Genomic DNA, 72,089 nt, shown 5'->3' on the forward strand with positions numbered 1-72,089 from the left:
CGGTGCGCGCCTATAGATATATATATGCTTTTAAATGCTATTTTCTCAGGAAATACTGAACAGATTTACACCAGACCTGCAAAAGGCACATCCCTGACCTGAGGACTACCTCTCTGCCAGATTTCAAGTAATTCTGTTTAGCCGTTCGGGCTGTAGCTTGGACTAAAGGTCCTATGGAAAAATGCATGGGGAAAACGCGTTTTGGGACCCCCGCTTTTTCTCAGCCCTCGCTTGACGAATCCCCCCGAGACTTTCAGGGAAGGAGCGGAGCGGAGCGCCCCACCTATTTTGGAAATTTTGCGAGGATTCGTCAATCGGCGCCAAAGTTATTCCAAATAGAATGTTGCGGATTTCCTATGGAAACACGGTCCTAACTATAACTATCTACTGGCGATATGATGCTGGCTTTAGAACTCTGTGCAGTTTACTACTGATAACCAGTGCTTATGTGTTCATGCTCTCTCCCTAAAACATGGTAAGATTGGTTTATACACAATTGCCTCATTTAATTTACTTGTAAGTCCCTTATAAAGTGGCAAAGTGACACTAAGTGTGCCCAGGGTCTGTAAATTAAATACTACCAAGTGGCCTTCAGTACTGATTGTGCCACCCAATTAAGTAGCACTTTAAACATATCTCAGTTCTACCATTGCAGCCTGTGTGTGCAGTTTTTAGTCTGCCATTTCGATGTGGCAAAATAAACCTTTTATTTGTATAGATAGATAGAGTTAGAGCAGCAGTTTAATTGTCACACTTTTTATTTCATGGAATTTTACTCAATGCATTGGTGTTGGAGGGGTTGGGCTAGGCCTGAGTTTTATTGAGACATGGAGTTCATGCAATGGTTCTTTTGTGCAATAGTACACTTTTACTATATGACAAATACAGAGTGAGTTTACTGTTTGTTAATTGATTACAGTGTTTCTTTTTCAAAGTGGTTTTTGGTATAGAGCATGCTTTTGCATTAACAATTGACAGGCATAGGCCACATTTTAATCATGATATCTGCAAATCTTGGTGCAATTACCTAGCATAAGCCATTCTGGTTTCTTTTCCGCTATCAAAAGGAAGAAGGGTATGAAGTTCCTTGGTGCCTTAAAAATCTTGGTCAGAGACCTAGTTATAGTCACTTGTGGCAAGTTGACCTGTCAGTTGAGTAGTGGGAGAAGATGAATTCCTCCTTTCGGAACGAGTGCCCTTACACACCCAGCAAGCTAGGTGTCATGCTTCATTATATGGGCCTGCTCCTTGTCGGGTCGGCGCTGCAATGCCCGACGGGTTCCCATGAAAGGGCTCTTTATCGGAGATCTTTTGTTCCTTGCCATTTGGTGCCATGGGTGTGAGGACCCTAGTGTGTTTGGATGTAGTAGTGAGTAGGATGATTAAAACAGGTCAGGGGTCCTATGGAATCAACTTTATTCTAGCAGGGTCCCTGCCTGATTAAAAAGAGGGGGCGAGGCGACTATCTGACTATAATGGGTCACGATAAGGGCACTCTACTCCTGGTGGGTCAACATGTTTCTCGCCTATTTGTCTGGGGGATCAGTGACGATTCTTCAGGACCTTAATGTGAAACTTATCTACACCCAGTGCTACGGTGAGAACCCATCTACCACTTAGTGGATCAGCGGGAAATTTACCCGCGAGTTTAATGGGCAACCTGCAGGGGAGATACAAAATTTCAAATACAAGGTAGGTCTTAAATACAATTGTGGTAGAACACCCGTACTGCTCTTGTAGAGAAATGTTCCCTATCGCGGTTCCGGTTTCCAGAAAAAACGCCCACAGCTCACACAGGTCGTCAGGGGACCAAAGCATGTATGGGTTGTCTCCCTGGAGCTATGGAGTTGTGGACATAATTACGGAGCCATGGTTGGATATAAAGGTACCTTTTTCTCAATAGGTAGGTACAGAGTCACTCATTAGCAGACTCAAACAAACATAGCCCCCTCCGCTTACCTCTGCTATCTCTGATACTCGGAGGAGTCTTAGAGAGTGTTCCATTGACTCACCTGGTGAAAGTAGAAACCAAGTGGTAGACCTACCCTGCACCGCTAGACCCGGGAAGGTAGTTAGCTCTGAGAACGGGTCCTTCTTTTACCTGCCGGTATTCCTGCAGGTGCGGGGCGTGGGGAGCCAAATGGTTTCAGCTGTGTGCTGGGCATGTCACATGACGTTCAAGGACAGCCGGGAGAGATGAGGTAAAGCGTCTGCCATCTTAAAGTGTTGTGCTATTGACCAAGAGAGATGCGTGGCAGTTAGTATTCAGTCCAGGCTAATTATTTTCAAGGATAGCTACTCAATACACTTACTGCATAAGTTTCTATTGTTCAGTGTGGATAGTAAGCTAGTCATATAGGATGTAGGTTCGACGTTTTCTGCGGCATTACGAGAAGGCTGAGTGTAGTGGACTTACACGTCGGCCATCTTGGAGTGGTGCGACTGACTATTACCAAGTGGGTTGTTTTATTATTAAAGCAGAAGTAGATAGCAGAGTGCTAAGTGTTTGCGGTTATTTTGGGCAGGTCATGGGAGCTAACAAATTATCCGTTTTAACAGGTGAGAGTATTTTTAATCAACAGGAGTCAGTGAGTTTATTATTACATACTCCATTAGGCATGTGGAACAGAGAAGAGTTACTGTATGGTAGTGTGGCATGGTTCTTGTGTATTACAGGAGAAAATACTCCCTCGGTTTGACTCATATCACCATTTAGTCCTAGGTGTTGGTCCCTGCCATTAGTTAGTTGTTGGCAAGGGACCCCATGGAATCTCATCATTCAGTCCCTGCTGATCAGTGTTAAGTCGGTGCACCCATCTTTGTTCAATCCTAAAAAGGGCCCCCTGTGTTGTCTGGGGGGGGGTTTCTAAGACTATGTACCTTAGACTGTCAGGGGAGTGTTTGAGTTCTTTGCAATGAGTGTACAGGTTCCTGGTTGTACGTTGGCATCGAATGTTACTCTTGTATTCTGTGATTCGAGTTTTGACCATCCTCATAGTCATGCCTATCTACATCATATCACAGGGGCACATCATCAAGTACACACATTGAGTGGTATTGCAGTTGGTGTGTTTCATGATTTTTCGTGTCCGAAAGGGTTATCTCCTTTGTGGATTTGGTCTGGGACATACCACACAGTAGCTACAAGGGTAGTGCCCCTGGACTGGCGGAAGGTCCCAAAGTGATCTCTGTTCATTTGGTCTTATTGTTTTTGGTCTTGTATGTATTAGCATGTCTTTCAGGTTTTTTGTTCTTTTGAAGGCAAATCGGGGTTTGGGAATTTGTAGAGACCCTATGTTTAGAATTCCCCAATGCTTGTTGATGACACCCTTTATGCGGTTGGAACCCAGTGTGTAGGAGGTGACGCAGGTCAGTATGTCATTGGGCTCTTTAGGAGTGACTTCTAATAGGGCCTCTCGAGGATTGATCCTGGCTCTTTTCATTGATTGTGCCACCTGTCTTTGTGGGTACTCTCTCCTTGTTAAGTTCTTTGCTGAGGATTTGGCCTCTATCTTGTAGTCACTGGTGGAACTACAATTTTGCCTAATTCGAAGAAATTGACCAAATGGTAAATTATCTTTCAGGGCTAGTGGATGGTGGCTGCTGTATAAAAGCAAACTATTATGATCAGTTGGTTTCCTTTATATGGTGGTGCTTAGCTGACCATCAGTGAGTCTGATGTTCAGGTCCAAGAAAGGTATACTGGTGGATGAAATAGTGCAGGTGAATTTTAGAAATTCACTCTGGGTATTTATCCAACGACAAAATTCATTACACGTGGTCATGTCTCCTTTCCAAAGAATGAGTATGTTGTCTATAAACCTCTTCAATAGTCTCAGATTTTCTGCATAGGGATTACTAGGGTGTAAGATGACACTCTCTTTAAATGCTGCCTTGTAAATGCAGGCCACACTAGGGGCAAACGTACTCCCCATAGAAGTCCCCTAAGACTGGTGGAACAGTTGGGTTTTGTACTTGAAAATGTTTTCTGTTATTGCTAAAGTGGCACATTCCACTTTGAATGACACTGGAGTGGGAGATGTCCATTTTACCTTATCTAATGCTGTTTCAATGACTGTCAATGTGGCTTGTTGGGGAATGTTGGTGTAAAGTTGTTCCACATCTAGTGTTACCAATAAGTTGATTTCATCTGTGTTTCTGGCATCTCCTAATATGCGTAGAATATCTGTAGTATCTCGCATGTAGTAGGGAGTAGATTTCACCAGCGGCTGGAGGAAGTGATAGCAGAATTTAGAAAGTGGCTCTAATATAGAGCCTATGCCTGAGACTATGGGCCTCCCCGCAACTGGTGTGGCCCCCTTATGAATTTTAGGCAGTGTATAGAAGTACGATTTTTGTTGTGAAGAAATCCGCCTCATTTCTGCTGATCCAGACGTTGGCTTCAGCTTCAAATACCATACTGGAGATTTTTGTTGTTAGTCTAGGGGTGGGGTTCACAGTAATGGGTGTGTAATACCTTGTGTTGTCAAGTTGGCGTTTGCACTCAGGGTCATAATCAGTGGTAGATTGAATCACTGTTGCCCCACCCTTATCAGCCTGTTTGATAGTGATACTTGTATCTTCTGATAGTGACTTGGCAGCTGCCAGTTCACTTTTGGAGAGGTTATGGAATGGAATTTGCCCAGTCTCTTCTCTGAGGTCTTTCAATACTGCCTGATCAAAAGTCAACACCTCCACAAGAATCATACTACTATTGGGGGTGAAAGTAGAAGGGTTTTGTAGTCCTGTGTCTTGTTCAATAGGTTTTGGTCTATCCTGAAAGAAGGCTCTAAGGCGGATTTTCCTGAAGAAGTTTTGTATTTCACATTGATCCCGAAATTTGTCCTTTCTAGGGGTGGAGACATATCCTAGACCTTTCTCTGCCACTGATTTTTCTGTTTCTGTGAGGGATCTGTGTGAAAGATTCACTACTAGGGTCTCCTACCCTGAGTTTTGCTCCTCGTCAGCCATTGGACTGGGGGGTTGGTCTTGCCATTGTACTTGTTTCTGTGCGCCTCTTCTGCACCCTCTTCCTCTGCCCCAGCCTTTGCCTAAAAAAGGAGGGTTACCAGTGGGGAAGAACTGTGGTTGGCCTTGCGGGTCCATGGGAAATGGCCAAAAGGGGTTGGGCAGACCGTGGTAGTTAGGTGTGTTATAGTTCGGGAAGTTCGGGCGATTACCCCTTCTGGGGTTGTTGTTGCCCCAACTCCCAGCACTGGAGTCACTGACAGAGGAGCCCCTCCAACTATTGGCATCTGTACCTTCATCAGAAGAATAGCTGTTCTTAGTTGATGTGTAATCCGCCTTCAAATATGGATAAACCTTATCTGTTCTGAATTTCTGAGTATCCTTCTGCAACTTATTGACTTTTTGTTTCATTAGATAGTCTTTATTATCTGAAATCTCGTTATTCAGTTCAGCTAGCTTAGATTTGTACGAATTTATCTGAATTGTGGTTTTTAATGCTCCCTCTGCCATCTGGATCTTAATCAGAAGGGCATCTGCAATCCTTTTTGCGGTGTTAATGATCAGGATGAGGTGTACATCACGAAGAAGAGTTTTCTGCACTCCACGAGCTCCGCAGAGTGCGGAGTGCAGAAAACTCTGCAAACTCTGCAAACTGAGCAAAGTTCACTGCCCAGGCCTAAACGTCATGCATGTGGCACTGGAATTGGTAATATTGAGTAATCAATTATGTATTGTTGATTGAAGACATGTTGTCTAGTTGTCTATTGTTGGTTCTTTGGTGTTCTCTTTCAACTTTTAATACAGTTACCCCTGACAAAGGTATTGGGTTTATGTTATCACAGTTACATGCACTGAATTATGACCTGCTATGTGCCAAAGCAATAAACCTGGAGTGACATCTCACATGATCTTGAGGATGGGATTCATCATGTCTCGAAAAAAAGCTTTTACGAAAATATTGAATAAAGAAAAAGTGATTAAATTGGACAAAAATTAACAAAACTTTACTAATATTTTTGATTTCACTGGCTCACGCCAGTTGGTTGTGCATCTTGGGTCTGGTGCATCTTTTGGGCACCAGCTAGTGGTATATAATAAACTTTTCGCCAAGCCAGAACCTTTTTAATACATGTAAGTCACTCCAAGGGTAGGCCCCAGACAGGCCAGAGGGCAGGGTGCAGTGTATGAAAAAAGGGGGATATGTACTTTTTAGATTTATATGTGCTGGTAGCGAAAAACTCTTACATTAGTTTTCCACTACTACAAGTCCTACCTCTCCCATAAGATAATATTGAAGTTACCTTATTACTTCTAATACGTGATCATTTCTAAATGGGAGTAGGTGACCAGCTCATGTTTGGTGTCTTTGGAACTTTAATGAAAAATCTTCTCTCATGGTGAAGTTGAATTTTAAATTACAGTTTTGAAAATGGCACTTTCAAAAAGTAAGCATTTTCCTGCCTTAGCTGTTTGATTCCTACAGCCTGTCTCTGGTACAAATGATTTGGTGTAGATAACAGTTGAGCTCTCTGTCTTCCTTCTAGACAACCACACACAATAGAGAGCTTAGGTGTGTCTGGATGGGCCACAGTGGTGGCCGGCACAGGTAAGAGCAGTGGGGAGGTGTGGCGGTGTGGCGGGGTGGGGGTAAGTCAACATACGACGGGATAAGTTAAATTAAGAAAAAAATACAACTTACCTTGCGTTTGCCGCATCGCCGTGTCAGAAGTTCTTGCACTGCAACCTCACAGACCTTCGGAACTGATGCATCACCTCGATTGTACAATGCATCCTCAAATTCACATTGCAAGCTCTCGTCGACAGGATCCTTGACGACGATGCAGGATCGTGCAATGCTCCAGAAATGGGATTTAAGGTACTCTTGTTCAGCTGGCCTACCTGGGCTCTTGTAGCTAGCTGGCTTTATCGTGGCAGTCTGAATGTGTGACTTAGTCCTGGTCCGCGTGACCTGATATTCACAGTTGGCACTTTGTACTATTTGGTGCCTTTTTCTCAGAAATCTTTTAAATTGCATCTCTCCAGTTCTACTGATTGGAATTTTGTTGTTTTGGCCATGATTTATTTATTAAAATTTGCTCTATTGTTCTAAATTGATGCGGGTTTTTCATGTGTTGTGCTTTCACCTTATTAATGTTTGAAGGGTTGCATAAATACTTTACACTTTAGCTCTAAGTTAAGCCTCACTGCTCTATGCCGAGCTTCCAGACAGTTGAGCACAGGTTACTTTAGGGGTTTTGCTGCGTCTTATCCTGACAAGGATGGTGGTCTCTGCTTGAGGGTTTCTTTCCCCTCAATCTATATACATATATTCATACACAAACAAAGGTTAAAGATAAGTTATGATTAGGAAATCTTTCTTTAAGTTTGGTATACAAACATAACTTAAACAACATAAACATTAGAAAGTCTACTGATATAGTTATATTTTTAATTTTCCATTTAAGCACCACTTTCAAAGTTATATAAGTCATACTTATAACTCACATTTATTCTCACGCACAACCTTATAATTCTGATAACTTTTGCATCTCTGTACACAGTCTTCTCACCTCAGTCACCTCACTACATCAACTTAAACTTCATGTTATTTAAAATGTCATAAGTATTGTTATTAATGACGTGATTTCACATGCACTATCTTCTGTAATATGCAAGGGTAGGGTATAGGTAGTGCAAAGAGAAGGGGCTGGTAAAATTAATGTAGTGTGGCAAGTGAGGCGAGAGAACTGTGTATGGATGTGAATGAGTCATCTGAATCTAGGGTGGTGTGTAAGTATAAATGCGAGTAAATGGTATGACATAACTTTGTAAGTGGTGCTTAAATGAGAAATCAAAGATATAATAGTAGAATTTCTAATCTTTGTGTAGTTTAAGTCGGGTTAATAACAAATTTGGAATAGTCGTCTGGTTTAGTTTTGTGAAGTGGAATGTTATTAAGTGGAGTGTGGTACAATTTACTGGCGGAGAATGTTGTAAAGTCTACTATGGTACAGTATATTGTGATATAGTGGAGTAGAGTAAAGTGAAATCAGGTATACTGGAATGGTGTACGGTGGAATGGCCTACAGTACAGTGGCATATATTGGAGCGGTATGAAGTGTAGTGGCGTTTACTACATTTGGTTACAGTCGGATGGCATAGAGTGGAGTGTGGTAAAGTAGAGTTACATTTTGTAAATATTGTAGAGCGTATTTGCTGGAGTACAGTAGAGTGCTATCGACTGGAGTGCTGTATAGTGTAGGAGCATCTATTGGAATATCGTACACTAAAATAACATACATGTAAGTGGCATACAGTAGACTCTGGTACATTGGAGTGACCTAAAGTAGAATAGCATACACTGGAGTGGAGTATATTAGAGTACCATACACTTCAGTGGTATACAGTTTAGTTGTGTACAGAGGGCTTACATAAAGTTGAATTTGGTACAGTGTAGTGTTATATATAACATCCAATAAAGTGCAGTGCTGTATATTAGAGTTCAGTACAGTGCAGTGGTGCAGAATGGGAGAGTGTACACTACAGTAAGGTACAGTTCAATAGGGTACAGGTCTGTGGTGTCTAATGGGGTAGCATTAAGTGTAGTGTTGTACAGTGGAGTAGTGTAGAATTTAGTAGTCTTCAGTGTAATAGCATTCAGTTTAGCGGTGTGAAATCTTCAAACTCAGACTGGAGTGGCATATACTAGAGTACCATATGGTAGAATGTTGTAAAATTGAATAGGGTTAATTATCAAAGCGTAGAGTCTAGTAATATACAATGACGTGTTGTCTAGTCCAGTGGCGCAGAATGTATTCTTGTAAAGTGTAATAGCATATAATGGATTGTAGTACAGTACATTGGTGTATACTGCATTTCAGTACAATGGAGTGCTGTAGAGTGGAGTAGTGTACACTGAAGCTGCATACACTCTAGTACTATACTATGAAGTGGGGCATAGTCGAATACCATATAGTGGAACAGTGTACACTAGAGTTGCGTTCAGTGAATACCGTACAGTTGCAAGCAGTACAGTGTACAGTTGTCCAGAAACTGTCATACACAAAAGTGTAATAGAATACAGAGGTGAACAGTATAATAGTGTTGTGTATAGTGTTGTTGACTGGAGAGGCATACACTGGAGTTCAGTGGAGCAGAATGGACTAATGTACAATAAATTAATGTACAGTGAATTGTTATACAGTACACTGGCATAGAGTTGAGTGTGTAAATGAAAGCAAACATAGGGTGAAAGCTTGTAAAAAAAATAAATTTTATATCTGCAAAATATGTATCATAATATGTAAACGTAAATTTTCTGGATGTATACATAAATAGTATAAATAATATTAAACTCATAGGATATATAAAATACACTTATATATTATTTTATGGTGTACCATGCTAAGTTCATGATATACCATGGTACGTAGGGCTCATAAGTGGGGATGTGATTGGTTCATGGTTGTGTTTACCAAAGGTTAAAATCAGCCATACAGTTTTTACCACAAATTTCCATTATTTTGTGGTAGGTATTTGGCTGACTTTTGGCTTAGAGTGTTACCTATAATTATGACTTTTTATTGTTACTAACAACCTATTATTACTTTTTCAGTGGTAATAGGTTGCCTTTTTTATTTATAAATGTGTAGATATTATCGACCTATGGATTCATTTATATTTTCTCCCTTAATAATTTAGGGCTTGTTTGCTGAATTTCTGAAAAGTTTAGCATGCATGTTCCACCCGTTTCATTGTGGAAGGAGGAAATATTTCACGTGGTTTAGTCAAGAGGTCCAAAGAAAAAGGGGCGGGTGCAAAAAGTTGCTTAATTGCAATGTATTTCACATGCATTTTTGTATTTACCGATGAAAACTGTCAATCACATTTTGTTACAATGTGGCAGGATTACATATTATAATACCCACATGATTATTTTGTGCAGTTTAGGTAAGTAATATAACTAATGTATATGTTTTGAGGTATTTAAAGTTACTGATATCTGTTGTTGTAATATTGTAGCAAAATATGGGGTACTTTTCCATAGTACAACGGTTCATTGTGATTACAATCAATAGCTGATTGTCTAATCATTGGCTTTAGAAAAGTTAAATGCAACAATGTTGCTTTTAGGTACAGTTTGCCCATGTTCTGCATTAAGCCTTCCGATGTAGGTAAGTATTAGGTGTGATATTTTGCCCTAACTATTACCACTTTAGTAAAGTGGTAATAGGTAGCTCAAAATATGTTTAAGTTCTCTCTAATGTTTTCAAAATCGTTTTTAAGGTTATCATTTTTCTTTTCTAATTTTTACACATTTTTACAGCAGTGCACTCTGAACTGCATTTTTTGTAAATTAGCGTGGTTCTTTTTAGTAATTAGCATGCTACTCTGTACATTTTTTTGCACATATTTAAATATGTAAAAGATTTAACATACGCTTTAGCATACTATAGTTATGAAATATAGGCCCTCATTATGATGTCGGGTGGACTTGCGTACACTTGACACCGTTTGGGTGAGGGAACCGCTCGATCATAGGTCGGCAGTTCCGCATACCGAATTAGGATGCACATGGTGCAGTTGCAAAATATGCATTTAAAATGGGAGCTTGTGCAGCAGTCCGAAACTGCCCACAGCACAAGCTCCCATTTTAAAATGTAAGTTTTTGCACATCCCTGCACCTTGTGACAGGAACCCCACGGTGCCTGCCACATTGTGCCAAATGGTGCAGGGATGTGAAGGGGGACACTACAGGTGCCTCTCAGGGCCTCAACAGTAGGGCCAGGGGAGAAGGGGGCCCTGAAAGGGGCCCCCAAAGTTGCTCTCCGACAGCCTTTCCGATGTCAGAAAGGGCGACATGGGACAGCTGTCAGACACCAACATCATAATGCCGACGGCAGAAACGCCATTGTTAAGGGATTATGTGCGGCTTTCTTCTGGGTGACGGGCTCCTTGCCCCATCAGAACCCAGCCGGTTTCCTCAGCCGGTTTACACTGCGACCACCAACATTATATTTTGATGGTTGGAATGTAAACCTACCATGTCGGTCGGTAAGCCTCTGGCAAGCGGTCAGAGGCTTACCGACCTACATCGTAATTAGGCCCATAGTGTCTTATAGTATATTTGCAATTTTGAATATTATTTTTGTCAGTGCTGTGGTACTCTCCTGGTACTTCCTATGTAAAAATATATAAACTTATAAATATTCTTCCCCACCTATTACCACTTTACTAAAATGGTAATAGTATGGGAAAATACAAAATCTAATTCTAACTTACATTGAATGGTGTAATGAAGAACACAGGGAAACTCAAACTGAAAACAACACGGCTGCCCTTAATGTTTGTAAAGGCAGTCATTAGCCTAGCAGATAATGAATTGTCATCACTATATACCTTGGGAGTACTGTGGTACTACAGCAGCCACAGATATAGCTAAATTAGAAACACTTAAAACGTATAAAATCCTTGCACTACTTACCTGCAGTACCCCAAAGAATCATCCATGTGCCATAATATATAATCCTTCCAAATTTTGTAAAATCTGACTGATGGTTTTCGCGCAAAATACAAAAGTCTATATAATACCATTGTATTTTATGACAATTTTGGGACCCCCTTTTTTCTTTGCACCCCTTGACAAAACACCGCAAAATGTTCAGGACTCCAAGAGTAAAATGGGGGCTGTAGGTCACAAAGTTTTGCTGACAGTCGTTAAATGAGTGCAAAGTTATGAGGAGACAAAAATACAAAAAGACCTAACTCTGCTCACCCTAACTAACTATAACTACATAGTAGGTATATATATAATTAGTACTTCGGAAAAAAACACAAACCATACATTTTGTATGATACTTGCATCATGATATAATAAATGTTTGCTTTGATGTTGTAAATCTACAGTTAAGTTGAACATGCAAAATAGGTAGTGCACAATAGAGAGTGATGTTTGGAGATTTTTTGACAAAATCGGCGGTACCATAATGCTTCACGTTTGCAATATAATATACAATAAATGCAAATCACTTAGCAAATATGGGAACCTTCTGCTAATTTTTTTCAAAATATGGGTTTTAATCTTAAATGGATTTACTTAGAAGCACAATTTTACCATCTAGATCTTAATCTCAGAACGGCAAATGCATTAAAAAGGTCCATTTGTTCACCCAAAAAATCTCCAACTTTTGGCGAGCTGTTGAAGTCCAAAAATTGTTAAATCTAACTTCCAAAAACGATCATAAGTCTGATCCTATAAAGTTGAATTTCAAAACTGTCTACCACATTACTCTCTCCAATGAGGTTGCAAACAACAATCATCATATATTGAAGACCAATGTCTACTTCAATAGACAAAATAAACATTTGAAAAGCCAATTTCTACATACAGCCTAGCTTAATACTATTAATGAATCCCTTCAGTAAGACACATATCTTAACTCCAGAGAATGCAGAAGTCACACCATTCCTAAAAGGACACTGTAGTGACCCTAAAGATGCAAACATCTATAATGACTCTCCAAGTGCCTGCTAAACTGCTGAAAACTATTTGAAAAACTAGTTGAAAAATTAATTAGTGGAAAATAACTGCTAGAAGACTTCCTGTTGTGTTTCATACCAGGCTACTGTACACGTTTTTGTGCAATAATATTATATCTGCATCATTAAAACTGTGTAAAATATGAATCTACACTTGGCTTTACATGTGTACACTTATATGAGGCTATTGCTTTTTGAAACAATTTTGATATGACCTGCTAAAGTGCATTTTCTTGGCTTATTCGAATTAGGCCTTGGCTTCAATGCCATCATGTTCAAAGTAGATGTCTGACCCTGCAAATTCACTGCTTATAATTACTGCTGTACGTATACATGCACGTCATGTTTGTTGATTTCTGAATGACGTTGTTCATGATGAAGATTCTTCTCTTGCATGGGCTTAGTAATGTTTCAACCTTAAAGGTTTCTTTCGACTACTCATCCACACTAGTTCACTGTTTTTTGTAACTAGTTTGTTCTGCCATCTTCAGATTACATAGTATTTAGAGGGCTGAATCAATATTCATGTAGCAGTATAATGCTTAGGTGGTAAGGCAGTAAGATGCTTATTATTTGTATGTAATTATTTTGCTCTCACCATGATGAATCTGCACTTTCAATGTTAGTCTTTGAGAATATTTCCTATATAAACCTTTGAATTTTGGGGTGAACCAGTAGCTTCTGGGTGCTACTAGAGATGGTGTTGGATTTTGTACTGATTTTGCTGTACAACATACATTATGTTATGTTATGTTAGCCAATTTATAGAGCGCAGAGTTTACCGAGAGGTGTCTTGGTGCTGGTCCTGCAAACAACAAGTGAGCCTGAATGAGAGAGTAAAACATACTGATTAAAAAGCCATGTCTTTAAATGCTTTCTAAATTGGAGAAGGGAGGGAGCTGTCCTTAGGGGGAGTGGGAAAAGGTTCCAAGCTCTGGATGCTCGCACCACAAAACTGCTTCCTCCCCATTTTGCTTTTTTTAATTTGATAAAATTAACTTTGAAAGAGCCTAACGATCTTTAATTTCTAGTAGGCATATATCAGAGGAAGGCTTTTTTCAGAAACAAGGGTCCAGAGTTATGAAGGGCAAAGTGCCTTAAACGTGATTCTGTGTGTTGACCTTAAACCAATGAATGTCTTCCAATGCACAGGACACTGATTGCTGTCTGGGACGTCCTAGTAAAAGTCATGCTGCAGAGTTTTGCAAACCTTTCAGTTTGTTCAAGTACTGGGCCTGGGGGCTGTAGTAAAGGCCATTGCAATAATCTTTTCTAGATAATATGAGTGTGGAGATAACTGATTTCCTGGCTGCAATAGGGAGGAATATCAGAATTTTCTTCAGGCTCTTAACACATTATATGAAAATGAAATTACTGCGTTGATTTGGTTGCCTAAATTTAGGCGGTCATCTAAAATGACTTCCAGGCTTTTTGCTTTGCTACCGGGAATAGGGAGGGATCCCATTTCAGCCGCCAATAGTCAGCTGACCAGAAATTTGAACTATTCCCCACCTGAATCACCTCTGTTTTCCCAGCAGTAAACTTGAGACAGTGTTTATCCATCCAAGTGTTGATATGTGTCATACATTGTTGAATGCAGTGACTCGTCTCAGTAGAAGTGTTGAGCGTGGACAACACGATTTTCGTGTCACCTGCATAAGAGGTCAAAGCAAAGCTGCAAGATTGAACTAATAGGGCCAGTTCCACAACATAAATATTGAAAAGGTTAGGGCTAAGCGAAGATCCCTGGGAAACTCCGCAGGGAAAACTAAAAGAATTGGATGAGAAGGCATCAGTGTTGATAGTGTTCTCCATCTTTGAAAGAAAGGAGGAGAGTAATTTTAGGGCACGTATATATAGGAAACAAGGGAACCCCGACAGTAGAACCTGGGGTGGTCTAAGTATTTAGAGAAAACAATGGCTCATGTTAGGCCATATAGGTCCTAGAACACAGCAAGGGAGCTGTTCAATTTTGAGCGTTTCTTTAAAAATATAGTGCTAGGCATATAAAATTAGTAGATGCCCAGAGAAACAGCATATATATTTAATTAAATCATTATTTTTGAAAGACATACATTTTGGAGCACATGAGGGCTTTCGCAACACAAAACTTATTTCATTACAAATGATACAACAAGGTTGCATTAAAGAAATTATAGTTTAAAGTGCTCACATTAAGAGTTAAAGCAAGCGTGAGGTGGCGAGGGAGGGTGACAGTTAAAATATGACATCGCAGTGGTAACATGGACAAATACTCCTAGTGGTAATTTCAAACAGTAGAGGAGTTTTTTGTGTGGTCGACGGCATTTCGATCTCAATTACTGGAGATCGTCATCAGGACATAAATGTGAGCATGAACAATTAGGAGTGCAACCTTGGTCATCTGAGAGAAGGATGGGCAGCTGCTCCGTCTGGAAAGGGTGACAACTGCTGAGCACCGCAAATGTCAGTGTCAGGTACCTCCTTGAGACTGCATGAGTCGGTCAGGTTTCTTTGAACAAACTGCTGCTCTAGATCGGGCATGCCAGAAAGGAGTGGCATAGATATTAACAGCGCACCAAGGAATTGGTGTCGGATACCACCTTGGACCGAATGGATCTGTCACGGTACTTCGGGACGAGCCGCCGCTCAGTCACGAACGTGCACTGGGATTGTGCCGTTGGTTGAGTGTCCAGAACACTGCAAGTAGGTGCTAGGATATATCTGGAACCTCTTGAGTCGATAGGAGAGGACCGGGGACAACTTCCTTGATTGCAAGCCCGAGACAAAGTGGCTGCTTCTCCCCGGTCCCCTCCTACTGACTCAAGCAGTCATACTCCTATTTCTTCATGCTCATAATTAATGTCCTGATGATGATCTCCAATAATTGCCACCTCACACTTACTTTCACTCTTAATGTGAGCACTTTGAACTATAATCTCTTAAATGCAAGCTTAATGTGTCATTTGTAATAAAATAAGTTTTGCATTGCGAAAGACCTTGTGTGCTCTGACATTTATGTCTTTCAAAAATAATTATTTAATTAATTAATTATGCTGTTTCTCTAGGCATCTACTAATTTGATAGGCCTAGCGCTATTATTTTAAGGAAACACTCATAATCATAATTGAACAGCTCCCCTTGCTGTTTTCTAGTACCTATATGGCCTTATATGAACCATTGTTTTCTCTAAATATTTCTTCCAAACGGCGGATCAAAATGGAATGATCCACCTTATCGAAAGCCGCAGATAGATCTAGCAGGATCAAAGCCGCTGATCCGTCGTCATCCAAAATGTACTTCAATCAATCAATCACCCCCCCAGCGCCTTGAAACCCGGTAGGGTTTCAAGGCGCTGGGGGGGTGTGGAGGTGCTGTTACTGGTCGAAGAGCCAGGTCTTGAGTTGCCTCCTGAAGGTCAGCAGGTCTTCGGTTTGTCACAGGTCGAGGGGGAGGGTGTTCCAGGTCTTGGCGGCACGATGGGAGAAGGACCTGCCTCTGGAAGTGGTTCTCCGGATGCGTGGGACCGTGGCCAGGGCGTGGTCAGCGGAGCGGAGATTCCTGTTGGGTACGTAGAAGGAGAGTCGACTGTTGAGATAGGCTGGGCCAGTTTTGTGGAGTGCTTTGTGTGCGTGGACCAGGAGCTTGAAGGAGATTCTTTTGTCAATGGGGAGCCAGTGCAGGTTCCTCAGGTGGGGGGTGATGTGGTCGCGGCGTGGGACGTTGAGGATCAGGCGTGCGGAGGCATTATGGATTCTCTGTAGTCTGCTGATGAGCTTGGACGGGGCTCCGGGGTAGAGGGCGTTTCCGTAGTCGAGTCTGCTGCTCACTAGGGCCTGGGTGGCTGTTTTCCTCGTGTTGGTCGAAATCCATCTGTAGATCTTGCGGAGCATGCGAAGGGTGTTGAAACAGGTGGAGGAGACTGCGTTGACTTGTTTGGTCATGGAGTTTTGAGTCGAGGATGATTCCCAGGTTGCGTGCGTGGTCGGTGGGGGCCGGGGGGGACCCCAGTGACGTGGGCCACCAGGAGTCGTCCCATGCAGAAGGATTGGTTCCGAGGATGAGGATTTCAGTTTGAGGCGGCAGTCCTCCATCCAGTCGGCGACGGCCTTCATTCCCTGGTGGAGGTTGGATTTGGCGGTGAGGGGGTCCTTTGTGAGGGAGAGGATCAGCTGAGTGTCGTCGGCGTAGGAGATTATGTTGAGGTCGTGCTGTCGGGCGATGTGTGCTAGTGGCGCCATGTAGACGTTGAACAGCATCGGGCTGAGGGAGGATCCTTGAGGGACGCCACAGATGACCTCGGAGGCCTCGGATCGGAACAGGGGAGGCGGACTCTCTGCGTTCTGCCAGAGAGGAAGGAGGCGGTCCAGTCCAGGGCCTTATTACGGATCCCTGCGTTGTGGAGGCGTGTGTGTAGTGTGTCGTGGCAGACGGTGTCAAAGGTGGAGGAGAGGCCCAGGAGGATGAGGGCCACCGTCTCGCCGTTGTCCAGCAGGATCCTGATGTTGTCTGTGGCGGCGATGAGGGCGGTTTCGGTGCTGTGGTTGCTGCGGAATCCTGATTGGGACGGGTCTAGGATGTTGTTGTCTTCGAGGTGCTGGGTGAGCTGGGTGTTTACTATCTTCTCGATGACCTTAGCTGGGAATGGAAGCAAGGAGATCGGCCGGCAGTTCTTGAGGTCGTTCGGGTCCGCCTTGGGTTTCTTCAGTAGAGCGTTGATCTCTGCGTGCTTCCAGACCTCAGGGAAGGTGGCGGTCTCGTAGGAGAGGTTGATAATTTTGTGCAGGAGGGGAGCGATGGACTTGCTAGCTTTATTGAAGATGTGGTGCGGGAGAGGGTCCGATGGGGATCCGGTGTGGACTGTTCCCACGGTCTTGATTGTGTCATTGATGCTCACGTCGGCCCAGGTTGTCAGGGTGTCGTGGGCGGTGGGGTGCGGTGGGTTGTGTACGGTGTGGTCAGTAGGGGTCGTCCGGGGTCTGAAGCTGTCATGGATGTCGGTGATTTTCCAGTGAAAGAAGGTGGCGAGGGAGTCGCACATGGCTTGCGATGGTGGGATGTCGTTGGCGTTGGAGCTTGGGGTGGAGAGTTCCTTCACGATGGTGAAGCGCTCCTTGCTGTTGTGTGCGTTGTTGTCAAGCCGGTCCATGAAGGAGGTTCTTTTGGCGGTCCTGATGAGGTGGTGGTGGTTGCGGATGGCGTCTTTGTGGGCAGTGCGGCTGTCTGGCGTCTTTTCATTGTGCCATATGTTTTCCAGTTTTTGGCAGGTGCGTTTGGAGTTGAGGAGTTCGGGGGTGAACCAGCTGACTCTTCTGCTGGTGTCTGTGTTGGTGGGGTTTTTCAGTGGAGTGATGGCTTTGGCGCAGTCTTTCATCCAGCGTTCTAGGGTGAGTGCCCCTTCATCCGGGTTGGTTGGGGTCGTCGGGGGATTGAGTGCGAGGTTTGTCTGTAGTTGTTCTTCAGTGATTTTGCCCCAGCGGCGGCTGGGGGTCTGTAGGGTGCGGTGGTGTGAGGGTGGTTTTCGGAAGGAGAAGTGGATGCAGTGGTGGTCTGTCCAGGTGAGTTCGGAGGCGTGGCTGAAGGTGACGTGGGGGCTTGAGGAGAAGATGACATCTAGCGTGTGGCCGGCGTTGTGGGTCGGCGTCGTGATGAGCTGTTTCAGTCCGAGGTTGGCGAGATTGTCGATCAGGGTGGAAGAGTTGTTGTCGTTGTTGTTCTCCAGGTGAAAGTTCAGGTCTCCGACGAGGATGTAGTCGGTGGAGGTTAGTGCGTGTGTGCTGATTAGGTCGGCAATGGAGTTGCAGAATTGAGGCTGGGGTCCTGGAGGTCTGTAGATGAGGGTGCTTCCTAAGGTGGTCTTTGGGTTTGTGTGGATCTGGAAGTGAATGTGTTCGGCGGTGCTGAGGGTGTCATTGGTGTTTGTTTAGATCTTGATGGTGTTTTTGTGGACGATGGCAATTCCTTCTCCGGCCTTGTTGGTGCGGTCTCTGCGGGTGATCTTGTACCCGTCTGGGATGGCTATGGCAATGTCAGGCGAGGAGGCTTTGTTCATCCAGGTCTCGGTCAGGAAGGCGACGTCCGGTGATGTGGAGTATAGTAGGTCCCAGAGTTCGACGGTGTGTTTGTGTGCGGAGCGGGTGTTGATCAGGATGCATCTAAGCTGGTTGGCTTCCGTTGTGGTGGGTGTCTTGGCGCTTTCGTGGCAGGAGAAGCTGCAGTTCCGGCAGGTGAAGGGGTCGTGGGTGCGCCTCGGGGCGGCCTTGCAGCAGGTGTGGGTCCTTCCTGGGTTGAGAGCGATGAGGGTGTTGGCGTCGTAGCGGAGGCGGACATCGTGACTGCTGCGGGGGCAGGGGTTTTGGCGCTGGGCGCGGTCAAGGCACGGACGGGCGCAGACAGGCTTGCCTTAGGCGCCCCTTTGGCGTACCAGCGGCGCGCCCGCTGCACGCGGCCAGTCAGCGACTGCCAGATATGGGAAGATGGGAGGGAGGAGCAGCTGGGAGGCGGGAGGCGAGGGACGGGTTGACGAATGGGCGCAGAGGGGGCGGGGCCGCAGGGGAGGCAGCGGCGGGGACGGGGGACCGGAAACCGGGGCACAGAAAATAAATTGTACAATTCGGATCACAGAGGCACAAAAGTCAGCGCGAAGGACAGCGAGGGGTACAAAATATAAAGGGGAACAAAGCAAAGAGGCGAGCGGGGGGCAGGAGGCACAGAACAGATACAGACACGAAGTTCATGGGGGCACAGAATCAGTGCAAGGGTAAAGAGGACGGCGAGGGGTACAGAATAGAAGGGGCACAGAGCAAAGGGGCGAGCGGGGGGTAGGGGGCACAGAAAGAAACAGGCAAAACAACAGGCGGCAGCAAGAACGTACCTAAGGCCACCACTGGCCACCAGGGATGAGGTGCAGGTGGAGCCTGCGGGTGGTGGAGGGCCTCGACTACTCCGGCGGCAGCAGCAACAGCGGGGGTGCAGGCGGAGCTGCAGCGGGTGGGGGAGCGACTTACCAGAAGGTCAAGGGTCGCTCTCCTCACCGCACAGCGGCTGCCATATATGGGAAGGTGTGGAGGGAGGAGAAGCTGGGAGGTGGGAGGTGAGGGACGGGCTGACGAATGGGCGCGGAGGGGCGGGGCCGGAGGGGAGCCAGCGGCGGGGACGGGTTACCGGAGACCGGGGCACAGAAAAGAAAGTGTACAATTTGGGTCACAGAGGCACAAAAGTCAGCGCGAAGGATGGCGAGGGGTACAGAATATAAAGGGGCACAAAGCAAAGCGGCGAGCGGGGGGCAGGGGGCACGGAACAGATACAGGCACAGAATCAGCGCAAGGGTAAAGAGGACGGCGAGGGGTACAGAATAAAAGGGGCACAGAGCAAAGCGGCGAGCGGGGGGCAGGGGGCACAGACAGAAACAGGCAAAACAACAGGCGGCAGGGAGAACGTACCTAAGGCCACCACTGGCCACCAGGGATGAGGCGCAGGTGGAGCCTGCGGGTGGTGGAGGGTCTCGACTACTCCGGCGGCAGGAACAGGAAAAAGGAATAAAAATAGCCCAGGAATCAATGAATATCAAAAGCTCAGGAAACGAGGGAATCAAAAGCTTAGGAAACAAGGATTGGTCTCACTGGAACACAGCTACAATAAACAACCTTGGACTGAAAGGAGCTGGGGCTTATAATAGCTCTTGGTAATTAAATGCATCAGGTGTGAGTAGGCTAGCAGTAGCCAGCCACAGGTGAGTTCAATTCCTCCACCCATTCCTGACCTGCAGTGGTGGAGACGAAGCAGTGAGAAGGGAATTCTAGGTGAGGGAGTTTCAGGAATGAGCAGGCTGGCTCCAAGCATGAGCAGGCTGGCTTCCACAAAACCCAGCATGGATTAGAAATGGGTGGCCATTTCCGAGTAGAGGTCAAATGGCTGGAAGTCAGTATGTGCATGAAGGAGAAGGTCCAGAAGGTTATTATAACACTGGAAATTACCACAAATCGCTCCCCTGGTGGTGGACACGAGAGCACAGGGAGCGAATCGTGACAGCAGTTTGACATTAGTGTTGTGACCCTCACAATTATATGAGTCTGTTGGCATTCCCTAGCTCCTCTCCTAACCTTTCTCACCATGGGCATGCTTGGAGGTTTACTCCAGCAAAGGGCTTCTGCAGCTTCCTATCTAGGGTGAGACAGGGAATGGAATACCCCCAGACTTTGGGGGGTCTAGAGGAGGGTCTTTTTTCACAGGGAAATTTATCTTTCCTCTTGGATGATAAAAAGGAAAAGAAACACCGGGCTCCATTGGGGTTCATTTCCCCCATGCGCAGTTGTACCGAGTGTATAATGCAGCACGGGAAACAGCGGATATCTCATCCCATTCCCAGCCATATGCCTGCAACTGGCACCGTTTTTTAGCTTTGCTAATGGGGATATTTTTGAATTTCCAAAACTCATATATGTATACCAGTGCGTAGAATTACATTTATGCGCATACATCGAAGAATGTTCTTAATGAAGTAGGCCATCAGGGCTTTATTTAGAGTTTGGAGGAAGGTTTATTCTGTGAAGATTTGACAAATAACCTGTTGGCGGTATTACAAGCGATATAGGCTATAATGTACTTGTAATATGATGGACGTGATGTTGTTCATGTTTGTGACTGAGTATCCTGTCCTCCAAACTCTAAATAAAGCCCTACACCCTTAAGACTCTAGTTCAGAAGGCAAAGGTGGACATTCAGGAAAGGCTTATCATTGGTGCCATTGAAAGAATGTGACTTTTGGATGCGTGTTGTCAAGTGATAATTTCTGGCAGTCTTTGCGGTAATTATTCTGTGATTTATTTTGTGTGGCCTTGGCGCCCTCCTGGTTTTGAAATACTAAATGAAAGTTGTTATTCTTGAGCTTCTCCCTCGTTGACTGCCTTAAGACATTTGGAGACCTCCCTTACAAAAGAACCTCATTATTAATAATGACTCATCTATAATTATTGTTGCTGTTACTGGAAGGGTATACCAATATATGACAATGTCCTTGAAAAAGGAATGGTTAACAGGCTTGAGGATATACATAAGGCAGGGGCTGCACCACAAGTATGTGGTATATTTGGTATTTCCCACAGCACTTATTGATTAATGTTCTTTATCTTGCCACCTTTAGGATATTGCTGATTATAATGGATACCAGAAATACTCGGCAGGTTCCAAGCCAGTGTGGTCTGTCTCCCTTCAGAGATTGTGCTGCAGGCCCTCGTACCCGTGGGCTCTTCTGAGCTGATAGAACACACGATTGACTGCTAGATTATGACCTTTCTTTGTGGTTACAGGGCACATTCTTTTTGATTATGTGTTTTGATTAGCAGGTGAATACAGATCCTAATTATGTTAAACACGCTGCTATTTTAGGGTATGATGATCTGCACTTTACATTGTCAGTTTTAATCTGCCTGAAAAAAATATGGGTTGATAATGTCACCGTGTAATGTGCCTAACGGATGTAGAAGTATTCCTAAATTATGACACTATATTTGGATACCACTTACACAGGCGAATGCATCGGTAGGCAACACATGTCGAGAGCAGCATGCTCGATGTCAAAATATATAATTGGTTCACAAACATTTCACAATCCTATGGCTTCCCTGTTCAAGATGAGATTGCTGTCACCCAGTCCTGACAGAAATGAATATACTGACACGTAGGCGTGCAAGCACTGAACTGATCATTCAGGCATGAGCACGCAGTTATCTTTCATTTCTAAAGACCTGAGGACTGCACCAGGCTTTGTGGTTGAATGTATTCATGGAAAGGACATTTTAACCAGAAGCGCTCGTTACAGTGCCATGTGTTTAGGATTGCATTCCTGATAGTAGCCGGTTTATTCAGCGCCCTTCAGTAGGCCTGTGTTTTACATAGTGACATGTCGTTGGTAAAGGCTAAAGGCCTTATTGGTCCAAGGAGAAACGTTTTGTCAGATTCCTTTTGTTTTTCTCTATCAGCAGCACGGATCCCCTTCACTTCCATCATTAACTTTAGACCTCTGAGTACAGTTTTGTGTTTGAGAGCAGTATGAGATGTCAAGCGTTACACTAATCTACATGAATGTTTAGGTCTGGTTTGTCAGTGCAACTGATGCATGACCATATGTGAGCAAGAAAATCAGAGCAATAATGAGAAAAGGATTAGGCTTCATGCACTCAGGACAGGACTGACTACTGGGCATTTCATTCTAAATAAAAAATGCAGAATCACTTTAAAACCATTTGTTTTAGCATTGTTTATTAACCCCTTCCCCGCTCATGACGGAACCGCTCCGTCATGAGCCACGGTTGCCGTGTGCTCATGACGGAACGGTTCCGTCATGACACGCCCGTTGGCGGCCGCTCCGCCTACGCGGCGCTGTTTCCCCGCCTGTGCGGGGGGACAACGCAAATGGGCGGAGTCATGACGGAACCGTTCCGTCATGAGCACAGGTCAACCGTGGCTCATGACGGAGCGGCTCCGTCATGAGCACAGGCCCGCCGCGCTGCCCCCCTGCCCCCCCCAGCGCTGCAGCGGAATGTCCGCAGCAGCGAAGGGGTTAAGAAGCGCTGCAGGTAGGAACGTGGGAGACGGGTCAGAGCTTTTTACCGTCTAGCACCAAACGTTACTACTTGTGAGAGCCTATTACAACTACACTATATCTCGGTGCATCTGGTCTAGGATGTGACCCACATGCATCCTAAAAAGTGGTGACAGACCACCACTTGTTCAAAGCAAACAGAATGACCCCGCACCCGAAAGAAGCCAGTGCACCATATTTAATTAAGAATGAAGTAATCCAGGGCAGACAAGATTAGCCCTACACATCAAAAAACATGTATCTTCTAGTATAAATCTTCTAGCACATCATATTTTAGAAAAATTAGAACAGTGTATTGAATAAATAGCTTCCCAGATGAAAATGAAACAGATGGTCGTGTTACTTGATTGGAGTCGATTTCTTTAATTGAAAAGCAGTTAATCATTTAAAAAGAACCACACAATTGCTTGCCAATTGCTTGTCAATGCATTTCATCCCTCACGGGACTTCTTCAGGGCTAAAAGCAATTACAAAACAATATTTACAATACGAACACAATACAACATTAAGTACACACACCTTAATAGTTCCTTGTAATTCATTATTACACTAGCACTGTGTTGTTACTAATGACTATCATGGATAGGCATAACTCATGTCATATCAGATTTAAATTTACATCAGCGGGAAGCTACTCTAAAACTCACATAGCCATTGTTGTACAAATGTTTCTGCTAAGGAAGGATATATAGAAAACGGACACATGGTTTGTTGCATTACATCATGTTTCAAAAGTATCACCTATAAAGTCGCATATTCATTGTTGCACAAATATTTCAGCTAAAAAAGGAGATATAGAGAACAGACACATAGTTTGCTGCATTATATCATGACCATCACCTATATAACAGTCTATCATAACGCTATCCCATTTGGTGGACATAGGATAACAAGCATAGTAATATATGAACTACAAAGCATACCTTCATCATAGTCTTTATCTTTTTGCGGTGCGCAAAATAGGTCACGATGATTATTATTATTAAAAGGCGGCGAAGGCGACACAATGTATCTACAAATAAACGCAATGTCAGTAACAAATCCATAGTTAGTCAATGCTATCAATCAAATCTTAAACAACTGTGTACATATTTGTACTCCTGTTCACAATATAACTCATCTATTTATGCAGCTCTGTAGCTACTGGCAGTATTATATATAGTTTACACACAGATTTAAAAGTGACTTTCGGTACACGTTATACATATGAGTGACAGCGTTTTCTGAGATACTGCAAATATAGACCCTGTGTGTTATGGTCCCCTCTAACTCACTCTCTGTCTTAACTTTATTATAATTAAAGATCCCATTATACACAAATCCACTTACTAGTGTTTTGATTCACGTAATCACAAATATGTACACCGTTGTTTAAGATTTGATTGATAGCATGACTAACTATGGATTTGTTACTAACATTGGGTTTATTTGTAGATACATTGTATTGCCTTCACCGCCTTTTAATAATAATAATCATCGTGACCTATTTCGCGCACCGCAAAGAGATAAAGACTATGATGAAGGTATGTATTGTCGTGCATATATTACTATGCTTGTTATCCTATTGAAATTCCCCCGTTATAGTTAGTTCAGCTAACTATAACTCGTGCGCCCGCAATGCACTGCTGATGACGTCACATATTACATCACTCATGACATGGTTAGTGACATCACTCATGACATCACTGATGACATCTCAAATGACATCACTGATGACAACACTGATGGCATCATCCTTGTGATAGAGTGGCAGACCTCCTCTCACCCTAATATAACCTTTGATACACACATTCAAAAATAGAGACTAAACTTTTCAAACCAATGGACATACCAATACCAGTTACAACAACCTCTTCAGTAATTCTAAGATCCACATACACATACACTCATTCACCAACAGTCCTATACAGTCACTCATACATGTATTCACTCATCATATGTACTCATACACCTATACAGCCTGTTACACAATGCCTCTCATCCATAGAGTTACTCACACACATAGTCACTCATGCTAATAAAGAATCAAAAATACATTTATTTGCATATACAGTTATACACACACCACCACACTTACTTCTACGGAAACTTACACATACTTAGTCTTTTAAACAATCACTTATAGAAACACATACTTATTCATACAGGAACTCTTTCAATCTCTCACTCTCACATATACTCACTTATATACACCAATAGTCACATATACTAGTTTGAAACATATGTAGTTACTCATAAAGACACTATTGAGGCAGTCATTCACTCACTAACACACCCATACACACACTCATCCACCCATACAGTCCTGCACACATGCTGTCTTCAACACATACAAAGAGTGAGTCACTCATTCATGCACCTATGCACTACGTAATACCCCCACCGAACCATGCAGACACTCAGACTGATACTCAAAAAACCAACTAATAACCTATATAGACACCCATGTAGCTACTCACCAACCCATGCAGCCACTTATACACAAAGTGAGAGACTGATACAGATATTTACATATTTAAACATTACTCACTAAGCCATGTATTCACTATGATACACTTAATCAGTCAGTTACACAATCAATTTTTCAAAAACAAATCTTCCATTTAGACACTTATATACCCATTTATTCTTCCATCGACCTTGAGATATACATATATAAAACATAATTAATTTTCAGGAAAACACACATTCACTGGATGATGTCATCTATGATGTCGTTTGAGATGTCATCAGTGATGTCATGAGTGATGTCACTGACCATGTCATGTGACGTCATCAGCAGTGCATTGCGGGCGCGCGAGTTATAGTTAGCTGAACTAACTATAACGGGGGAATTTCAATGGTTTTGTACAAGTGAAAAGCCAGCTAACTATAACACCCCTGAAACCTATGGTTTTTTCAGTGAATATATATATATATATATATATATATTATATATATATATATATATATATATATATATATATATATATATTACCTACTGGCGGTCGCCAGTAGGTAGTTATAGTTAGGACCTATTATCCATAGGAAATCCGCAACATTCTATTCCCAATAAGTCTGGCGCCGGTTGACAAATCTTCGCAAAATTTTCCAAACTTTTGGCCAGCTCCGGTCCGCTCCTATCCTGAAAGTTTCGTGGTGATTCATCAAGCGGGGGCTGAGAAAAAAGGGGGGTCCCAAAACGCTTTTTCCCCATGCAATTTCCCATAGGACCTGTTGACGCAGCTACAGCCCGAACTGCTGAACGGAATTACACCAAATTTGGCAGAAAGGTAGACCTTGGTTCAGAGTCGTGCCTTTTGCTTAAATGGTGTAAATCCGTTCAGTAGTTCCTGAGAAAATCAAAAGTAAAATCACATATATATCTGGGCGGAGCCTAACCACACATCTCATCGTGAGATCTGATTGGCTGTCAGCACTTCATCCAAGAAGTGTTGGCAGCCATTTTGGGACCAAATATACATGATAGCACCTCATTAACAAGCATTGCAGTTAATAGAAGGTTTTAAGACTTTAGTTACATTATAAATCATTTGTTGATGGTACCATACTCATTTTAGGAATTGTGGTATGTTCTAAGGTGATTTTACCATGTGAAAAAGCCTTCTGCTGGGATATCATGAATCATGTTTGAGAGAAAACTATTTTCACATGCTTTTCCCACAGAGGTTTGGAAGGTGATCTATAAGTTAAACTGAGAGCATATTTTCTGTAAATTCACATTATCTTTCTTAGTCATGTGAGAATGAAGTCTGACATTCTCAGTAAAACATGTACATCCAACAAGGGCAGAGACTGTCAGTTGATTCCTTTGTGTTCTACTGCAGCTTCCCAGAGTGTTCCAAAGAACAACTAGAGCGCTAACAGTCTTACTTATGACAAAGGTATGGCACACCTGAAGCCATCTTGATTGGAATAAAGTGGTAACATTTAATTTAAAAAGGAACAAAATGAGAGGGTTCATTTTGCCCTAGAATGTATGATTAGTGCTGCAGAAAGAAAAATTAGGGCACATTTTGAGTGACTTCTCAAATCCTCTTCTATTTCATTAAAGAATTCTGACATGCAGACTGAAACATGCACTTTCAATACCAGCAGCAGACTTCCCTGGTGAGCAGTAGCTTTACTACAGTGATCTAATGAGCAACTAGAGTGCTAACATTCTGAATATATGGCAAATGTGTGACACATCTGAATGCCTTCTTCATTGAATCAAAGTAAAAAACTGACAGTATGCCTACTGAGGAGACTGCAGTAAATGAGGAAATTAGGAAACTTCATAACAAGTCTCCCAAGATGGCCATCAGAGACAAAAGAGCCCAAATGTAGCACAAATATCACCGAGATGTAGCCCAAGTATAGCCCAATGACAGAAATCCCAGAGTGTTTTAAAGAACGACTAGAGCGCTAACAGTCTTACTTATGACAAAGGTATGGCACACCTGCAGCCATCTTGATTGGAATAAAGTGGTAACATTTAAAACATTTAATTTGCAAAGGAACACAATGAGGGGATTCATTTTGCCATAGAAATTATGACTAGTGCTGCAGAAAGAAAACTTAGGGCACATTTTGACTTCTCAAATCCTCTTCTATTTCATTAAAAATTTCTGACATGCAGACTGAAACATGCACTTTGAATACCAGCAGCAGACTTCCCTGGTGAGCAGTAGCTTTACTACAGTGATCTAATGAGGAACTAGAGTGCTACCATTCAGAATTTATGGCAAATGTGTCACATCTGAATGCCTTCTTGATGGAACCAAAGTAAACAAGCATTGAAAATGCAATAGGTCTCGCCCTCGTTTAAGTTAAAGCAATTCTGTTTGTAATTAGGTGGCTTTTTAGCTTTGCTTTTATTAGTGTTTTTCAAAATTTCATGTAAATAACATGCATATCTGTATATGTATGCATGCATTTATATTTGTATTTATATAGATATGCAGATTATATATATGTTTATATATGTATGTATATACATATATAAATGCATATATGTGCATATGTGTGCGTGTAGAGAGAGGTAGAGAGAGGTAGAGAGGTAGAGATGTAGAGGTAGAGAGGTAGAGGTAGAGAGGTAGAGGTAGAGAGGTAGAGGTAGAGAGGTAGAGAGTAGTAGAGAGAGAGGTAGAGAAAGGTAGAGAGGTAGAGAGTAGAGGATGAGTATTAGAGAGTAGAGAGTAGAGAGAGAGTAGTAGAGAGAGTAGTAGAGAGTAGTAGAGAGAGTAGCAGAGAGTGAGTAGGAGAGAGTAGTAGTGAGTAGTAGAGAGTGAGTAGTAGAGAGTAGTAGAGAGTGAGTAGTAGAGGGAGTAGTAGAGAGTAGTAGAGAGTGAGTAGTAGAGGGAGTAGTAGAGAGTGAGTAGTAGAGAGTAGTAGAGAGTGAGTAGTGGAGACTGAGTAGCAGAGAGAGAGTAGTAGAGAATGAGTAGTAGAGAATGAGTAGTAGAGAGTAGTAGAGAGTAGTAGAGAGTGAGTAGTAGAGAGTAGTAGAGAGTGAGTAGTAGAGAGGAGTAGAGAGAGAGTAGTAGAGAGTGAGTAGTAGAGAGTGAGTAGTAGAGAGAGTGAGTAGTAGAGAGTAGTAGAGAGAGTAGTAGAGAGTAGTACAGTGAGTAGTAGAGAGTGATTAGTAGAGAGTAGTGGAGAAGTAGAGAGTGAGTAGTAGAGAGTAGTAAAGTGAGTAGTAGAGAGCAAGTAGTAGAGAGTGTGTAGTAGAGAGAGAGTAGTAGAGAGTAGTAGAGGGTGAGTAGTAGAGAGTGAGTAGTAGAGAGAGTAGTGGAGAGTAGTAGAGTAGTAGAGAGTGAGTAGTAGAGAGTGAGTAGTAGAGAGTGAGTAGTAGAGAGTAGTAGAAAGTGAGTAGCAGAGAGAGTAGTAGAGAGTAGTAGAGAGTAGTAAAGTGAGTAGTAGAGAGAGAGAGTAGTAGAGAGTGAGTGGTAGAGAGTAGTAGGGTGAGTAGTAGAGTGAGTAGTAGGGAGAGTAGTAGAGTGAGTAGTTAAGAGTGAGTAGTAGAGAGTAGTAGAGAGTAGTAGAGAGTACTAGAGAGTGAGTAGTAGAGAGTGAGTAGTAGAGAGAGTAGTAGAGAGGGAGTAGTAGAGAGAGAGAGTAGTAGAGAGAGAGTAGTAGAGAGTAGTAGAGAGTGAGTAGTAGAGAAGTAGAGAGTGAGTGGTAGAGAGTAGTAGAGAGTAGTAGAGAGTAAGTAGTAGAGAGTGAGTAGTAGAGAGTAGTAGAGTAGTAGAGAGTAGTAGAAAGTGAGTAGTAGAGAGTGAGTAGTAGAAAGTAGTAGCGAGTGAGTAGTAGAGAGTGAGTAGTTTAATTTGAAAGGAACACAATGGGGAGGTTCATTTTGCCATAGAAATTATGATTTGTGAGGAAAAAAGAAAAATTAGGGCACATTTTGAGTGACTTATCAAATCCTCTTCTATTCAATAAAAAATTCTGACATGCAGACTGAAACATGCACTTTCAATACCAGCAGCAGACTTCCCTGGTGAGCAGTAGCTTTACTACAGTGATCTAATGAGCAACTAGAGTGCTACCATTCAGAATTTATGGAAAATGTGGGACACATCTGAATGCCTTCTTGATGGAATCAAAGTAAACAAGCATTGAAAATGCAAGAGGTCTCGCCCTCGTTTAAGTTAATGAAGCTGAAAAATTGGTTCTGTTGGGAAAAAGCTTGGTTTAGAAGACACTAAATGTGTTCAAAGGACTATTGAAAAAAGTGTACTTAATCACAGATATGCACACACATGTAAACCATTTCATTGAAAAACACCAAATGATTTTCTTTTTCACTATATTTGAATGCACATAAATATTATTACAGTATAGGACTGACCAAAAAACAATACATAGAATCACAACATACTTAGTGATCATAAACAATCAACACAAAATTGACATCAGAGACACATATATGGAGAATAAGGAAAAACACACACACATAGTGTTTGATTATACGTTTTGTAATTGCAGACTGACCCGTTTGTTGTTGTCCTGATGAAGACCCGTCATCGATGCGTATAAATGCGTATAAATCTACACGTAATCTCAGGGTCGAAACGTCGACGTTACCTGCTTGATTTATTGATCCATGCAATTCCACCATTCAAATATTTAGGGATATATATTGTGGTGTCATATGCTACTAATTTTGGATCATCATTGTTTTAATAGTGTTTTTTCTAAAGTACATATATGTGTCTCTGATGTCAATTTTGTGTTGATATTACATCACTGTATTTAGACACTTATATACCCATGTCTTCTTCCATTAATCTTTAGCTATACATATATTACAAATATTTATTTTTCATAAAGACACATATGTCATCAGTGATGTAATATCTGACGTCATCAGCAGAGGATTGCGGTCGCGTGAGTTATAGTTGCCTACACTAACTATAACGGGGGAATTTCATTGGTTTTTTACGAGTGAAATGTCCAGCTAACTATAACATGTGTGAAACCTATGGTTTTTTAAGTGAATATATATATGTGTATGTGTATGTATGTATATGTATGTATATTATCGGTTGCCAGTAGATAGTTATAGTTAGGACCTATTTTCCATAGGGAAACGGCAACATTCTATTTGGAATAACTTTGGCGCCGGTTGATGAATCCTCGTGAAATTTTCCAAAATTTTGGCCAGCTCCGCTCTGCTCCTACCCTGAAAGTTTTGCGGTGATCCGTCAAGCGGGGCCGAGAAAAAAGGGGGGTCCCAAAACGCGTTTTCCCCATGCAATTTCCCTTAGGATCTGTTGTGGCAGCTACAGCCCGAACCGCTGCACGGAATTACACCAAATTTGGCAAAGAGGTAGTCCTCAGTTCGGACTCGTGCCTTTTGCATATATGGTGTGAATCCGTTCAGTAGTTCCTGAGAAAATTAGGGTAAAAAAGTTAGTGATATCTATGGCCGCAGAGGATCCGCGGACCGTACCCGCACCATAAGCGCACCCTCCTCGAACCGAGCGCGCACCCTCCCGATCGCGCGCTGAATGCTAATTGGCTGTCGAGTGTCTCTCTAGATTTGAAACCAGGAGCTGTTGGTGGCCATTTTCTGCCTCGGTAGAAGCGAGGCTAAAGAAGCTGACCCTCTAGAGGTGGGGCTCCCCTTTTTTATTAAAAAAACCGGCGAAATACGCGCACGGTGCGCGCATCCTAACGCGTTGGGTGCACGGATTCTCACGCATTGGGTGCGCGGATCCACGGCAATGTTTTTTAAAAAAAGACAAGAAATCATTGGTTATATGACTACTTTCTACTCTGAAAGGTATGGTGTATATTTCTGTTTTTTAAAGGTATGATTCTTATTGGTTAACAAAAACAGATTGTAAGGAACATTATATATGATAAGCTGATATGTTGAAAAGTCAAGCACACTTCCTGTCTTGTGTAGGAACATTGTGTGCTGAACTTGTGACCTGTGTGCTCAGTGCAGTGTTCCATGACCTGTTTCTATGGTAACAGGCAGAAGGCAGATTGGGGGAAGGGTTGAAATGTATTTCAGTTGGAAAGGGTTGAAATGTTTAACCAATAGAAATGTGCATTTGCTTTTGAGTTTATGTGTGAAGGATTGTGATTTGATGTTTACATGTATATGTGTGGAAAATGAAAGGGAAACTTTTCCATTCTTTGTTTTTGCTGAGAGGTGCACAGTGCAGATATTCTGTAAAAGAAAATATGGTGAGTGATTGATATACTTCTTACTCTACAAAAGAACTTGAAAGATGAGTTATTTAATTGTGAGGGGATGTATGTAGACTATTTTGATTTTAATCAGACTAATGTATTTCTCCTGCTAAAGTGTAGGGAGTTTTTTTCTCTACAATGTGTGTGCATGTAGAAACCATTCTGTGATAAGCATTTGTGTTTTCATGTCTTTGTAGACAGATAACTGTGCTGTTTTTATATTTTGGTAGAATTAGAAACCAGTCATTGTTTATGAATTTGTGAAATGAGTTATGTTATGTTTCTATAGTAAAATGTAGTACTACTTCTAGATGAAGAAATGTGTTTTGGTATAGTGCAAGGGATAGTGTTGTTTGTCTAGAATCACACAGTGAGTCTGTGTGCATTTGGGAACCACTGTGAGAGAAGCTTTTGGTAACATCGTGTATTTGCTGACAGATAACTGTTTTAACTTGTCATGTTGTGAAGTTTTAGTAGCATTAGAAGACAGTTATGGCTTATGATTTGATAAAATGAGTTTGGCTTTGACAGAAAAGTGCAGTCCTGAAATATGTAGATTGTGTGCAGTTCCCTTACCACTTGCACTGTAGTGAATGAGTTTTGGTAAACTCCTAGGGATAGTGGTGCTTGTCTAGAATCACACTGTGAGTTAGTGTGTATTTGGGATCAGTGTGAGAGAAGCATTTGGTGACATCATGTATTTGCTGACAGATAACTGTTTTAAAACCTGTCATGTTGTGAAGTTTTAGTAGCATTAGAATCCATTCTTTGCTTATGCGTTGATTAAATGAGTCATTCTTTGACACTGATGTGTTGTACTTAAATATGTAGATTGTGTGCAGTACCATTAACTCTTCCAGACTAGTGAATGAGTTTTGGTAAACTCCTAGGATAGTGTTGCTTGTCTAAAATCACACTGTGTGTCTGTGTGCATTTGGGTAAGGATTCTGAGAGAAGCATTTGGTAACATCGTGTATTTGCTGACAGATAACTGTTTTAAAACCGGTCATGTTGTCAAGTTTTAGTAGCATTAGAAGACAGTTATGGCTTATGCTTTCATTAAATGAGTCAGGCATTGACAGTAAATTGCAGTCACGAAATATGTAGATTGTGTGGAGTTCCCTTACCACTTGCACTGTAGTTAATGAGTTTTGGTAAACTCCTAGGGATAGTGGTGCTTGTCTAGAATCACACTGTGAGTTATTGTGTTCTTGGGATCAGTGTGAGACAAGCATTTGGTAACATCATGTATTTGCTGACAGATGACTGTTTTAAACCTGTCATGTTGTGAAGTTTTAGTAGCATTAGAATCCAGTCTTTGCTTATGCGTTGATTAAATGAGTCATGCTTTGACACTGATGTGCTGTACTTAAATATGTAGATTGTGTTCAGTACCATTAACTCTTCTAGACTACTGAATGAGTTTTGGTAAACTCCTAGGATAGTGTTGATTGTCTAGAATCACACTGTGAGTCTGTGTGTCTGTGTGCATTTGGGAACCACTGTGAGAGAAGCATTTGGTAACATCATGTATTTACTGAGAGATAACTGTTTTAAAACCGGTCATGTTGTCAAGTTTTAGAAGCATTAGAAGCCAGTCTTTGCTTATGCTTTGATTAAATGAGTCAGGCATTGACACTAAAGTGCAGTCGTGAAATATGTAGATTGTGTGCAGTTCCCTTACCACTTCCACTGTAGTGAATGAGTTTTGGTAATCTGCTAGGGATAGTGTTGTTTGTCTAGAATCAGATTGGGAGTCTGTGTGCATTTGAGAACCACTGTGAGAGAAGTGTTTGGTAACATCGTGTATTTGCTGACAGATAACTGTTTTAAAACATGTCATGTTGTCAAGTTTTAGTAGCATTAGAAGACAGTTATGGCTTATGCTTTCATTATATGAGTCAGGCATTGACAGTAAATTGCAGTTGTGAAATATCTAGATTGTGTGCAGTTCCCTTACCACTTGCAATGTAGTGAATGAGTTTTGGTAAACTCATAGGGATAGTGGTGCTTGTCTAGAATCACAGTGTGAGTTAGTGTGTATTTGGGATCACTATGAGAGAAGCATTTGGTAACATCATGTATTTGCTGACAGATAACTGTTTTAAAACCTGTCATGTTGTGAAGTTTTAGTAGCATTAGAATCCAGTCTTTGCTTATGCGTTGATTAAATGAGTCATGCTTTGACACTGATGTGGTACTTAAATATGTAGATTGTGTGCAGTACCATTAACTCTTCCAGACTAGTGAATGAGTTTTGGTAAACTCCTAGGATAGTGTTGCTTGTCTAAAATCACACTGTGAGTCTGTGTGCATTTGGGTAAAGATTGTGAGAGAAACATTTGGTAACATCGCGTATTTGCTGACAGATACCTGTTTTAAAACCGGTCATGTTGTGAAGTTTTAGTAGCATTAGAAGCCAGTCTTTGCTTATGCTTTGATTATATGAGTTAGGCTTTGACATAAAAGTGCAGTCCTGAAATATGAAGATTGTGTGCAGTTCCCTTACCACTTCCACAGTAGTGAATGATTCTTGGTAAACTCCTAGGTATAGTGGTTGTTGTCTAGAATCACACTGTGAGTCTGTGTGAATTTGGGAACCACTGTGAGAGAAGCATTTGGTAACATCTTGTATTTGCTGACAGATAACTAATTTAAAACCTCTCATGTTGTAAAGTTTTAGTAGCATTAGAAGTTAGTCTTTGCTTATGCATTGATAAAATGAGTCAGGGTTTGACACTAAGGTGCAGTACCATGTACTATTCTGTTCACTGTGGCAGAACTGAAAATGTAAAAGTTTTACCTAAGCACTCTCCTAGAAGTAGTCTGATTATTTAGTCAGTTTCTAAGTCCCAAATAGATTGCTTCAAATGTCTATGCAGTATGCATGTAGTGTTCTAACATAGTATACACTTGTCTTTTACACCTTCAATTCCCTAGTCAGTATCCATACACTTCCAGGAAATATCCTGTCACTTCCTTTGCAGTCCTCTAGAGACCCATTCAACAGCATGTACTAATCCATTCACTTTGCTAAAACCCAAATACCAAGACACTCTCTTTCCAGTACTCAAATAATTCAGTCACTGCCTAAGTATTCATGCACTGAGCCAGGTCTTAGCACATGGATTTCTTCAAACCCCTATCCACTATGCATGCAGTCCTCTAACCATCTACACACTTGTCTTTCACATCTTCAATTCCCCAGTCAGTATCCGTTCACTTCCAGCAAACACTCTGTCACTGCCGTTGCACTCCTCTAGTGACCCATTCAGCATCATGTACTAATCCATTCACTTCGCCAAACCCTAATAAATGCACCCAGGCACTCTCCTTGCTGTACTCTAATCATTCAGTCAGTACCCAAGTACTCATCCAGTGACCCAGGGCTTAGTATATGGACTGCTTCAAACTCTTATCCACTATGCATGCAGTCCTCTAACCACGTACACAATTGTCTTTCACACCTTCAATTCCCTAGTCAGTATCCATACACTTCCAGGAAATACCCTGTCACTCCCTTTGCAGTCCTCTAGTGACCCATTCAGCACCATGTACTAATCCATTCACTGTGCTAAAACCCAAACACTTATAAATTCAGCAAGATACTATCTCTGCAGTACTCTAATCATTCAGTCAGTGCCTAAGTATTCATACACTGAGCCAGGCCTTAGCACATGGACTGCTTCAAACCCCTATGCACTATGCATGCAGTCTTCTAACCACCTAGACACTTGCCTTTCACACTTTCAATTTCCTAGTCAGTATCCATAAAGTCCAGCACTTGTCACTGCCTTTGCACTCCTCTAGTGACTCATTCAGTACCAAGTACTAATCCATTCCTTGTGCGAAAAGCCTAGCACTTATAAATTCAGCTAGGCATTCTCCTTGCTGTACTCTAATCATTCAGTCAGTACCCAAGTAGTGATGCAGTGAGCCAGGCCTTAGCACATGGACTGCTTTAAATGCCTATGCAGTATGGATGCTTTCCTCTAATCACCTACACAGTTGTGTTTCAAATCTTCAATTCCCTAGTTAGTATTCATACTCTTCTAGCAAACACCCTGTCACTCACCCAGTGTGTCTCCTTATAGTACTGTAATCATTTAGTCAGTAGCATGTAGTCTTTTAGTGAGGTAGGCTTTAGGGCATGAACTGCTTCAAAGTAGTATGCACTATGCATGTAGTGTTTTAACGATCGTCACACTTGTGGTTCAGGGCTATAGTTTCTTAGTCAGTTTTTATATAAAATGTGTTTGTACAGTAATGGAATAGTATAAATTTGAAAGTTATTAAGATACATTTATTTGTGATTCTTTTTTACAGATACAGAACAGGAGTGTTTCTCATATGTTTGCACTCTTCTCGTGCAAGATTGTTTGGATGAAGGGTCCTTAGGTGTTTCATCATACTTGCTGTGCCGCACGAGTATTTCTTGTTAGGATCCCCTCGTAACAGAACTGTTTGGCAAATCTTGCGAGTGATGAAGGTGGCATTGGTCTTTGTTTGCCCCTTGGGAAAAGTAAAAAAATTCCTCACCACTGAAGAAAAACGTTGTGGGCGTGGTGCCTTCTGCAAAAAAAAATCCTCAGATTCGGTAAATATTTTAAAGCAGCAATATTTACAGTTTTTGTAAGTTAAACTTATGAAATTTTGTTAGCTGTATGCATTTTATATATCTGTGATTTTTTTCTTGTGGTATTTTGTTGAGAATACCATGTTGTTTTTTTTTTAACAATCTTTCTGATTTACCAGGTCTGTCGTCGACAGCCATGATTCCCACAGGAGTGTTCCGCCTTGTTGTTTTGTATTATTGTGGTTACATTTTGATTTATTAGTTTATTGTTCATATATATGTAAATACAAAAATAAAGTTTGAAAATCGTTTATCGTTTATATATTTATTATTATAAAAAATAAAGTTTGAAAAAAATTTTTATAACGTTTTTGGTTGTTCTCTTAACTGCTGTGTGACTCTTTCTTGTTCTTATTACTGTTATTTGATGGAGTCCACCATGGTGTTAAATTTTGGGGCACTTATCGCTGGAATACTGGTGATATCTGCAGTTTGCACCAACTTCTGAATAGTGTGTTAGATTTATCTCAACTTTACTTCCGTTAAAGTGCTGATAATGAAATGGAGAGTAGCCGTTCCCGTGCAAAAAGACACGAGGTGCACCTTTCCGATTTATTCTAAATACTAAAATCCTGTATTGAATTGCACTGAGGTATTGGCTGCACTTACAGTGTACACACAAAATCTATTAAGAAATCTCATTGTATTTATATTGATTGGGAATAGTGCATCAGGTGCTGGATCTTAACGAGATACACTGCTCAGTTCGTATATTGTTCTGCACACGAAAAAAATCACATCACAACTTTCACACCAATTGAAATGCGAAACAAATTCCGGCGATAAGACATGTTAGCACCAGGGATTTTACACCTGCTTTCTGCTGGTGTTAAGCAGGACAACTACCTGCACCATGAAAGGGAACACAGCGAAGAGGCACACCAGATCACCCACAGGTGCCATAGAGTCAATGAGCATGATACAGGGATACCCATGAGGGCCACAAGACGCATCGCAACAACTTCAGGACTGCCAATGCCCCCCAAACCCGCATCTGAGCAAGTGTGTCCCTGTGGTCATTGTGTTAGCATGATAGGCACGAGCCCTGCAATATCACAGTGTGCTGTCACCTCAGGTTTGGCAGTGAGCCTGGACATGTAGCTACACATGCATCCTCCAGCATGTACAACCGGCGTGTGTTGGTCCGGGGTACATAGGTCAGCGCAGGGGTGTGCCTATTCGGCAAGGGGAACGGGGTGTCTCGGACATGTCTGTGTACAGAAAGTGCAGTAAGTGTGTCTCTGTGTTCTGGTGTGGCCTGCCACAAGGACCGCAGCAGTCGATGTTGTAAAGTGGCATGCACCACCTCCAAACGGCACTGTGATGGTGTAGTTGGAATGCAGCAGGACATGCGCAAATAGTCATTACAATGGTGTGCCGTACGTGTGCACAAGATACAACAGCGCACCGTACATAAGTGTGGGGGCTCGTGTGAGGGAGGAGCAGCTGTTTGGCAATGTAACAGACAGTGAACTCGCCCATGTGCCACGTGCTGGGCATCTCATCCATGATGACCACGGTCGCAGACATCCCACAACACCAACGACTGGCCTTTGTACACATCTTGTATGAATGCAGTGTGGTTTTCACTTCTATGCTCGTTCAGTGGTGTGATGTTGGCGGGTTGTGTGACTTGTGCTCCTTGTTGGTGTGTTTCATTTTGGCCATTGTTAGTCTATATGTGTGTTGTACTTAATTGTGCATGTGTGCCATTCTGCCCATCTTCCCCCTCCCCCCACTCTCTGCTTCTTCCTCTTCCTAGTGCTGTTGTGTCTATAATTTTGTTGCTGCACACATAAATACATGTAAAGAATGAATTAGAATAGTTCCTTGATTCTTTTAGGTTTCAAAACTTCTCTATTGGTTTCTTTTTAATTTTCCATATGAACCGTTTTTTTAATATTCAACAACACATAGAAGTCAGAAGTGCAACGTATTCTATCAACACACTTTCTAGAACATTCTACAATACGTGCAAGTTAAAAGTTCATCAATTTTTTAAAACTTTACGATTTTTTTTGTAACATTTTCTTGAACATTTAATGACACGTGCAGGTTAAAATTTGACGATTGTTTTAAATTCGAACAGTGTGTAATATCCTGGCTTTGTTGTTATGCATTGCATCTCTTGCTTTGCCAGTGGAATGTTCATCTTATGATGTAGTACAGAATGTTGGGAGCCAGAGAGGTCAGTTGAGAAGGGCTGAGCACCATACTGACTGCTCCTGGTGGGGTCTATGATTGATCTTGTACTGTCTTGTATTGGATTGTATTGGATGACTTTTAACCAACCACAAATAAACATCTAAAGATCCTCTGCACGTCTGGACTAAGTCACTACACAGTGCCTTCCAAATGCAAGTAGCAGGTATGGTTAAGCTGAGCAAATTTTATCCTATGATATGTACTCCACGTTGAAACTGCTTTTTCTTAACCAATCACAAAGATGCTTTTCCACAAAACGAATGTGCACCCTACTTTTAAAAAAGAATGCTTTTCATGATATCTTTAGAGATAAGTTATAGATAGGAATTAGCATTTAAAAAACCTTTGAAATTCACTGATAAAAGCATAGGTTTCAGGGGTGTTATAGTCAGGAATTTGCATTTAAAAAACCTTTGAAATTCACTGAAAAAACCAAAGGTTTCAGGGGCGTTATAGTTAGGAATTGGCATTAAAAAAAACCTTAGAAATTCACTGAAAAAACCATAGGTTTCAGGGGTGTTATAGTTAGCTGGACATTTCCCTCGTACAAAACCCTAGAAATTCCCCTGTTATAGTTAGTTCAGCTAACTATAGCTCGCGCCCCCGCAATGCACTGCTGAGGACGTCACATATTACATCACTCCTGACATGGTCAGTGACATCACTGATGACATCTCAAATTACATCATTGATAACATCACTGATGACATCATCCATGTGATAAATTACTGCATCTTCTCACACCCTAATTTAACCGTTGATACACAAACTCAAAATTTCAGACGTCCATTCTCAAAACCATAGATACTCCAATACCAATAACTACATGCCCACTTATTAACTCTTAGGTCTACATACACCTCCACTCATTCACATGTACAGTCACTCATACTTACAGTCACTCCGTACAAGACTAACATCTGCATTTATACACCTACATAGACACTCACACACCACCAATCATCCATATAGGTACTGTCACACCTAGTCAGTCATGCAAATAATTAATCACACTCCCATTTACTCACCTATGCAGTTATACACAATCAAGTTCACTTACTCATAAAAATAGTACCACATTCTTACGCTAATATACAATCATTGATACAAGCACACACTCATCCATACAGCCACTCTCACAATCACACACTCTCACATATACCCACTTATATACTCTTACACGCATATATACTGCCTTTCACATATGTAGTTAGTCACAAATGTACCACTGAGATATACATTCAATCCCTAACACACCCATACATACACTCACTCAACCATACATGTTCATCACAGATGCACTCTTAAAACCATGCACCCACAGAATCACCCACTCACACATCTATGCACAGAGTCACACACAGCCTACCCACACAAACACTCAGGCACCCATACAGATACTCAGACAACCAATAGATAACCCATATAGGCACTCATATAGCTATTCACAAAACCATGCAGCCAACTTATACACCAACAGACAGAAACATACAGACATTCACACAGTTTAGTCACTAGTCTGCAGTAAGATACATTTAATGACTCACTTATAGAGTCAGTTACGCACCTAGAAAATCATCCATTCACACACTTGTACAGCCACTCATTCTTCCACAGGCCTTTCACAATATATAAAACATATTTAAAATTGACAGAAACACACAGTTACTGGATGATGTCATCAGTGATGTCATCAGTGATGTCATTTGAGATGTCATCATTGATGTCATCAGTGATGTCACTGACCATGTCATGAGTGATGTAATATGTGACATCATCAGCAGTGCATTGCGGGGGCGCGAGTTATAGTTAGCTGAACTAACTATAACAGGGGAATTTCTAGGGTTTTGTAGGAGGGAAATGTCCAGCTAACTATAACACCCCTGAAACCTATGGTTTTTTCAGTGAATTATATATATATATATTTTACCTACTGGTGGCATATATATATATATATATATAGAAATAGTCCTATCCGCTCTCCTTTCCACTCGGCGGAAATACAGGCACGGACCTCTCGCCTCCAAATCAAAAATCAAACAGTCCCACAGGCCAGGGCGGGTGAAGCAAATAGTTTAATACCCAATTAAAATGCAGAAATAAACGGACCAGTGTCCTCCATGACGCGTTTCGCTCCACGCAGGGAGCTTGATCACATGATGCGTCTCCGTGAAATGAGCTCATAAATAGAGCGACACTGAACACCACAAAGAAGAAAATAGAAGACAGACTGCAAAATAGATCCTGACATACAATCTGCTCCCTTTAGGCATGATCGGCTATGCATTCAATGTCTTGTGCAAAATACGCAAACTGTAACAACGGGGCTCAATAAATAGTAATTTAACAAAATAGACAGTCGTTGACAAAATTGTATAAATATATAAATATATATAAAAAATATATAAAAACATATAAAATACAAAAAGGAAGTGCCATGAAAGGTGGTTTTAAAATAAGTGCATATCTATATATATTATCTACTGGCGGTCGCCAGTAGATAGTTATAGTTAGGACCGTGTTTCCATAGGAAATCTCAAAATTCTATTTTGAATAACTTTGGTGCCGGTTGACAAATCTTCGCGAAATTTTCAAAACTAATGAGCGCTCTGCTCAGCTCCTACCCTGAAAGTCTCGGGGGGATTCGTTGAGCGGGGGCCGAGAAAAAAGGGGGGTCCCAAAACACGTTTTCCCCATGCATTTTCCCATAGGACCTTTAGTCGAAGGTACAGCCCGAACGGCTGAACAGAATTACTTGAAATTTGGCAGAGAGGTAGTCCTCAGGTCAGGGATGTGCCTTTTGCATATATGGAGTCAATCTGTTCAGTAGTTCCTGAGAAAATTGCAGTTAAAAGCACATACACATCTATAGCCGCGCACCATGCGTGCACCGTGCGCGCACCCTAACGTGCGCGAGAGTAATTCTGATTGGTTGTTACATGTCAGTCAACGTTCGAATCGGTCGAAATCAGGAAGTGTCGGCCGCCATTTTGTTTGTTGTCAGTGCAAGAGTGGAAAAGGAAGGTGGTGAACGTGAAAATGGGGCAGGGTAGAGAGTTCCTGACCCCCTACCCTTGGTCAGGGGGGGTCCCTGAAGGACCCCGAAGGCAGAAAAAAACATTTACATTTTTTTTTTTTAAATCGTGGAGGTGCGCGCACGGTGAAAAACAATAAAAAAATATATTAAAAAAACTATAATACATACATAACTTAGCATTTAAAAAAACGTACAAATTCACTGAAAAACCATAGGTTTCACACACGTTATAGTTAGGAATTAGCATTTAAAAAACCTTGCAAATTCACTTAAAAAACCATAGGTTTCACACATGTTATAGTTAGGTGGATATTTCACTCGTAAAAAACCAATGAAATTCCCCCGTTATAGTTAGTTGAGATAACTATAACTCGCGCGATCGCCACTCTATCACAAGGATGATGTCATCAGTGATGTAATGAGTGATGCCACTGACCATGTCATGAGTGATGTAATATGTGACGTCATGAGCAGAGGATTGTGGGTGCGCGAGTTATAGTTATCTCAACTAACTATAACGGGGGAATTTCATTGTTTTTTTACGAGTGAAATATCCACCTAACTATAACATGTGTGAAACCTATGGTTTTTTAAGTGAATATATATATATATATTTGGCAGAAGCCGATCGACACTTATCTGACATCTCCTCAAACAACCAAATTTGAAATGAGATCTGCGGAGGAAAAAACACGTAAAAAAATCTACCTTTGGAAGAGAACTGGGTTGCTAACTAAAGAAGAGATGAATTTCCTTAACATTGAACATCCTGTCACCCCTGTGCTATATTTTTTACCAAAGGTTCATAAAAAAGTAACTCCGGTTCCTGGTCGTCCCATCATCTCTGCTCAGGGCAGTATGAATGAGAACTTGTCTAAATATGTGGATTTTTTCCTACAGCCACACATGACCTCTCTACCATCTTACATCAGAGACACCACCGATTTTCTGAATAAAATCAAAGATATTTCATGGTGTTCTAACTATTTGTTGGTGGTAATGGATATTGAATCCCTGTATACAAGCATTAATCATTGACATGGTCTGTTTGCTACAAAGCAGTATGAAAGACCACAACAATATGATTTTGGAAATGATTGAACTTTGCTTATCCACTAATTTCTTTTTATTCCAAAATGTAATTTACCATCAGGTACGTGGTGTGGCAATGGGGGCTTGCTTCTCCCCTAGCTACTCATGCTTGCATGTGGGTTGGTGGGAGAAGCATGTCCTCAAAACCACTCATCAGCGCTGGTGGAGCCATGTGGTTCACTATTGGCGCTATATCGATGACATATTTTTAATTTGGAATGGTTCAAAGGATGATGCAATTAGATTTGTTGATGATATCAATTTCAATTATTTGAATCTGAAGTTTACTGCCTCTATTGACAACCTCTCTGTTGAGTTTCTTGATGTTCTGGTGTATATAGACAGCAACGCACTTTGTACTAAATTGCATAGGAAAACAACTGCAGGGAATTCAATTTTACATGCTGATAGTGCACATCCACGCCATCTTATAAAGAGCATACCCTATGGTGAATTTATTCGCATTCGACATATTTGCAGTTCTGAAATTGTCTCGATTGAATGCCAGAAGGCAGCATTTAGTAGATTTTTGGACAGGGGTTATAAAAAAACATCTTTTGACAAATGCCCTTGATAAGGCTAACTCTGTACCCAGAGTTACCTTGTTACAACCCAGTATCAAGAATGCTATGAAAACTCAAGAATCAGATACACAGTCTATTCGCCTTATCACAACTTTTAGTTCTCAAGAAAATGCTATCCGCAAGATTATTTATTCAGAATGGCCCATTATTTTAACGGATAACATTCTGGGCCCTATTCTTCCCAATTTACCATCTATTACTTTTAGGAAGGCTCCATCTATGAGGGATGCCCTTGTGAGAACTATGCCTGAGGTTAGTGCTAAGGGCACTTGGCTTACTAAGACTGGGTTTTTCAAATGCAATTCTTGCTGTGCCTGTACCTTTGCTACCAATAGCACGCACTATAAAACTGCCTTCAATGACAAAGAGACAGCTATTCTAGGACATTTAACTTGACGCACTGAATATGCTATTTATAAATTAAAATGCACTTGCAATCTGGAATATATTGGAAGCACCAAACTTCCTGTGCACAAACGGGTTTTGCAGCATATTAGGGCAATTGTGAATTCTGACCCCAACTATCCAGTTGCTAGAAACTTCAAAGCAATTCATAATAACAAATTAAAGGATTTAGAGTACACTGTCATAGGGTCAGTTGCCAACCCCAGACGGGGTTGTAATCGTGATAAATTACTGAGACAACAGGAGTCTCATTTTATCTTAGCCCTAGACACAAGAGTCCCCAATGGTTTGAACATTAATGAAGATCTGCATAATTTCCTATGAGTATCTTATTATCCTGATGTAAAAAATGTATTTTATTATATGTTTTTTAACATCTTTTTTAACTCTGGTTGATGTACAATGAACAAGTTTTTGAAATTCAGCTATGTATTTACGTGTTTTCTACTGATACATCCTGTGCTGAGGTTATTTTTAGCTAATAACTATTCTGACTTTCTTCTATTAACTCTATTGCTGTTTTAGAGCAACTATTTTTGCACTGTTTTTATGGCACTTCAATATTATCTTTTATCATCAGACTGTTTACCATCAGCTATCGCCCGTATAGAGTTCTAGTAAATCCTTGGTTGACAGAAAAAATTTTTTTTAAAGGAATTTTTTTATATATCTATTTATGACCTTTAGCATATTTAACGTTGTTGTATTAATATTGGTCTTATTCATACATGCTGCTAATTGATCATTTTTCTATATATAATTATTTTTTCTTTTACGCATTCATTTTAGGGACATAATTCCTGGGTTCCCATTTTTTTGGACACTTGTCCTCTCCATGTTCAGACAGCCTTTTTTATGGTAATATAGGCAATATAGGTTACTGTAGAGGCGGATTATATGCACTATGTATTTATTTGTTTACCGCATTTTATGTCTCCTATTTATATATGTATATATTCATATACTCATATATTTATGTATTTCTATATTCATGCAAATATTTGTCTGGGTTTGTTAATATGGTGAGCCCTACTACTTTATGCGTATTTTGCACATGTTATTCGTAACATTTATCGTTACCTTTTGGATTCCAATGCAGTGAATGATTGTTATTTTTCAGTCTGTCTTTTATTTCCTTTACCTGGTTGGTGCCCAGTGTCTCTCTATATATTATGTCATCACACGGAGACGCATCAAGTGATCAAGCTCCCTGCGTGGAGCGAAACGCGTCATGGAGGACACTGGTCCTGCTATTTTCCTGTTTTAGCTTGGGTAATAAATCACCTGCTTCACCCACTTTTCTGCGTTGTGGGACTGTTGATTTGAATTTTGGAGGTGAGAGGTCCGTGCCTGCATTCTGCTGAGAAGAGAGCGGAAAGGACTGTTTCTATATATATATATATATATATACACATTGCAAAGCACTCCTTCAAAGCCGCACCTTCTCGCTGGTAGCGTACTGAACAGAGCACGGACCACAGGATTCTTAAAATACCGCCTCGCATATTTCTGTCTTCTCACAAGCATATAGCGTTCGCCAGAAGGTAGTTATAGTTAGGACCTAGTTTCCATAGGAAAAGCGTTTTTTGATTTGCCAATATCTTTGGCGTCGTTTGACGAATCTTCGAGAAATGTTCAAAACTAATGGGGCGGTCAGGTCAGCTAATTTGTTCAAAGTTTCGTGGTGATTGGTCAAGCGGGGGCCAAGAAAAAAGGAAGTCATAAAACTTGTTTTATCCATGTTAATTTCTATGGGAAACTTTAGACACAGCTACAGCCCGAAATGCTGAACAGAATTACACCAAATTTAGCAAAATGGTAGCTCTTGGTTCAGAAAACACTCTTTCTTTAAATGGTGTAAATCCGTTGAGTAGGTCCTAAGAAATGCAATTATTTCTCAGATATACAAATATGGCCACGGAGAATCCGTGAACCGTCCTGAACTCGAGCCTGCGATCTGATTAGCTGCCAACACTTTAAACAAGAAAGTGTTGGCAGCCATAGTGTGACTCAGTTGAATCGAGTCACAAAAAAAAAGGTTAAAAAAAGTTACAAAAAAGAAAAGGGGGCAGGGTAGAAACACCCGGACCCCCTTGGCTTGCTCAGGGGTCCCACATGGACTCTAGGGCCAAGAAAAGCATTACAACAAAAAAAATGGGCGGAATTCACGTTGGATCCACGAATCCGGTTGAAAACTTTTTTAAAAACGAAGCGCTGCTCCCACACTCCGTTTTCCTTAAGCACCCGGGTGAGCCAGGTCCTGTCAAATTCCTACTCATGTTTCAGCAGAAATGTCATGCAAAGATGAAAATGTCTCCAACCTCTCCTGGTTGCACCCAACTGAGTCAAAGTACCAACAGTAACCAGTGGAAGAAGGGAAAACAAGGAAGGGAAACAAAAATCCCACAACATACCCCACTCTTGGACAGGACTAGACAGCCAGGAGAAATCTCTGTCAAACAAAAGACAGAAAAGGTAAGTATACTGAGAACGGCTAATCCGATAAATCTATACAAGAAAATATGTGTAAGTCTAGACTACCAGGATAATTCCCTTCTTACGTTAATACCGCTAAGTGGCTCGAGTGAAGGGGTTTTCTTGTCTAAAAAGATAAAAGGAATAGTATGAATAAGGAGTTCAGAGAATAGAAACAAGAAGAATGGAACATAAAAAGAAGAGCACACTGAATCCCACCTATGGGCACACGATGAGTGGGTGTGTAGCTCCAGGACATATATCTTAACGTGAAGTTATCAAAGTGTATATGTGGTACAATACAATAAAAAACTATAGGAAGTCCACCTTAACGTCAGGCAGACCTAACAGATATTCCTATGCTTTCAGCAATACTCTAGGGTTAAACAAAAGCAGGAAAAAAACAGATCTTTAAAGACACAGGTTCTGCATCAGATAAGTAACAAAACAACTTTAAAATAAATAGGAAGTTCAGCGCTGCAAGCGCAGTTACCGTAAAGGGTTATTTCAGATTTCTTGTTGTCTTTTGCTTTTTAGCAGGGAAAACTACTATGAAGTCACGCGGGAGCCAGTGACTGCTGCTGGTGCATTGTGAGGAAAGCAAACACAAGGAGATAAAGGACGGAGTGCTGAAACCTTTCAGACACTCACCCCCAGTCACAGATCTGGGTTGAATCCATCATCATTCTTTAGCTCACTTCGTCACCCCAGTTCAGACATAGCTATATGCAAATCAGTCTTGACCCTGTGCCTCATGGGAACAGTCCAGCCCGAACTGCCAAGCCATGTCTTCCCTGGACTGAAAACAAGCATCCTCGGACCGGTTTCGGGCTAACAGCCCTCATCAGCCAGGCTAGCTCGAATCCAGCAGCAAATTGAGCTAGGGACCCACGTCTGGGCATACCGAGCCAACTTAGGGCGAACAAAGCAAACACAAGGAGATGATGGACGGAGTGCTGAAACTTTTCAGACACCCACCCCCAGTCACAAATCTTGGTTGAATCCATCATCATTCTTTAGCTCACTTCGCCACCCCACTTCAGACATAGCTAAATGCAAATCATTCTTGACCCTGTGCCTCATGGGAACAGTCCAGCCCGAACTGCCAAGCCATGTCTTCCCTGGGCCGGAAACAAGCATCCTGGGACCAGTTTCTGGCTTACAGCCCTCATCAGCCAGGCTAGCTTGAATCCAGTGGCAAAGTGAGCAAGGGACCCATGTCTGGGCATACCCTGCCAACTTAGGTAAAAACAAAGCAAACACAAGGAGATGATGGACGGTATGCTGACACTTTTCAGACACTCGCCCCCAAGTCACAGATCTGGGTTGAATCCATCATCATTCTTTATCTCACTTCACCACCCCAGTTCAGACATAGCTATATGCAAATCAGTCCTGACCCTGCGCCTTATGGAAACAGTCAAGCCCGAACTGCCAAGCCATGTCTTCCTTGGACCGGAAACAAGCATCCTGGGACCAGTTTTGGGCTAACAGCCCTCATCAGCCAGGCTAGCTTGAATCCAGCAGCAAAATGAGCAAGGGACCCACGTCTGGGCATAGGGTGAACAAAGCAAACACAAGGAGATGATGGACTCACCACCGTCACAAATCTGGGTTGAATCCATCATCATTCTTTAGCTCACTTCGCCACCCCAGTTCAGACATAGCTGTATGTGAGGAGCAGTTCAGGAAAATGGCCAGGAAACCACGGAAGGGGACCAGTAGGCCAGCAGAAGGAGATGCGATGAAGAAGGGAGCAGGACTCCCGAAGACCGATGCCAGATCCTAAGGACAGAAGTCCCGGAGGCTCAGGTACGGACCTCAAAGTGGACACTCTAACCCGAAGCTGAAATGCGAAGCGACTCAATTCGGGATTAGCAAGGCTTTAGGGTTGTCTGCCGGTACCCGCGCATGCGTGGTAGCAGGACCAGCCATTATAGTAGTTCATCTGGCAGGAGCGAGTCCGGCCCGCAGGTCCTGGGGGCAATGATTAAAATAAATGCGGGGCCCACCTGGGCCACAGCAGGCCCAGGGACCGCCACCTCCCTGAGGCTTATCCATTCAATGTAGGGGCTATTAGGCCCCCCATGCAGCCCGCAGGACCGTCACCTCCATCAATGCTGAGGGTCCTTAGGAGCCAACTAGCCCTCCTGTTACCTCCAGTAAACCCCATACAGTGGGATTGCTGAGTGGTGGTCGGAGGCCATGCCCCTTTTTACACCACTCTGCAAACGTGCCTCTTGGCGCACTGCTGGTGGGCCGATGAGCTTCTCTTGTGTCCTGAGGCCTCAGGACTAAAGTGGACATCATCCCCCAAGCAGCAGTGAACAAGGAGGTGCATTTGCAGAGTGTTGGAGAAAGGGGGCATGGGCTCTGAACACCTCTCAGCAATTCAGCTGTGTGGGTCTTACTGGAGGTAACAGGAGGACTAGTTGGCCCACAGGGACCCTCAAGAGGCAAGGGGACTTCATCCCTGACCAAGGGCATGCCAGGAGGTGTGTTTGCAGAGTTGTGGAGAAAAGGGGCGTGGCCTGCGACCACCTCTCAGCAATCCTTCTGTGTGGGGCTTACTGGAGGTACCAGGTAGGCTACTTGGCCCCTAAGTATCCCCAGCAGTGAAGGAGATTTACCCCCCAACCAAGAGCGCACCAGGAGGCACGTTTGCAGACTGGTGGTTAAAGGTGGCATGGCCTGCTATCAGAACTCAGCAATCGTGCTGTGTGGGACTTACTGGAGGTAATATGAGGGGTAGTTGACCCTCAAGGATATCCTTGGGGGCCAACTACCCCTCCTGTTACCTCCAATAGGTTCCACAGAGAAAGATTGCTGAGAATGTGTCAGAGGCCATGCCCCCTTTCTCCACCACTCTGCAAATGTGCCTCCCTGCGCACTACTAGTTGGAAGATAAAGTCTCCTTGGCTCCGGAGGGACCTTGGGAACCAAGAAGTCCTCTCTGGTCCATCCTGTAAGCCCCATGCAGCAGAATTCCTGAGAGCTGGTAAGAGACCCAGCCCCCTTTCTCCACCACTCTGCAAACGCAGCTGCTAGTTAATAAACCTTAAAAATTCACAAAAAAAACAAAGGTTACAGGGACTTTATAGTTAGCTATTAGCATTTAAAAACCTTAGAAACTCAGGGAAAAACAAAGGCTACAGGAACGTTGTAATTAGGCTGACATTTCACTTGTACAAAACCTGTGAAATTCAGCTGTTATAGTTAGCTGAGCTAACTATAACTTGCACCCCTGCAGAGCAAAGCAGATGATGTCACATATTACATCATCATGACATGGTCAGTGATATCACTGATGACATGTCAAGTGACGTCACTGATTACATCATCCACATAATCTCTGATGCACCTACCCACACCCTAATATAACCTTTCATACACCCACTCCAAAATTCAGACCATTCTCAAAACCATAGACACACCAATACCAGTTAGTACATACCTGCTCACTGATTCATAAGTTTACATACATATCCACTCACTGACACATACAGCCACTCATACACACAGTCACTCACCAATACAGCCAATGATATATGCACTCTTTCACCCATACAGACACTCGCAGACCACCACTCACCCATACAGTTACTCACAGACCTAGAGAGACACCCAAAGAGTTAATCACACTGCCATTCACTCACCTATACAGTTATACATACAGAACCACACTCATCCATATACCCACTCTCACAACATACACTATATATTCCAACACTCACATATACTGCCTTTCACACATGCAGTTACTCACCCATATACCACTGAGACATCCATTCACTCACTGAAACAACCATATGCACACTCACCCATACAGCCCCTTGCAGATACATTCATGAACCCATACACCCAGTGATTCACCCACTCACATATCCATGCAAGCAGCCACACACGCTCACACCCACCCCCACAGACACTCAGGAACTCATACAGGAACTCAGGCAACCAATCAAAAACCCATACAGACACTCCGGTAGCTACTCACCAGCCCATGTAGCCACTTACACACCAACTGACAGACTGATACAGACATTCACACAGATGAGGCACTCACCTATACATTCACCAAGGTATGTATAATCAATCACTTATACAGTCAGTCACACACCCACTGAATCATCCATTCAGACACTCATACACCCAGCGAGATACCGCTTGTGAATCTTGGGCTGGTCGCTGGAACTGTGAAATTGAAGTTGTCCCTACCTGGGTGTGTGCATCGTTGGACTGGTCTCCCTCCCTCCGCCGCTACCGACACCTTTGCGGCCGCTGCGTGGAAGAGGGACCACAACCCCAGACTCCTCCACTCTCTATCCCGGAAGTTGGGAACCTGGTTGCTCGCGCCTGGCGGCGCTACATAAGCAGGCTGCATCCTCGGTGGAGCGGGCGAGATACCGCTTGTGAATGTTGGGCTGGTCGCTGGAACTGTGAAATTGAAGTTGTCCCTACCTGGGTGTGTGCATCGTTGGACTGGTCTCCCCCCCGCCGCCGCTACCGACACCTTTGCGGCCGCTGCGTGGAGGTGGGACCACAACCCCCAGACTCCTCCGCTCTCTATCCCGGAAGTTGGGAACCTGGTTGCTCGTGCCTGGCAGCGCTACATAAGCAGGCTGCATCCTCGGTGGAGCGGGCGAGATACCGCTTGTGAATCTTGGGCTGGTCGCTGGAACTGTGAAATTGAAGTTGTCCCTACCTGGGTGTGTGCATCGTTGGACTGCTCTCCCTCCCGCCGCCGCTACCGACACCTTTGCGGCCGCTGCGTGGAGGTGGGACCACAACCCCCAGACTCCTCCGCTCTCTATCCCGGAAGTTGGGAACCTGGTTGCTCGTGCCTGGCGGCGCTACATAAGCAGGCTGCATCCTCGGTGGAGCGGGCGAGATACCGCTTGTGAATCTTGGGCTGGTCGCTGGAACTGTGAAATTGAAGTTGTCCCTACCTGGGTGTGTGCATCGTTGGACTGGTCTCCCTCCCGCCGCCGCTACCGACACCTTTGCGGCTGCTGCGTGGAGGTGGGACCAGAACCCCCAGACTCCTCCGCTCTCTATCCCGGAAGTTGGGAACCTGGTTGCTCCCGCCTGGCGGCGCTACATAAGCAGGCTGCATCCTCGGTGGAGCGGGCAAGATACCGCTTGTGAATCTTGGGCTGGTCGCTGGAACTGTGAAATTGAAGTTGTCCCTACCTGGGTGTGTGCATCGTTGGACTGGTCTCCCTACTGCCGCCGCTACCGACACCTTTGCGGCCACTAGGTGGGACCACAACCCCCAGACTCCTCCGCTCTCTATCCCGGAAGTTGGGAACCTGGTTGCTCGCGCCTGGCGGCGCTACATAAGCAGGCTGCATCCTCGGTGGAGCGGGCGAGATACCGCTTGTGAATCTTGGGCTGGTCGCTGGAACTGTGAAATTGAAGTTGTCCCTACCTGGGTGTGTGCATCGTTGGACTGGTCTCCCTCCCGCCGCCGCTATTGACACCTTTGCGGCCGCTGCGTGGAGGTGGGACCACAACCCCCAGACTCCTCCGCTCTCTATTCCGGAAGTTGGGAACCTGGTTGCTCGCGCCTGGCGGTGCTACATAAGCAGGCTGCATCCTCGGTGGAGCGGGCGAGATACCGCTTGTGAATCTTCGGCTGGTCGCTGGAACTGTGAAATTGAAGTTGTCCCTACCTGGGTGTGTGCATCGTTGGACTGGTCTCCCTCCTGCCGCCGCTACCGACACCTTTGCGGCCGCTGTGTGGAAGTGGGACCACAACCCCCAGAATCCTCCGCTCTCTATCCCGGAAGTTGAGAACCTGGTTGCTCGCGCCTGGCGGCGCTACATAAGCAGGCTGCATCCTCGGTGGAGCGGGCGAGATACCGCTTGTGAATCTTGGGCTGGTCGCTGGAACTGTGAAATTGAAGTTGTCCCTACCTGGGTGTGTGCATCGTTGGACTGGTCTCCCTCCTGCCGCCGCTACTGACACCTTTGCGGCCGCTGCGTGGAGGTGGGACCACAACCCCCAGACTCCTCCTCTCTCTATCCCGGAAGTTGGGAACCTGGTTGCTCGCGCCTGGCGGCGCTACATAAGCAGGCTGCATCCTCGGTGGAGCGGGCGAGATACCGCTTGTGAATCTTGGGCTGGTCGCTGGAACTGTGAAATTGAAGTTGTCCCTACCTGGGTGTGTGCATCGTTGGACTGGTCTCCCTCCCGCCGCCGCTACCGACACCTTTGCGGCTGCTGCGTGGAGGTGGGACCACAACCCCCAGACTCCTCCGCTCTCTATCCCAGAAGTTGGGAACCTGGTTGCTCGCGCCTGGCGGCGCTACATAAGCAGGCTGCATCCTCGGTGGAGCGGGCGAGATACCGCTTGTGAATCTTGGGCTGGTCGCTGGAACTGTGAAATTGAAGTTGTCCCTACCTGGGTGTGTGCATCGTTGGACTGGTCTCCCTCCCGCGGCCGCTACCGACACCTTTGCGGCCGCTGCGTGGAGGTGGGATCACAACCCCCAGACTCCTCCGCTCTCTATCCCGGAAGTTGGGAACCTGGTTGCTCGCGCCTGGCGGCGCTACATAAGCAGGCTGAATCCTCGGTGGAGCGGGCGAGATACCGCTTGTGAATCTTGGGCTGGTCGCTGGAACTGTGAAATTGAAGTTGTCCCTACCTGGGTGTGTGCATCGTTGGATTGGTCTCCCTCCCGCCGCCGCTACCGACACCTTTGCGGCCGCTGCGTGGCGGTGGGACCACAACCCCCAGACTCCTCCGCTCTCTATCCCGGAAGTTGGGAACCTGGTTGCTCGCACCTGGCGGCGCTACATAAGCAGGCTGCATCCCCCGCGTCGCGGGACCGCGCGCGGGCTAAGCCCGGGCAAAGGGCGGGCCGTCTAAGGCCGTCAGAGGCCAAAGGAGGCCGGGCTGGGCCACCCCTCTTGGCCCTGTGATTCTGCTACTTCTGGTAAAGTGACTTTTCACTCAGATTGACTTGGTGTATCATATGTGTAGTATACTGCCCATCTTTATTCAGGAAGGTCAGCGCCAGCGTTCTAGTGGTGCGTGACTTCCGGCGGGGGAAAGTTTAAAATCGATGCAAAGACGGACGCGCAGCGGACGCGCGCAGCGGGCGCGCCGCGGGCGCGCTGAAGGCGCGCACAAGGCAAGCCCGTCTGCGCCCGTCCGCGCCCGATCGGGCCCAGGGGCCACTCATGCCGTCCCTCTCACCACATATACATCGGACCGTCTTAGAGCACTACAGCAAGCTCGCATCACCCTCAGTCCCACTATTGTTAACCGGTTGAACACCGTAGGTATTAATCGCCTAGCTATTTCCAATTGTGCTGAGGTAAAGTCCCCTGCCCACGTCAATAGGGCTGAGACTACTATCAGGGTAATGTACCTGAATACCCGGTCCTTAGTGAACCACCAGTCTGACATTTTTATATTACTTACCAATGAAACACCGGACATTCTCCTTCTGACCGAAACCTGGCTCACTGCTGAGTCGCTTCCTGATGTCCTGGCGGCCCTTCCTCCAGATTATTACATTCTTCACGCGGACCGGTCGGGAGACCGCTCTGGAGGGGGAGTTGCTGCTATTATATCAAAACGCCTTAACTCTCTATCCTCTTCCTCTCTCTCTATACCAGGGGTGGAAAATCTGCTCCTTAGTATAGGAGCCAACACAGGTGCCTTTGCACTGCTCCTCCTCTATCGGCCACCATATCCTATGCCTACTTTTGCCACTGTGCTGAGTGAACATCTGTCCTCCATTCTGACTCATCATGCCAGTTTTGCACTTATTGGCGATCTTAATTACTGGTACAGCGACCCCAACGCCAGCTCTCATGCCTTTGAACTGTTTGAAATGCTGCACAGTCTGAATCTGACGCAACAGATTCTCTGCCCCACCCACTGCAAGGGCCACATTTTAGATCAAATCTGGTCACATAACTTAGCGCTGTCTCAGCCTACTGTCTCTCCTTGTGTCTGGTCCGACCACTTCTTAGTGGATACGGTCCTCACTCTCACAGGCAGGCTCCCTGCCCCTCGTATGGCTGGCGGGCTCTCTCGTAAGTGGAACACACTGGATTCCCAAGCCTTTTTTACGACCTTAGCTGATACCAGCCCAGCCTGGGATCCCACAGTCTGCTCTGATCTTGACACGTTAGACAGTAACATTACCAACTGGCTAATGTCTGCCAGTGACCAGTTTGCCCCGTTGACACGTTTCCCCCCCACTAAGCACTCTGCCTCTCATAGATGGTACACGCACGACCTTAAACTGCATAAACTAAAAGTACGACAACAGGAACGCATTTGGAGGCATACTTACTCTGATTCAGCTAGATCACTCTATATTACTGCTCGCAGAGAATATAAAGCAGCCATCATCTTAGCCAAATCAGCCCACTTCTCGGATAGGCTCTCCTCAGCAGCCAATAAATCTAAGGAAGTGTTTAAAATTATGAACGAGCTTACCACCGATGACAGAACTCTTCCTGCTCAAACTCCCTCTCAAGAGACATGCGATGCCCTCAACTCTTTTTTCATTGAAAAAATTATAAAAATTAAAAATTCGATCCATTCTCCTAGCCAGCCATCCTTTCTGGACTTAACGCCCAACAATCACTCGACCATCACGTTGTTTCCTGCCCTTAACGCTGATTCTTTGGCTCGACTTGTAACTCGAGTCAAATCAGGTTCCCCCAGCGATTGCTGCCCGCCCTCAGTTATGCGGGACCTCTGTCTTAAGCTTCCGGACTGCATTCTCTCCTTGTTGAATGGTTCTCTCAACAGTGGTACTGTCCCTGCTTCCTTCAAGGAGGCTATCTTGGTACCCCTTCTAAAGAAACCCGGAGCAGACCCTGGGGAACTCTCTAACTTTCGTCCCATTTCCCTTCTTCCCTTTCTCTCAAAACTCCTGGAGGCTCATGTGACTCAAACTCTCTCACATTTCATTGAGTCCTCCAGTTACCTCGAGCCCAATCAAGCTGGGTTCAGACCCGCTCATTCGACCGAGGCGGTCATTCTCGCAGTCTTGAACACCCTTAGAAGTAATGCGGATGTTGGTACTCCTCAGGCTCTGGTGCTTTTGGATCTGTCTGCCGCATTCGACACGGTGGACCATAACATCCTCCTCCGCCGTGTCGCACAGGCAGGCATCCAGGGCACCGCCTTCAACTGGATCTCGTCATTCTTAACTGGTAGAACACAGGCTGTACGTCTAGGCCCTTTTGTTGCTGGGAAGACTGCAACTACCTGTGGAGTCCCTCAGGGCTCTTCTATCTCACCACTGCTGTTTAACCTTTATCTCCGTCCTCTGATCCACTCTCTTAGGAACTGGGATATCACGGTGTATAATTACGCCGATGATCTACAAATCATCTTCCCTCTCAATTCCCCCAATGCAGATAAGACCTTCCATTCTGTGATGATTCACATACTGGAATGGATGAATATCAATCAATTAAAGCTGAACCCGGGGAAGACAGAACTGCTCCTTCCTGGCTCCAGCTCCTCGTACTGGGGCCCGCAGTTCTGGCCCTCTGAACTGGGCCCCCTCCCAGTCCCGCTTAATTCAGTGAAGAGTCTCGGCGTGATAATCGATGCAGAACTCTCACTGAAAGCCCAAGCGGGGGCTGTCATCTCCTCCTCCATGTACCAGCTCAGGAAGATCCGTAAGGTCAGCCATCTACTTTCATCATCTGCTTTAACTCAGGTTGTTATCTCCCTGGTTCTATCTCGCCTGGATTTCTCTAACTCTATTTATCATGGACTCCCTCATTGTCTTCTGTATCGCCTTCAGGTCGTTCAGAACCAGGCGGCCCGTCTCATTTACAAACTCCCCAGGTGGCAGTCAGCTAAATCGCTTTTACAGCAACTTCATTGGCTGCCAATTGGACCTATAAAGCCCTCCACTGCACTAGCCCTGCTTTTTTGCAATCTCTAGTCACGGTCCATCGACCTTCGCGTAACTTACGCTCTGCTCATCTCCATCTCTTGACTGTTCCCAGAGTAAGAACCAAGAGGTTCGGAGGCCGCTGCTTTGCCTCTCTGGCCCCGTCCCTCTGGAACTCTTTGTCTCCCTCTATCAAGTCAAGTCCCTCTTTACTCAATTTTAGGAAATTGCTAAAAACTTCTCTTTTCCCTCCCCCTTGTTAGCCTGCTCACTGTCTCCTTCTGTTCCGTTGCTGTTATCACTCTTTTTGGGTTAAGCGCCAGGAAACCTTTGGTGTCAGTGCGCTATACAAATATCATCTAACATCACATCACATGTTGTGATTTGTGTGTATATATTTATCCTATGGCAATGTCTACGCGTTCGGGTAAGGGAGGTGTGTCAGGTGGGGCTTCAGTGAGTGGCACCTTAGATCACTTTATAATACGTGCCTGCTCTGTGCTTGAAAAAGAAATTGCCATCACAGAACGCCGACTTTCTCTTGATCTGCTCTAAGATAAACGCTCCTCAATGGGCGAAATTGCATCAGCTGTCTCCCCTGTCCCAGATAATACCCAACTAGATGGAATTATAATGGGGAACACACAACACATGTTGACTAGTGCGGATATAAACCCTGCTAGCTCTATAGACCATGGTCCCCTAACACAGCTAGATTTATCATATTCTCCCCTGTTGGTCACTCCTTTAGTCGCCCCCGAATCTATTACCAACATAACTCCTTCTCTTGAAACTCGTGTTTTCCCCGAGCCATCTACCATAGCAGGCCCAAAATCCGCTCCAAGTAAAAGAAAAAGAGTGGGTAGTGGCAATAAGGAGGACCATACAAAAGCACCCAAGAAATGCAAAGGTAAATCGCGCAATAATCTTGACAAGAAAGTGGGTCGTATAGCCCCCCCTTATTCCACCAACAGAGGACTAGATTCTCCTCTGTACACTCTACCAATCTGGTCCCCCAAAATCCTGCAGAGCAGCTCTCCTTACATCCCGTATCACAAGAAGATCTAGAGTCACAATTTTCCCTTGTTGGTCAACTCGAGCTACTCATCAAATCTCTCATACTTCCCCTAACGGAAAGAGTAAGAATATTGTCCGAGAGGCTTGAGAAATTTGAGCAGGCCTCCCTGGACAACTTCTTTTCTCTTTAATCTCTGATCAAGTTATATTCAAAGATGGGCCAGGATAATCCTGTTATTGTTGACCCCCCACAAATTATCCATAATGAGCCTATCTCCCAAGCTGTTCCACCGCATTCAAATGCTGCTTCAAGCCTAGGGCCAAAGAATGGAGCTATTTCCTTCGGTACCAAGCCCCCAGCATCTACATCCATCCTGGGCACAAATTATCCACAAATAAAAAACCAGTCCCTGGCCCGATTGATAGTCCCATAATTCTTGAAGCATCGGGACGTGGGGTAAAACCCACACAGAACTCTCCTAAATCATCCAGTAAAGACCCCGTACAAGCCCAATTGAATGACGTTGCTACCTGCCCTGAACAAACTTTACCCCACATTAACCTCCCACCGGAGTGCCTACCCTTTGTTGCCATCTTAACAGGAGTTCCACACCTTAAAGCTGGCAAGCCAGAATCTTTTACTGAGTTAAAAAACAAAACAACACACTGGCTGAGTATCAATAGGCCGCTCCCCAAATATCTGGATGGTCAAGTCCTTCATGTTAGAAGGGTCTCTTGGGTGGGTAACAGACCAAAGAAAATGTCTGGCGATTGTGTCATTGTAAACTTTAGGGATCCCCGTGTTACCAAGCTAATCTGTAATCATCAACAACCAGGTTTCAATACTAATGGCATAGGATGTTTAGACTTAAGCCAATTCTATTCAGACTCTGTGTACTTCCATCACTCACATTCCTTCCTCCACCTGCCGCACGATGGGTATTTTAAGGGAGATTGGACCCCCAGTGAAAATGCCCATTTTCCATCTGTCTTAAATAGATATTGTGAACCTCATGGTCGCTATGATTCTTATTGACATGGAACTCTTGCTGGGGATGGTACTCACCTTTTTACAGGAGTCCAAATCACTGAAGATGTTGAAGCACTTACTGATCTAGCCGGGGATCCTCCCCAAAATAATCTGCGCCCCCATGCCCAACAGCATAGTCCACACCTTATCCCAATTCAACAGGATATTAACTACTCTTCGTCGCCTTCTTTACATAGCTTGCCCCAGGCTATTTCCAACCCTCCTATTCCTTCCATAACACGAGATGTAGTCATTGACGTTTCTTCCTTTAGGGTTCTAAGTTGGAATGTAGCTGGCCTCGCCAGCAAACTAGATCTCCCAAATTGGAACTCCCTAATAGTGCCCTACAGCATTTGTATTTTTCAGGAGACCTGGAGCGTAGTGCCCTACCACATGGTCGGTTATACTACCTTTTTCGTACCGGCCACTCTACCCTCGACAGGAAGAGGACGCCCCTCGGGTGGTCTCCTGATTTGGGTTAGTATTTCCCTTGGGTGCACTATTAGGCAGGCCCACACTGTTTCCCCTGATATCTTAAGGCTCACTCTTAAGGGAGCCCAGGGAAGGAAGTCTCTTGATATACTCAACGTCTATGCTAGGGGCCTTAATGGTGGAGCCTTGTCACCTGCACTTATACTTCTTGAAGGCGAGTTACGTAAGTGTCACCATGCATCCTACGTCTTGGTAGCAGGAGACTTTAATTGCTCCTTTGCGCCCCTTGCTTCATTAGATCTTCCTGATCTATTTGAGGACGACGCTAAAAGAGGCATCCCATTACTATCATTGCCCCCTATTAAGAGATGGACAAAATCAGTCATATTCATGAATACTATGACTCTAGAGTTTGGACTAAGGGCGGCGAATCGTAGAACACCCTCTGATCTCCAAGGCACACACACCTATAATAGGATAAATCACACTTCAAGGATCGATTATATACTCCTCGATCTTAACCTTTGGGCATATGAGGTGGATATGGAAATAATCCCCTCATACGATGGTGATCATAACCAGCTATCCCTCAGCATCAAATCGCTATGGGAGGAAACACATGGGTCTTTGCTTCCGTCAGCACCCAGCTCTATGCAAACCCATGAGGTACGTCCTACTAACTGCGAGAGGCGCCTTAAATGGTGCAAAGTGAGGCTGGATGATGAAAAAGTCGAATTGATAAGGTCAACACTGCTTGCGGCACAAGATGAGCTGGCCTCACTAAGCACCCATGAGACTGCTTGCGATAAGGCTCCATTTGTTTTCCAAGACACTACCAATAAGCTGGGAAATCTATTTCGAGTACACAGCAAAGGCGGCCCACCGAGAGGTGAGGCCAAGTGCACTCCTATGGACGGCTGGTACACGCAAAATTGCAGGAAGAAGAAATCTGCCCTAATTGCGGCTCTTAAAACCAGGATTATACCTAAGATCCAGATGGCTAGGAAGGACTATAGGATTACTGTCTCTAATGCCAAAAAGTCTTGGGAGAAACAGTATTGGCAGGTATTAAGGGAGGCTTCCCTCAAACGTGACTCTGGCTCCTTCTAGGATACAATTAGATCTAAAAACAGACCAGCCCACGAACTCCTGACATGTAATATTACTAGTATGGCCTGGTTTGAGCATTTTCTCAAACTTTATTCTTCTCGGCCCGAAGACGTGGGGATGTTCTCTTTTGATGGGGTGCTCTCCTCTATGGACGCACTGAACATTGACCCCTTTACCGATAGGGAAGTGCTCTATGCTATCAAGTCCATTGTCCCCCAGAAGGCAGCTGGTCCGGATGGTATTCCTGGCGACGTCCTCAAATTAGATCCATCCAGATGGGGGAAGCTCCTTTCTACCCTAATCAATGTCATTACTAACGGTGCTCCGGTCCCCGAATCTTGGAAGGGGGCCGAGGTCGTCCCCATTTTCAAAAGGGGCGCTAGAGACGATCCAGCTAACTATCGCCCAATTAGTCTGATCGACTCATCCCAGAAGGTGATCAGGAAAGTGATTCTGGAGAGGATCTTATCCTGGGCGAATGACAATAATATCCTCTCAGACTATCAAGCAGGTTTTAGGGTCGGGACAGGCACCATAGAGGTCTTTAGACTGTTTCTTATCTATTGGAAGGTTGTCCTTCTTGGAAAGGGCAGCCTCTACCTTGCCTTTATAGATCTTAAAACAGCATTCGACCTTGTTACCCGCGATACCCTGTGGCGTGTCCTGGCCAATATGAATATTCCCTCGTATTTGCTGGCCCTATTAATAAAACTTCATGAGGGAACTTACGCTCAAGTGCGCTGGGGCCCACAGGGCCAGAAAACAGAGAGAATCCCAGTGAACAGGGACGTCCGCCAGGGATGTGTTCTTGCCCCTACCCTTTTTTCACTTTATGTGAACGGTGTAGTGGATCATTTGAAAAAAGTCCCTTCTGATGCACCATCCCTGGCGGGTGAACGCATTCCAACTCTCCTGTTTGCTGATGACACTCTTCTGTTGTCCAAATCACCCATGGGTTTACAAATCCTTCTTGATAGTTTCCAAACCTTTTGCAGTGCTAGAGGCCTTATCATAAACGCTACCAAAACAAAATACCTAATCTTGAATCCACCTAGAAAATTAGGGCGGCCCCCAGCCTTGAATGCAGTCACCCTTGAAAGGGTAAAAGAATTCGACTATCTGGGTATTCGTATTACAGACAACATGTGCTGGTCATCTCATTTACAAAAGATGCTTCTAACCCATAAGAGGGTTACTGGTGCCCTCCTTAGGGAACATCGTTCTTCTACGTCTAGGCCAATAGCCCCAGCCCTGGATATATATAAAGCAAAAGGTGTGAGTTTGGCACTCTACGGTGCTGAACTATGGGGCTTAAATAATATTGATGAGCTTGCCAAGTCTGATTCTAGTTTCTACAAGGAACTGATGGCACTTCCGCAGAGCACTCCTGTAGTGCCCCTACTAATGGACCTAGGGTGCCACGCGATGAAAGACCTTGCAAAATTACGCCCCCTACTCCTCTGGGCCCGGCTTTGGCGGACTCCTCAGCTAGCCAAGTATGCGGAAGGCCTATCCGAAATACTGTCTATGCCTTGCTGGCATAAAATCAAATTGCTGAAAGACGTAAAGGCCCTGCTTTTTGATCTTGGCCTTAAAGATGCTTGGGTAAATAGAACCTCGCCCCCGAAAGCAGAGTTGAAGAAATTATACTGGAGTTGGGTTATTGAAAAAAGGAACTCCAGCTCCCAAGGTGGCAGAAGAACTATGCAGTTTCTTATGCTCAAAGACGAAGTGCGTTACGAGCCTTATCTTGACACTATCCAAAAGTCGTACGACAGAGCACTCTATTTCAAGTTTAGGGTTGGTACTCTTCCGGTGCGTGAGCTGACTGCACGCTGGAAACCACCTTCCCAGACATCACCATTTTGCCCTTTTTGTGAGACTAAAGTTGAGTCAATTGTACATGTTTTATTTGCATGTCCCGAATACAAAATCCCAAGATCTTATTGGCTTAAACCCCTATGTAGAGTTCTGGGTACACGTGACCATCTCATAGCTTTGCGCATTCTGAAATCAGACACGCGATCTCTGTATGTTTGCGCTCTATCGAAATTTTTGAGGTGGTCTTGGCTTATAAGAACCAAAGCCCTTGTAGCCCTTAATCATGTAGGCTGATTGTTTTTACTGTCTGTTTGTATTCTCCTTTTAAATTGTCCTATTTATAATGTTTATATGTATTCTTAAACTTTTGCCTATCTTGGGAATATGATGACATTACATCCACATGGCCCGTCTTTTGGTCTCACATATTTTTTATGTCATATTTGTATGTGCTTTTTAAGATATGTTTTTATCGAAATAAAGCTTATTTCATTCATTCTTCAATACACCTTGGCACATTATCTACTGGCGGTCGCCAGTAGATAGTTATAGTTAGGACCCTGTTTCCATAGGAAATCCGCAACATTCTATTTGGAATAACTTTGGCGCCGGTCGACGAATCCTCGCGAAATTTTCAAAATAGGTGGGGTGCTACGCTCCGCTCCTACCCTAAAAGTCTCGGGGGGATTCGTCAAGCGGGGGCTGAGAAAAAAGGGGGGTCCCAAAACACGTTTTTCCCATGCATTTTTCCATAGGATCTTTAGACACAGCTACAGCACGAACGGCTGAACAGAGTTACTTGAAATTTGGCAGAGAGGTAGTCCTCAGGTCAAGGAAGTGCCTTTTGTAGGTCTGGTGTAAATCTGTTCAGTAGTTCCTGAGAAATTAGCATTTAAATCAATATATATATCTGAGCCAGCTTACGGTGCGCTTACCGTGCGCTTACGGTAAGCTTACCGTACGCGTACGGTGACGTGCGCGAGCGCGATTCTGATTGGCTGTTAGATCTTAGTAAACATTCGAATCGTTTGAAACCAGGAAGCGGCGGCCGCCATTTTCTCTCTCGCACTCTGAGAGCAGGAGGAAAAACAAATGTAAAAAACATGTAAAGGGACTGTTTAGACAGCTCCAAACCACCTAGCCTTGGTGAATGTGTCCCCAAAGAACCCCCAAGGCCAAAAATTCAATTTTAATTTTTTTCGAAAAATCGCCGATTACGCTTACCGTACGCGTACGGTAAAATGTTTTTTTTTTTTTTAAATTATCCACACTCTCCCCACCCCGTGTGCAAATGGTGCCTGAAGGGCACCATTTGGGAATGGATCAAAAACTCAAAACAAAATGTAAAAGCTTACCTTTCACAACGAAGCGCATAATCTGTCCTCCATGTGCGCACGGTGCGCGAAGCGCATCGTGCGTACATGGCCCATCCAGCGTAACGTGAGCACGCGGTGCGCCCACCGTGCGTGCACGGCACTAACTGCGTAAAGTGGGCGCGCGGTGCGCGAAGCGCACCGCGTGCTCACTGTGCGCACACGGTGCGCGAAGCACACCGTGCGCGCACGGAACGAACTGCATTAAGTGGGCGCGCAACCACGAATGGCGTAAAGTAACTTAGCATTTAAAAAAACGTACAAATTCACTGAAAAAACCATAGGTTTCACACACGTTATAGTTAGGAATTAGCATTTAAAAAACCTTGCAAATTCAGTGAAAAAAACCATAGGTTTCACACATGTTATAGTTAGCTGGACATTTTACTGATAAAAAACCAATGAAATTCCCCCGTTATAGTTAGTGCAGGCAACTATAACTCACGCGACCGCAATCCTCTGCTGATGCTAATACTGTATTTAGACACTTATTTGCCCATGTCTTCTTCCATTAAATTTTAGCTATACATATATTACAAATATTTTTTTTTCATAGAGACACATATGTCATCAGCAGAGGATTGCGGTCGCGTGAGTTATAGTTGCCTGCACTAACTATAACGGGGGAATTTCATTGGTTTTTTATCAGTAAAATGTCCAGCTAACTATAACATGTGTGAAACCTATGGTTTTTTCACTGAATTTGCAAGGATTTTTAAATGCTAATTCCTAACTATAACGTGTGTGAAACCTATGGTTTTTTCAGTGAATATATATATATATATATATATATTTATATATATATATATATATATATATATATATAGATATATAGATATAGATATATATATATATATATATAGAAACAACGAAGATTTCCCTGCACCTCCACACAAATGGCGAACAGAGACAGCAGACCCAATCGAATGAGGTTAGATGGCGTTTATTGTTCTCTCAACCTCGAACCTGACGTGTTTCGGGCTACAGAAGCCCTTGCTCACAAGTATATATATATACATATATATATATATATATATATATATATATATGCCGCAGTTGATATTAAAGCGCTTTCAAGATTCCCCTGTGTGGCCTCTGCTCTTTTCGCAAGGAGGAGGTTCTGTTGATATATATATTCAGTGAAAAAACCATAGGTTTCACACACGTTATAGTTAGGAATTAGCATTTAAAAAACCTTAGAAATTCAGTGAAAAAACCATAGGTTTCACACATGTTATAGTTAGCTGGACATTTTACTCGTAAAAAACCAATGAAATTGCCCCGTTATAGTTAGTTCAGCTAACTATAACTCGCGCGCCCGCAATGCACTGCTGATGACGTCACATATTACATCACTCATGACATGGTCAGTGACATCACTCATGACATCACTGATGACATCTCAAATGACATCACTGATGACATCATCCAGTGAATGTGTGTTTTTCTGAAAATTAAATATGTTTTATATATGTATATCTCAAGGTCGATGGAAGAATAAATGGGTATATAAGTGTCTAAATGGATGATTTGTTTTTGAAAAATTGATTGTTTAACTGACTGATTAAGTGTATCATAGTGAATACATGTTTTAGTGAGTAATGTTTAAATATGTATATATCTGTATCAGTCTCTCACTTTGTGTATAAGTGGCTGCATGGGTTGGTGAGTAGCTACATGGGTGTCTATATAGGTTATTAGTTGGTTTTTTGAGTATCAGTCTGAGTGTCTGCATGGTTCGGTGGAGGGTATTACGTAGTGCATAGGTGTATGAATGAGTGACTCACTGTTTGTATGTGTTGAACACAGCATGTGTGCAGGACTGTATGGGTGGATGAGTGTGTGCATGGATGTGTTATTGAGTGAATGACTGTCTCAATAGTGTCTTTATGAGTAACTACATATGTTTTAAACTAGTATATGTGACTATTGGTGTATATATGTGAGTATATGTGAGAGTGAGAGATTGAAAGAGTTCTTGTATGAATAAGTATGTGTTTCTATAAGTGATTGTTTAAAAGACTAAGTATGTGTAAGTTTCCGTAGAAGTAAGTGTGGTGGTGTGTGTATAACTGTATATGCAAGTAAATGTATGTTTGATTCTTTGTTAGCATGAGTGACTATGTGTGTGAGTAACTCTATGGATGAGTGGCATTGTGTAACAGGATGTATAGGTGTATGAGTACATATGATGAGTGAGTACATGTATGAGTGACTGAATTGGACTGTTGGTGAATGAGTGGATGTGTATGTGGATCTTAGAATTACTGAATAGGTTGTTTTAACTGGTATTGGTATGTCCATTGTTTTGAACATTGTAGTTTCTATTTTTGAATGTGTGTGTCAAAGGTTATATTAGGGGAAGAGGAGGTCTGCCACTCTATCACAAGGATGATGTCATCAGTGATGTCATCAGTGATGTCATTTGAGATGTCATCAGTGATGTCATGAGTGATGTCACTGACCATGTCATGAGTGATGTAATATGTGACGTCATCAGCAGTGCATTGCGGGCGCGCGAGTTATAGTTAGCTGAACTAACTATAACGGGGCAATTTCATTGGTTTTTTACGAGTAAAATGTCCAGCTAACTATAACATGTGTGAAACCTATGGTTTTTTCACTGAATTTCTAAGGTTTTTTAAATGCTAATTCCTAACTATAACGTGTGTGAAACCTATGGTTTTTTCACTGAATTTCAAAGGTTTTTTAAATGCTAATTCCTAACTATAACGTGTGTGAAACCCATGGTTTTTTCAGTGAATTTGCAAGGTTTTTTAAATGCTAATTTTTTTTTTATTCTTCAATTTTTTCAAACATATTTTTAATTTAATTTTCTTACCTTTTATAAAGACTATGCTTAAATTTTTAAAATCCTTAAATATTTGTTTTTAATATATTTTTTAAAATAAACATGTAAAATTTATTTCCAGTTCTTTTTTTATTTTTTTATTTTTTTTTTCGTACGCGTACCTTAAGCTCACGGTAAGCGTACGGTTTACGCAACGTCCGTAATCTATCTACGCTGCTTGCATATAGTTACGCACTTTGCGTAGCCGCGCGTACTGCGCGTGGGACGCGTGCGCGCTTACGCCACACGCGCACGTTACGCGGAAGTGCCGGGGAGTGACTGTTATGCGCATGCGCGCAAGCGCGTGTCTTTTTTACGCGCACGCGTACTTTTTGCCGTAAGCGTACCGTAAGCGTACCGTAAGCGTACGGTAGGTCATGTGATCTTGAAACACAACTTTTGATTGGTTGAAACTACTTTCAGTTCTAGAACTCTCCTACACCACACCCATTCCCCTCATTTCTGCTTGTGATCCCTTGGGAGAAGGAGCTGGTTTGTCTTTGGGATACGATGGCAGAACAGCAGAGCTCTTCTGAGAGTGAGGCTAGCACTAGCAGCACTGTCTTGAGGCAGAGATCGAGGAAACAAAAGCCTTCTTATGTTTGGGATTATTTTACTTTTCCAGAAGGCCAGCAAAAGGTGAATGCACCCTTAGTTACTTGCAGGCTGTGTAAGCGTGTACTTTCTAGAGGTAATCCTGACAGGAAGTATTCCTTTGGGAATCACACCATGAAGAGACACCTCCAGGATGTACACAGAAGGACACATGGTCATCTTTTTGGAGGTAACTCTTCAGAAAGACGAGCCAGTACATCCACAGCAGCTCAGCCTGGACCATCATCTGCAGGGCTTACTCCTTCTTCTGCAGGTCAGGTGAGCCCTTCATCTGTGGGGGGAGAATCTCCTTTTGCTGGCCCTCTGGAAATGAACCCTCGATTTCGGAAGGTTGATATTCATTGCACATTTTGTAAAGATCTAATTTGCCATAGGGAGACCAGTGTTTCCCTAGTGAACAACAAAATAGATCAGCACATTTGTCGCTTTGAATAATTTTCCCATGCTTCCTTTCCTCTGTCCCTGCATGAACACAACGGTTCTTTTAAGAGCCAACCTTATCTTTCATCTTTTTTTTACATATGTTTTTAAAAACTTTTTTTTATTTTTTTTTACCGTACGCGTACGGTGCGCGTACTTTTTTTTTATTTTTTAAAAAAAACACTAAAAATCATTTATCACATTACATTGTCCTTGAGAGACTACAATTATTATTATTGACTTACCATACTCACTGAAAAAATATTTATTCATTTCTTTTTTTAAAAAATAGTTTTAAAAATGTTTGTAGTTTTCGAAAATTTTCTATATCTATCTGGAAAAAAAGAAAAAAGTATTAATATTTTTTAAACATTTTATAATACAGTACACATATTTACATTTTTTACCAAAAAATCTTTTTGCCTTATTTTTGCTGTTTTCAGAATATATTGCATTTCACTATAAATTGTGAAAGCAATTGCCTTCATCATTTTACAGCGGGCAAAAAAAAATACCAATCACAAAGATTGTATTAAAAAAGCCCTGATTCTTTTTTTACTTAAACTTAACATTATAGAAATGCATAATATTGTAAAAAAATATCATCTAATACCAATACTTATTTCTTTAAAATACCGTCTGATATGTTTGTTTCAGAACTATAATCACAATATTATATCTCAAATTACTCCAAAATACATCTGATTTCATTTCCTTTAGGCCAAATAGTAATTTTAATTTTTTATTTGGAATAAATTTCCAACGGAAATCCAATAAAATTCTAAAGTTTAATTTGTCCAGATCTCACCGATTCTCTGTAACATTTTGGTTCACGAAAATTTTTTGAATAATTTATTTAGTCCACAATAGAATTGGTTACTTTTCCACATGGCCAAATAGTAATTTTTTAAATCATTTTTGAAAAAATTTCCAATGGCAGTCCAATAACATTCCAAAATTTAAAATGTGCAGAAGTTACCGATAATCTCTAAATTATTGGTTTTTCAAAATTGCATTAAAAATTAAAAAAGTCCACATTACAATTGGTTATCTTTCCATTAGGCCAAATGATAATTTTAAAAATCTTTTTTTTTACAAAATTGCAATGGTAATCCAGTAAAATGGTAAAATTATTTTGTCCAGATCTTGCCAAGTCTCTCTAAAATTTAGGTTTCAGGAAGATTAGATAGGAATTTGCTAAATCAAAAGGCAAACGTTGTTTGAAAATCAATTGGGAATCATTACACAGTGTCCAGCCTTTTTCACATTTTAGATAAACTGTGTAATGTCCAGAAGTAACAGTAGGTCCATCATGGAAAATTATTGCAACAGTTACAAAAGTTTTTCCTGAAATTGATAATTGCTGTCCTGTAAACTTCTTTATTAAAGTATCCAATTTTGAACCATCAGCTCTACATCGTTGCATCATTAAAATTACATACTGTCCGTATTCCTTTAAAATTAATGTTGAAAACATGTCAGAATTACACTCACCACATTTCATGCTATGATTAGCATCTTTAACTAATTTTGCAAAAGTGACTGTTTTACTCTCTGGCAATGTCAAATAAATAAACCTTTCATTATCAACAATAGAGCCACATATATTATAACAATTATCACAACTATGTTCCCATTTATAAGAGAGACCAAAAAAAATGTCAATGGGAACTCCTTCTTCTTCCACTACCTGAAGAAAATACATCAAAAATTCATGTGCATCTTGCTGTTCATTTTGAGAAAACTGTGTTCGTCCTGAACATACATCTAAAAGTTTTCTAATGTCAGTAGCACTTTCTATTTGAGTTTTATCTTTACTCAGCTTTTGAAAAAGGAGACTCAGCTCTGAACAGAATCTTTTTCCCTGATTTACTATTATCTGCTCTTGCAAACTTTCCGGATAAAATGCAACATTCAGCACTACATTTGCGTAGCAGTTGACACCAGAGCTATTTTCAAAATGACATCCTACAACCTGTTCTTCATTTTCCTTTTTCTTTTTGCTTGCAATTACATCACTCCTCTTTTTTTTCCTCTTCTCTACATCTTCACTACAGATATTCTCATTTTTTCTTTTACGAGAAACTACACGTTTCTCCAACACAGGATACTGACCTAAATGAGGAGCATAGCTTCTTCTTAATCTATTATACTCCTTTACACAATTTGTATCAGCACTAACTTTTGATTCTTCAAAGTCTATCATGAATAAACCTGATAATGTTTTGACTCGTGACAAAGCAACATATGCCATACCTTCTTTGAACACAGTTGAACCAATGTTCACAAATGCACAATCTACAGTCAATCCTTGAGACTTGTGAATAGTTACAGCATATGCTAGAGAAAACGGAAACTGCTTCCTACGTACATATAAGTCTTTCACAAGCATAAAACGAACTGTACAACGACAAATATCTTTAACTTCATCTATCTGATCAAATTTTATTTTTAAACATTCAATTCCTTCTTTTTTCTGATAATTAATAAAACCCACAACTCTTCCCATCGCTCCATTAACTAAACCTTTCTCAACATCCAAATTTCTCCTTAAAAACACTCTACAGTTCATGCAAACATATAGATTTTTTTCTAATCCAGCTGTTTTGGAGATGTTCTTCTCTAGTGAGTCCAATTTATTTTTCAGTTTGCCTGTTACTGTGACAGTAATTCTTCCATCCTCAATTTTGTCCACTGCTTCCAATTTCCTGATCTCTTCCTTTTCCAATTTCAAAAGCTCCTCATTGAATATTGAGCATTCACGTAGAGTAGGCATTAAGCAGATGACACTTTTGTTTTCTGCAATGTTCTTGTATATCTTCTCTGCAACTATTTCTTCCTTTGGAAATAAATTATGTAGCAGCCGAGTCTGTAATGCTTTTTTGCCAGCTTCTGTGAGTAGTCCAATCCTGATATCTTTCAGAATACTTCCATATTCTTCATCGTTTGCTTGCCTCATATTAGTTGTAAGTTCCTTGTACTCAAAGAAGGACCAAATATTTGTATTACAGATGCTTCCCAATGACTTCTTCGTGTCTTCATGTGTCACAGTATTAAACACTGGTTGTCCTTTAACTGGAGTAAGTTGCAAAAGATCTCCAAAAACTATGACGTGTTTTCCACCAAATAACACGTCATAGTCTGTCTTCAAAATTTGCTGCATTCTTAAATGCACAAAGGCAAGCATTAAGTTTGATACCATGCTCACCTCATCAATAATGAGAACTTGCATCTTCTTCAATACTCGTGAAACTTCCAAGGATGCTTCTCCAGTTAGCTTGTTGAATTGTATTTTGTTCTCATGCTCCACTGGTAACATTAGCAAACGATGTAAGGTGATTCCTTTTATGTTATATGCTGCTAACCCAGTTGGAGCAGTAACCACACAAGACAAAGTAGAATCCGTTTTTTGCTTTAGGTAGCTTCTGATGACTTTAATTAGGAAACTTTTTCCAGTGCCAGCTTGTCCGCTTACATACATCCTGATTGGATGAAATGATGTGCATGAGCACTCTTTTTTTACATGTAGAAATCCGTGATCAATTTTGTTTTTGATCTCTTCATAAATTTGTTGCTGCTCTTGATTCAGTTGTCTTTCCAAATTTTCTAAGTCTATAAATTCTTCTTGAGCTTGATTCATAGCTGTTTCCACTTCATTCATGGCTATTGATGCTTCATTTTCAACGATTGGTTGTCCTAGGGGATCTTCACTGTGTGTTCCTGAACTTTGGCTGTCCTGAGAACTGTCTCTAGCTATTTCTGCTGCAATTGTAGTTTCCTGTTCAATTTCTTCATTTAACATTTGCAGATAAGTTGTGAATGTATTGCATTGTATGCTGTCTTTGCAAGCATTAAATGAATCCTCATAGCTTTGAAATTCTCCCAGTAGTTCATCCTCTGTACGCCATGGTTTAAACAACTGTAAAAGAGCCAAGTAGTAAAATTCTTTCTTGTCGGTAGTGTCGCAACTCAGCTTCCGGTGATTTATCAAACTTCCTTTGGTTTGCTTCACCAAACATCCTTCTTCACCAACAACTTTATATTTTCCATTATTAATGTCTTCTGCAGCGTGATCCTTACACGCTGAGGGCTTACCGGCGTTTCTTTGGAGTTGCTGGACCTTCGCTTACAACTCGCCGCACCCGCTCCGCGGGTGCCGCGTCGCAGTTCTGGGTTGGTGCTGCTGTTGGGAGCACGTTTGCTCACAGCAATCAGGAAAGCCGCGAGGAAGCAGGGATCGAGCCTGCACTACCAGCGCCGCCACAGGGACTCATCTTACCAGGAGCCCCTGCTTTCTGGCACACCTGTTGACCTGCTGCCCCTCCCACCCCTCGCTCAGAGGGTGAAAAGCGTCTGAGCTCCTCATTCCGGCGTGATCCTTACACGCTGAGGGCTTACCGGCGTTTCTTTGGAGTTGCTGGACCTTCGCTTACAACTCGCCGCACCCGCTCCGCGGGTGCCGCGTCGCAGTTCTGGGTTGGTGCTGCTGTTGGGAGCACGTTTGCTCACAGCAATCAGGAAAGCCGCGAGGAAGCAGGGATCGAGCCTGCACTACCAGCGCCGCCACAGGGACTCATCTTACCAGGAGCCCCTGCTTTCTGGCACACCTGTTGACCTGCTGCCCCTCCCACCCCTCGCTCAGAGGGTGAAAAGCGTCTGAGCTCCTCATTCCGGCGTGATCCTTACATGCTGAGGGCTTACCGGCGTTTCTTTGGAGTTGCTGGACCTTCGCTTACAACTCGCCGCACCCGCTCCGCGGGTGCCGCGTCGCAGTTCTGGGTTGGTGCTGCTGTTGGGAGCACGTTTGCTCACAGCAATCAGGAAAGCCGCGAGGAAGCAGGGATCGAGCCTGCACTACCAGCGCCGCCACAGGGACTCATCTTACCAGGAGCCCCTGCTTTCTGGCACACCTGTTGACCTGCTGCCCCTCCCACCCCTCGCTCAGAGGGTGAAAAGCGTCTGAGCTCCTCATTCCGGCGTGATCCTTACACGCTGAGGGCTTACCGGCGTTTCTTTGGAGTTGCTGGACCTTCGCTTACAACTCGCCGCACCCGCTCCGCGGGTGCCGCGTCGCAGTTCTGGGTTGGTGCTGCTGTTGGGAGCACGTTTGCTCACAGCAATCAGGAAAGCCGCGAGGAAGCAGGGATCGAGCCTGCACTACCAGCGCCGCCACAGGGACTCATCTTACCAGGAGCCCCTGCTTTCTGGCACACCTGTTGACCTGCTGCCCCTCCCACCCCTCGCTTCACGTCACAATAAAGCGACGCCCCTTCCCCGCTGTGCGGGAGCACGCGGGAGCATCCGGGAGAAGCCCGGGACAAGGG

Source organism: Triturus cristatus, chromosome 5_1 (genome assembly GCF_964204655.1).
Source record: "Triturus cristatus chromosome 5_1, aTriCri1.1, whole genome shotgun sequence".
In the NCBI taxonomy this organism is placed as follows: domain Eukaryota; kingdom Metazoa; phylum Chordata; class Amphibia; order Caudata; family Salamandridae; genus Triturus; species Triturus cristatus.